At 39.6% G+C, this 72089-nt stretch overlaps 1 protein-coding gene and 1 long non-coding RNA gene across 5 annotated transcripts; both read right to left on the bottom strand.

Moving 5' to 3' along the window:
- Positions 1-4186: 4186 nt before the first annotated feature.
- On the bottom strand, positions 4187-5881 carry LOC108500369. Its single transcript, XR_001875844.1, has 3 exons — positions 5867-5881; positions 5578-5579; positions 4187-4303 (listed from the first exon to the last, which is right to left on the bottom strand). It is a non-coding gene; the product is annotated as an uncharacterized LOC108500369 (long non-coding RNA).
- Positions 5882-16775: 10894 nt separating this feature from the next.
- Positions 16776-65904, bottom strand: SYK (spleen associated tyrosine kinase). Of its 4 annotated transcripts, none has more exons than XM_017821238.1 (15): positions 65867-65904; positions 49493-49592; positions 47301-47746; positions 45669-45829; positions 37327-37465; positions 35722-35803; positions 34513-34562; positions 32165-32233; positions 25205-25295; positions 24404-24581; positions 23011-23220; positions 22407-22596; positions 20935-21075; positions 20602-20714; positions 16776-19015 (listed from the first exon to the last, which is right to left on the bottom strand). In XM_017821238.1, exons 3-15 carry the CDS (start codon positions 47712-47714, stop codon positions 18943-18945), a joined length of 1911 nt encoding a protein of 636 aa, XP_017676727.1. In that variant the 5' UTR covers positions 47715-47746; positions 49493-49592; positions 65867-65904; the 3' UTR covers positions 16776-18942. The 4 variants fall into 4 exon arrangements, with proteins under 4 accessions (XP_017676727.1, XP_017676729.1, XP_017676728.1 ...); XM_017821240.1 differs by having other exon boundaries at positions 20652-20714; XM_017821239.1 differs by lacking the exon at positions 32165-32233.
- Positions 65905-72089: the final 6185 nt, after the last annotated feature.

The raw sequence follows: 72089 nt of genomic DNA, 5'->3' as shown, positions 1-72089 counted from the left end.
ACAAGAACTGGTTTCTTTTTGGCGATGAAATACAAAGACTGCAACCTGCACTCAGACTCTATTTCTTACCAGCTTCTCCTTAAAAGAAATTACATCAGTGGCAAAAATCCTACTGCCTGAGAGGAATATCTGGCCAAACCATAATACATCTAAAAACTTCAGCATATATTCTTACAGATAAGAATATCAAATCACCTTTCAAGGTGTCAGGATCAAAGACCCCAGCAAGCCTCCAGGCTTTTGCTGATTCAGCCCTCCAACAGGAACACTATTAAATAGGTTCAGGAAAGATTTCAGAACTCACACCCATCTCCATGTCTTTACAGGGTTTTACTGTTGCTGATGACTTTTCTGAAACAGATAATTTTGCCAGCAGTATGCATGTGGAAATGAATTTGGCCCTAAAAAAAAAAAAAAAAAAAAAGAGAGGGAAAACCCCATAGTTGTAAGCCAGAACTTCTTACAATGAACTTGTAAAGGAAAACAGTTTTCTATCCCTTGTTCAAAACACAGTGCAATTTCTCTAAATTGACTCCTACTCATTTTCTTGTCCCTGGTGGATATGACATGAAGAAACACTCAAAGCAAAGGAAGAAAGACTTAGGCAAGACATTAAAAGAAGAGATAGTGAAGTGCTGGGACAGATTGCCTGGAGAGGCTTTGGAATCCCCATTACTGGTGTTTGATGTTTATCTTTTCTCTTCTAAGATAATACAAGCATTTGTAGGGAAGGATAGAGATAGTGATTTTGTCCTAAGAAAAAGAGTGGATGGCTTGAAATCTCTGCCAGATTCCTGCCATCCTCCCCTCTACTTTCCTTGTGATTTATGTTTCCTTGGGGTTTCTGCCTGCCTTCTCCTATTTTCTTAACTCTATATTATGGAGGATTCACATATAATTGTTGGATATTTGAGTACAATAAGCTGTTTTTCACTTTCTTTGATTTTCCAGCTACATTTTGGTTGTTACATATCTGAAATAGCATATGACATATGTTAAACTGCACTTCAGCAAACCGTAGTTTGGAACAAAGGATACAGATCTGGATTTGGAGTTCAGCGAAGAGCAAACCAATCTCACGTTACTGTTCTGCCAAAGAAAGATGTGGTATGTTTGAGGTTAGGGCTCTCAGAGGCTGCTCAGAGGCCAGTGAGCCATCTCCTCAGCCACAAAGTATATGGGCTGGATCACAGGAAGGGTACTAACTGTAGGATCATCTGGGTGGTCTTCATCCCTCAGCCTGGCTGATTTGCAGACTATGCAAATCCTCACTCTACAAATGAGCAAGAGAAAAGATAGAAAAGTATTTCTTTCCATGGTAGGTAAACAACATATTTCCCTCTGCCCTTCAATCGTGTTGCTTGAAGCCAAGCTTCTGTTGAGTCATAAAGCCAAAGGAACCACTGAGTTCCCCTGTGAGGTTGAAAAGCTAAGACCCATTCTCCCAAAAAATAGTTTTGTAACAGCACAGAGACATTAGGATTCCTTTTCTTGAAGAATTTTACAAAATGTCCAGAGTAGAATTTGAAGGTTATTCTCTCTTTAATGCATATATGTATACATATAATGGAATATACCTGTGGGTAAGTAAGCCTATAGGCCAGGGCTGGGTGCTGCAGCCCTTACACAGGTAATCCCCTGATATTGTTTTGAATGTTTGCCACAGATAAAGCAAGAGGGACTCAGGAGGACTTACAAGTCTTGACTGCACACTTGTCATATCGTGGCCTCTAACAGCATTATCTCTGAATACAAAATACCTCTGTGTTTTATCTCACTGCAGGCACAAGTGACAAGTGTCTTTTCTGCAAGCAGGAGTTAGACTGTGACAAGGTTTTCTTCATTCATCAAAAGTTTAGTGCGTCAGTCTGAAAAACCAACTACTTGCCTGCCCACCCTTTGTGCTTGGAGCATCCATTGATGCTGACAGATACTGGTTTAAGAGCATGAATGCCTGGGTTAAAGACAGTGACCCCAAGGACTGGATTTCAGATCACAAAATTGACCATAAGAATCAGCTGTGAAACTAATATGAGAATTAAAGTGAAGAAAAAGAAGAAGAAAACGACTTTGGAGATATTACAGTGTATACTTATGTCATATTGCCATGTAGGAACAAGTGCCTGAAATTAGCAGTTGAATGACCATGAATGTGTTTGAGTGTGGGGAGGGTGTTTTTCTGTTAATATAGATCAGAATCCCCTTTAATTAGAGGTTACAGGTCATGAGGTCCTGACAAACCCGTGCTTTCACTCTGTCTCCTCACTCAAAAATAGGATTTGGGGAAGCAGAGAGGCATGTGGGGGGGATGTTGCAGGTTTTTTGTTTTTGCACAAGGTGTACCTAACGTAGTAACACTGAACTTGATTGATACCAGTTTTAAGCAAATTGGGTTTTTTTACTTTTTTTGGTTGGTTGGTTGTTTTTTTGTTCTGTTTTGTTTTGTTTTCTTTTTTTTCCTGCCCTTAAGCAAACCTGAGAAGTGTTCCAGGGCTGTGGCTTCAGCAACAAGCAGCATGAGGCTGGCTGAGCTGCACAGACTCCCACAAAGGGTGTCTGGTTTCCAGCAGATGTCCCAGACACCAAGCCATTAGATCCCACCACAACATAGTTGCGTAAAATGTTGTGCATTGGCTCTGGTCCGACCCCGATGGGACTGTTCCCCTTCCCTGGGTGGGTTGAAACATCCCACTTGGGCTGTGGGTTGTGTCCAGCAAGCCTTCTCCCTCCAGGGGATGGTGAGGTTCCTCCTTGTGGGAACGAGAAAGGGAAGAGATAGGTGGGAGTTTTCCCTTCACTTTTACAATTGTGTTTTTAAAAACTGACAAGCGCTTTCCTAACAGACTGCTGGCACCTAGATTTGCTGCCAGGATGGATGGGAAAAGAAAAACAGAAAGGTCTAAGGCTTCTGACAACTTCTAGGAGTGTTGCTTGCCTTCAGGAAAAGAAGGACCCAGAGACAAATGCTCAGCTGATGTCAGCTGGCATAGATAAATGATGGCAGCACCAGGAAGCTAATTTACACCAGCTGGGCATCTGGCCCCGCAGAAGAGGAGTGTTCTGCACTGAAGAATATGAGATGGTGAGGAGCCTGCACATTCAAGAGCATTACTAGTGTCAAAATTGCTGTTGGTCATCTCCCTCTTTTCAGCGTCATGTGCCTCCCACCTGTGGCCTTGCTGGGGACAGAGTTTGCAGAGTTTGAAGATGGTAACTGCTTCTGACCACAACATGCTCATATTTTCCAGCAAATCTAACCATAAAAATCATGCCACAAATTGTCCAAATTCCATAAAATAGTCCCATGTGAAGCAGTAGTGAAATCATGCAAGAATGCTGCTTTTGAAAACAAAATGGTCTTAACCAGAAGAGACCATAAGTTTTGTTCAGGGGATTTCAGACCAGGCTGAAATCTGGCTCTGCCCCCCCCTTGTCCTTCTTCCTGCTTTTTTTGAGATGTGTACTGTCAAACTGAGCTGTGAAAATGGGCCAGGCACCACATCCAGAGAAGCAATAACCTGGCACCCTCGTCAGCAAAGTAATGGCATCACAGCCCAGCTTCTGCATCGCTGCATGTGCTGCCTGACTTGCAGGCAGAGTGAACTTCCCTTGGGAAGTTCGAATGTATTATGGTCTCATGAGCTGTCCCAAGCCTCTGCTTCCATCATCTTGCACCTCTTGAGTAATGCAGAGTGTGCAGAACCGGTGCCAGGCCTTCTGAAGCGGTTCTGACACTCTTCTTGCTTAAGTCAAATATAAGTTATTTTACAAGCTCTAAAACAGTGGAAAATGAGCACTGGTACTGCCCTGTTTTTCATGAGCTGACCTCTGTCAGTTTCTAATGTGCAGGACTGGTAACTCTTCATTGTGCTTGCAAGTGTGATCAGGATCCCATCTGCAGTAGCACACAGCTTTTACAACCTTCACAGCCTAAAAGAAGCAGTGTTTTTTGGTGTGCTAGCAGTTTGTTTGTTTGTTTATTTCTTTTAGAAGAATCTTTAACCACAGCAGATTTTTCCATTCTCTAGGAGAAGCACTGGAGGACAAAAGTGAAAGTATGATCACTGGGAGAATAAAAAAATAGCAGGTTAATAGAATCACAGAATCCCTTTAAGATTGAGTACAGCCATTAATCTAACACTGCCGAGTTCACTACTAGACAGTGCCCCTAAGAACAACATCTTTTAAATACCTCCAGGGATGATCACTCAGACACTTTCTTGGACAGTGTGTTCCACTGCTTGACAACCCTTCTGCTGAAGACATTTTTACTAATATCCAATCTAAACTTTCCCTGAAGGAACTTAAAGCCATTTCCTCTTGCCCTGTCTCCCTTTACCTGGAAGAAACAATTTGGTTGCAAAAGAAAACAGGTATGTAGTCATTGTGGTTGTTATTATATATAGTTATAGAGCAACATAAAAGTATAAAAATAACACTTAAGAAAATGTATAAGGCTAAGAAAGAGAAAGAAAGGATAAAAGTAGAGAGATATATAGTTACCAACCGTTGGATCCCGTGATGAGACTTGGTATTTTCAATGTCAGTGTGTGTGTGTAACTTATGTAACAGGCTGCTGACCATTTTCCTTTGGATTACGGGCCTTCATTCTGCTCCCCATTCCTTTCTTCCAATTTATGGGGCTGAGCACTTGGATACTGGTCTTACTACTAAAGACTGAGGCAAAGAAGGCATTAAATGCCTCAGTCTTTCCCTGATCCTTTATCACTCCCCGCATCCAATAAAGGATGTAGATTCTCCTTGTGTTGCTGCTGTATTTATAGAAACTATTTTTATTGTCTTTTATAGCAGCAGCTAGATAATATTCTAGTTGGCCTTTGGCCCTTCTATTTCTCTTCCTGCAATATCTCACCAGGTCTGGAAAGGAAGAAAATTAAATTGATTGTTATTACAAAAAAACCCATATAAGATGAGAAGAAAAATTCAACCACTCACATGTCCTATATTTGTCATATGCTTAGACCAGAAAAAGCATGTGCTCCTAAACCATTCTCCAGTATAAAACTTCCTGGCTACCAGTCAGGCTCAGAGACTTGCCATGCTGGAGGCTGCTGCCTGAAGGGAGCTTCAGTAGCTCTTTTAAGGACCTTCCCTCCCTGGCCTTCCCTAATGGCTTTTTGAACCTTTTTATGCTTCTGTAACACAAAGCATCTCATGGTGGTGAGTTCCTTCATTTCACACAGTGAGGACAGTGTGAGGGGCTGTCATTTCTCAGCCTGCTCCAAGAGCATGGAAGCACAGAGAGCACAGTGAACACCACTGAACTTTTATTGCACCAAGCACTGATGTGAAAATCAGAGATGTCAGGTGGAGTGGGATTTCTCTTGAGCCATGGAGCAGCAACATCTAGTACTAAATAAATTGTTCTTGCTAGCCTCCATCTGGGTTAGAGTGGTAGAGAGGACTAGTGCCAGGTCCTGGTCTAGCTAGTGAGTCCCTGACTGCTAGGATATCAGTACCATTGATTAGTTTTATTCCAGCAGAACCTGAAGGTCTTGGATCTGATCTGCATTTTCTAAATACATCAAAAAGACAATTCAGCTCACCAGAGCTGACCACTGGAATATTTAGGGAGCAAGAGCAGGCAGATTCAAGTGGGTGCTATAGGTACCATCTTTTGCCACTTCTATATATTTGCTGGATGCCTGAGTAGACAGTGCAGGTTTCAGGAACACCTGTCAGACCATAACCACAGAAATGAGGAGCACCAGTTGCTTTGTCAGCATCTTACAATGATCTTTGAAGCATCCTCTGCCCTGGGACGAAGTGTGGGGTTATGTCTGATGCATCTGCCAAATTCATTTTTGCTCTTGATACGCCCGGAAAGTGTTAGTTTAGACAAAACTGAGGCTCTTTTCTTGTCAACACTAGACACTCAGAAAGGCAACAGAAGTGTGTATCTGTGTGTTAGCCAACACAGTGCTTCTTTGTGCAAGTGTTTAAAAGGGAGAGTGCCCAGATCCCTGTCTTTGCTCTTTGCTGTCTCCAAGATGCTTGAAGCCTGAAGAAAATGCAGCCTCTTCCTCTGCTTAGCTGCATTATGTTTTGAAACAAGTTGTCAATTTCCTTATTAATGATAAAAACATAACCTGTTTTATTTCTTTTTAGTTGATAGACCAGTATATGACTGAATAACAGCACATAACTGAAAGCTTGCAAATACTTTTCTATAAGGATGGAAGCAATATAGGAGCTTAAGTTGCAATACAAGCCTAAAGGTGTGTTTCTCACAAGCATCTGAATTGTGATTGCTACACTTGCTTTTCATATGGAAGTGTATTAACCCTAGAAAATGCTTTAAATTAATATTTCTTGTAAACCACACACACATGCTTTGACATACTGTAAAAAAAAATAAGCTGCAACAACTGTGTTTGTACAGTAAGTACACACCAAGGGTTTGTACCTTTTTAGATTGACTTCTAGATCAGAGTTGAAGAATTGCCAAGAGACTTCTGCAAGGCAGAAAAGTCTTGTGGTAACAGTGTGGGAATTACTCAAGTTGTTGGAACTAGCCAAACCAAGATCATTTATTCCCAGATAATTGCGTCAAATCAAGTCTGACATACATGCAATTGTGCCTGTGAAGGGAGATAATATAACGTAGATAATACAGAATAGGAACACAGACGTCATGAGCAAAATTAGTTCCTGACGTAGCTTCACTGGAATCGGTAGATATCACCCTGGCAATGAATATGATTCAAATTATTGCACAGAAATGATATATTACTGCAACCTTTTCAGTATATATGAAAAAGAACTTTTTAATGTGTTAGTAATCACTTTTAATAATAAAATTACTAAATGCCGTATTCCTAATGAGCTAGCCAGAGTGTTGTAAAAGCATTTATCTAGAAATTTTTTTTTGAAAATTGGGAGAGGTGCAGCAAAGTGTCAGACCTGCTCATCACTACAGCATTTTCATGTGATACCATAGGCCAAAGTAAGTTCTTAAGAAACAAAAATGTAGTAGGAAAACAGGACCTCTGGCCAAGGAAAACACATATTTAATTAATTAATTTGATTAATTAATTTGAGAGAGGATGATTATTCTGCCAATATCCCTGTAAAAAACAACAACTTCGAAATACAGCTGTAGTGTCCCTAAAATTAAGTTTTGTGCTCTGACCAGAACACATTGACTAGGCTTAACAATGATTCTTAAAACAAACAAATTGTGAAATTGTGGGGGAAAAATACTCACAAATTTTTATGAAATAAAGTGACCATGTTGTAAAACTGCTCAATCTAAGCCAACAAGCTTCTTCATAGAGGTCAAGGTTAAAAGGTGCACCTAGACTATCAGAATACTTCACACTGATACTGTCAGAGAAAAATGAAGGAATGAAGTTTGCAAAGACCAATAATCAAGAGGGAAGGCTGTACCAGAGCCCTCAGGTGGGAATGATGCTTGGAGGGTAAAATTCCTTCATTTCTCCAACTAAGTTCAGTTCCAGCCCACACATTGATCCAAAAGGCAGCCAAGGAGAGAAGGCAGTGGTGGCTGAAACTTGCTAAGTGAACTGGCTTATCCTTCTGTTATCTGCTTATCTACCTTTTTAAATCCACTTCCTCCTACAGACAGCTTGAGGACAATACTGAAGTGAAACTGTAGGATGAAATTTGCATAATATAAAGAACTGCATAAAGCTTTGAAGGATAGTGGTGACACAGGTCATACTTACTCTTTGTCTGTACCAAGCAATGACCATGGTCTCACTTGGTGCCTCCATTAGCTGTCAGACCTGCAGTATGACTACTAGACAGAACAGTAACAGCACTAAGAAAAAAGGAAAAATGCCTAAGTACTCAGAATTTGAAGGGAAGATAGTGAAAATTGGTTATTGTTTCACTTCTAAACATATTAAGAGGCCAGAGCGTGTGTTTCTATTAAGGAAATAACAATGAATGTGTAGTGTGAAAGAAATGCAGACTGATGCTGCTGGTTTGAGCAGCATCACCCCTCCTTCCTGAAAGGCTACTCTGTGCAGTCCAGCTCTGAGGCTCAGTTTACCTCCTGCTCAGCCTTGCTATGGCCAAAGTGGCTGCAGGAGTATCAAAATGTCATGTGTGGGGCAGCCAATGAAGGAGAGGGGGGCACCCAGCAGCCACAGTGGCAACCTACCACAGCAGGCAATTTTCCCACATGGTTCTTGGCATAGGTGCTGTGGGCTTTGGTGCCTGTCCTCTGTCATCCATCCCATCACTGCTGAGGGACACCTCTGCTCCTCCTGCACCAGCACATCTTGCCATGTGGGGAGCCTTGCTCAGGCAGGACTTGTTTTTTGTAAATATTTACTTTTACTAGACGAATATTCTCAGTAAGATCAGTGGTTCAGGCCAGGGTGGACAGGGTGGACCACAGGGTGGACAATTTCTTCATTTTTTTCCTGTGGGCTCACTGAAGAGTCTATGGCTCACCAGGGACCCGAGGACAGTGTAGGAACATAGTTTTTCCCATATGGGTTTTCAAGTAGAGGACAAGGCCCTTGAGTTCATGCAGGATAGACTGAAGCATAAATAATGTCATTTCAGTGTGGGGTTAGTCAATTTGTCCTTTTAGTCCTTTGAACAGCAGCTTGATCTATATGTCCATAAAAGCTTTCCTGATTGTGTGTGTGTGTGTGTGTGCATGCCTGACATACATAAAAGATGCACTAAAGAACTGAAGATACTGAAAAGAAATTCCGTAAAATATTTTTTACATGGAACAGCTGCACGTCAGGTCTCTTTAGCTTTATGTTAATTTCAGACAAGTAGCTTCAAATTTCTTAGTGCAAGAATCATGTTCTTTCAGCTATTCTGTAAAACTTCCCTTTTAAGCTCAGCCATCAGCATTGCTCTCTTTTTTCCTCTTTCCCCTTACATCTGCATCAGGCAGATCATACTTGTCTGGCAAGACGGTTGAAGTCACTGCCTTTCAAACTTGTGCTATGTAGTACATTCTCCTTCTTGTCCCTCATTTTGAGTAAAACTTTTTTCTTCATCTACTTGGAGGCAGGAAAAGAACAGCTTGGCTGCAAAGGGACATGTTCTGGGATCAAACCAGGCAGGGGAGCGGGGCTTGTGGAATGGATACAGCTCCACATCTGAGTTTCTATTCACCTTCATCTTCCATAGTTTGGGGTTTTCTGGGTTTAGCAGTAATCCAAGCACATCATTTTGACAGATCTAAGAGTGTTCCGTACATTAATTGGAATCTCACTGGTTTAATGTCTTCATTCAAGCAGTCTCTCTGATCATGGCACTGAAAGGGAAGTCTTATGCTATACATAGATTTATACGAAAAAAAAAAAGGAAGTTTTATGTGATTATGGTAATAGTTCATAAAATCTAGCAGACAAAGAATAATTTAGAATTCATTTATTCATAAAAGCAGAAGTTAATATTCTTGCCTACAAAAGAGTTTCAGACATTAATCTTTTCTCCTGAATTTCTGCTATTCTGCAGAGGTAGTTTGAATTGCTTTGCCATTACTGTTGTTCTAACTTCTTTTTTTTTGTTGTTGTTTTTAATCTCTTCAAAATACTGTTTTTCCTTAAATAAATAATGCTGATTCCATTAAGATGGTATCAAAGCTGTCTTCCAACTTTCCTACCGATTTATGTGAGTATTTGAACAGAACACTGAATTCTGGTCTCTGTTTTGCAGCTAAGCATTTTAATGGTACAGAATAAATCACTTCCCTACAACTGAAGGTTTAGGATTTAAGCAACTTATCATATTGTTTCATAATTTGCAAATTTCTGTCAATGGTGCACATTTACTTTGGGAACGGGGGAATACTGTTCTGTATGTTTGTTTATAAGTGTAATTTCTATCATTTCAGTAGGACACTGCTTTTTCTTTTTCTTTTTTTTTTCCCCCTTGATGATTCTCCTTTATTTCTTCAGTATCTGTCTTATCGGAGATGCTTCAATCCTCCCATATGTCATTTTGAACTGAGCTCATAAAAGCCTGGCAACAGCTTCAAATACTTTAATAGTTACTTGGGACCAAACTGTGTACTCCCTTGGTCTGACTCTGTTGAAAGCCATGCAGTTGAAAGCAGAAAAAAATGTGGCATGTAGCCATGAGAGAATTGAAGAGCGAAGACTATAGGAACAGAGATTCAGATTAACCTTTGTATTAACTTCACTGAAGAAATACATCTGGAATGTATTAAAACAATTTTTTTTGTGTGATCTGTCAGTTCTGTGCTGTCATTCTAGAGGGCAGAGCTTTAAAGCCCTTTCCTCCAGGTTAAATGAATTTAACGACTGCAAAGTGACAGATCACTTCAAGGTGTCTGTGGGGGGAATATGCTACTTTTCGTGATAGGTCCAATGCCTTTTCATGATTTTATTGGGCAGTTGAAAATACAGGAAAAATGTCTTGTGTATAAAATTTACAAATGACAACCAGAACACAGATTTGTTAGAGAAAGAGAGGAATAGGGAAGGCAGGAAATTTCAGAATTGCATCTGCCCATTTGCCTTTTTCCTAATAAGGCACGTTGGCTAATAAGTATTCCCTATTACAAGGAATAGACCATACATGCCCCTCTATGTGTGTGTGTGGGTGGGTGTGGGTGTGCATGCCCACAAGGATAGAAATAACTTAGTTCTCCTTTTTTGTTTAACTTCACTGATCTCTGATGAGCTTCTTGCACACCCCACCCTACCCAAGAGGTGTACAGCTGAAGGGTGACCTTGTCTTTTGGGTCAGAGAGAGGTTGGATGAGGCCACCTGTTTGGGCCATACAGATCTACATGTGTGTGCCCCAACTTCCCTGCCAATCTCTGCAGTTTTGGAAACTTGGCTAGTTTGAGCTGGTTTTGTTCATGGCTTTGTTGAGTTAATGGATGGGTGGCATTGCCCAGAGAGCTTTAAGGGAAGCGACCTTTTGGTTTATTCATTGTCACATACAAACAAACAAACAAAAAAAAGCTACAAACTCCTGACCTTGAAATTTATGGGCACTTGGTTATTCAGTATTGCCTTCTTTCCTGGTTCTTCAGCTTCACTTAATCATCTAAAGCTAGATGATTTCATTTTCAATTTTTAAAAAAAAGTAATTTGCTGTAACTAAAAGGGGGGAAAAGTTCAGTTCAAAAAATACACTCTGCCACAGAAAAGAGACACCTTTCCAGAATACAGGAAATAAACCCCAACCACGGACATGTGCATTTGCTCTGCACATTCATTGTCCCTGTGATGACATCTAGAGCCTCATTTCTTCCCCCGATTTACTTGCACAGACAGGGAAACTGGCATTCCCGCTGGTACAGCCCCACAAAAGGTCATCTGAAATATGGAAAGAGGAAGCCATACACTGGGCTGATCAGCACTTGCTTGAAAGACAGAAAGAGCACTGCTACTAATGCTTTGTCTGAGGTTTACATTGGCATCCTCAGTCTCTGCCCCCGGCTCACCAGTGGCACTGCAGAACGGCTGTGCTGCACAGCTGTGATGCTGCTGTCACCTCAGTGAGACAGGATTCCAGATCCTGCTCCCCAGCAGTGGCAGAAGGTGGTACCAGGTGTTTTCTTGCCGTTTCACCCTGGTCTGGAGCATTTTCCCACAGCAGCCTCTCAAGGCAGACAGCTGTCCAGTGCCCTTCGCACAGCAACCTGCCAAAGGTCAAAGGAGTTTCTCTGGTGGCAGAGGAATTGGTGATGAGTTATGGTCAGCCAACAGGAATACAGAAGGCCATGGAGAAACGCAGGAGCAGTGAGCATGGAGAGTATCTCCAAGCTTTTCCTCCTTGAAACAGGTACAACTTGGACAAGTTTGTCCTGCTGCTGTGGGCTTGCCGCAACCAACAGCAAGATTGGAAAATGCCTGTTAATTAGTGGTGAGAACAAAATATTTATGAAGCAAGGCGTATTTATACATGGTTCCATGTTGCTAAGCACAGTTTAAGGAGAATAAATAAATCAGCTAATGGAGGCACATGAATTTAATCTTGCATGGTCATAATTTTTACAAGACGAAATGCCTTTTTTAACAGCACACTATCACAGTGCCTCTACAAACATGGTGCAGCTTGCTACAGTGCAAGTTGAGCCTCATTGGTGGCCTGAATGTCCCAGACCCAATTTCCCCCTAGTTTAAGTTTCTTAGCTTATGAGTGGACAAGTGTGTTTCTTAGATTTTCTTGCAAGTGCGTTGTGTCTTTCCCGCTTCCCATCCCACCCTGTCTTTTTTAGAGTTATTGATTTCTTGGTGACCCCCAAAGGCATGCAGGCACATTTCCTAGCTAGGGGACAAGCATGCTGGCAGCAGATCAGCTCCTCGGAGAAGAAGGAGCAAGGACTGACTGCATTTACTGGTTACAGGGATAAAAACCACTTCCCTTTGAAACACCACATCACATTTTCAGGGTGTGATGCTTATGTTAGGTGAAGAGGGTGCAGTATTTGGGTTTTTATTCCACAAATGCTTGTTTATATACAATATGCAGTAATCAGCAAGGTCCTGCTTAGGCTTGGTGGCCCAGTAGTGAGACATGCTGCCTTCATGTGCCTGGCAGCATACCTCCACCAAATAAGGCAGTTTTCAAGCAAAACATGTAGGTCCCAGCAGTCTCACAGCTGTATCAGGGTCCAGTTTTGGTGTGCCACCTGATGTATTCATTCCTTTTAGCTGCACTTCAAACGTATTGGGACCTTTTTCTTTTTGGGGGAAAGAAAGACAGAGACTGTCGCCAAACCAAGCAAACCTTGAGTGCATTTCTTTGTTTAGGCCTCAGCTTCCTTGTAATTAAATGACTCATAAAATTGCTCACATACAGTTCTGCAAACAAACACAAGAATGTGTTATATTAATAGTCTTGTTGTTTTTTGGTGTTTGTTTTGGTTTTTATTTTTGTGGGGTTCTTTTTTTGTTGTTTTATATAGCTGGCATGGAAAAAGCTGTGGGAGCTTTGGAAACAAACTGTGAGCTCTGTACTTGTGTAGTGTGAGTTCTGGTTTGCATTAACTTGGTACAATGTGACACTGGAGGGTGAATTTCTGAGACATGATTCAATCTGTACTTTTTCCTGTAATCTAAATTGTGTAGGACTCCAGCACTGACAAGAATCACTACTTGTCCTGCCTATTCCTTATAAGTAAAAACCACAAAAAGATGAGGAATGCTGTGCTCACTCCCTATGGCAGCTACAGAGTGGAATGAAAAAGGAAGTCATGGCTGATTGAAGAGCTTAAAAATAGTGCCTCATTACTGTATGCCCCTGGCAAAGCAGTAAGAACAGTGGATATAACATTTTAAAATAGCCAGAGATGCATATATTGATGACAGAGTCAACAACATATTTACAAAAGGGGAAAAAGAAAAAAGGGTTTATGCTCTAGTTCCTCAGAAGCCTGCAAAAAATGAGGTGGCTCCTCAGTGCAAGGTGTGTGTGTGTGTGGGTCCTGTTACACCAATGTAATCTGACAGTAAATATCTGTACCATTTTTTATTTTCTGTCTTAAAGGGGTCTATGTTGTCTAAAAAAACCAGACATGCTGGGAGAAGGAGACTGGGAGCCTTCCTCTTGGAGGTGACTGAACTTTATAGTGCATTGCTTCTCTGCATTGTTCTTTGCCTGTCAGAGAGAGCACGAGGGCAGTTTGCTGGTGCTCCTGTTGTAACTTAAGCGTGTGTTTGCACACTAGTCAGGAGAATGAGGCCCATGGAAGCTGCTAGAACAGCATCACCCTACTTTGAGGGATTTACTGGCAACAGTGGAAATCTTTCTGAAACAAAATGACATTGATAATCTAGGTGTTTGTACCCAAGAATGGCTAAGATGTGTCATTACTAGGGAAAAATAAGGAAGGATTGGTGCTAAATATGTGTATTTTGGGAAAAGAAATATCTAACCAAATTAAAGAGTCAATTTATAACTGCTCCAAAGTAGAGAGGAAAAAATACCCCTAAGTGCTGCTCTTTGACAAGCTCAGTCAATTTGCTTCTCTTGTGCATCTCTTGATGCATCCTTGCTCCCCACAGACATTCTCTTCCATCTATCATCTATCTTTCAGCTATCTTCTAGAAATATCACTGATAACCAGTGTTAGCAATTCTTTGCCAGCTGGCCACTGCTTCAGGTTACTGGAGGTGGGACTTGATGCACCAGTCAGACTGAAATCATTTAACAATGCTGATGAAATCTGTACATAAATTAGAACAAGACATGAAGATACAGCTACAGTGGTTGTGAACTAAAAACTGAGGACAGGGCACTATTGAACTCAGGTAGCAAAGAATGACAATAAGCTGCATGCACATATACGTGCATATGTGTGTAATGTTTTCAAAGAAAAGCTGTGCAAAAGGCAGCTATACAAGTTTTCTGCTACCTGTCCTGCTGTTTGGTCATGAAATTACATTCTTGGTACTCTTGTTGTTGCTGAAACTGGCACAATTGCACTTTATCAAAGCAGGAAGGAGAAAGAACAGATGTTGATGTCAGTGCAGCCACTGACTGGTGGCAATGTAACAGGACAGTGTCATCGAACTGTTCTTCGCAATTTTTTTCCTTTTTTTTTTTGTTTTGTTTTGTTTGTTTGTTGTATGTTGCATTTCTAACATGACAGAGGCACAAGATGCCTGGCCCTTAACTTACCAAACCACTGTCACGTTGAGCGTGATAGGTGGGCAGCTGTAGCTGCGGGTGCATGGCTGTGGGACTCCTCCACAAGCAGTTTGACACAAGTTAAGCAAGGCCTGGACCTAATGGTTTCTTACCCTGACAATTGAAGGCATTTGAGATGGTGGACAGATGAGGAGAGTTAAGGATCTCTGTGCATTTATATTGGACTGGCCACTCAGGTGCTATTTGCATTCAAAGTCACGAATTTTCATGGACAGCAATTAATGCTTTCCCCAGCTGCCTCTTGTTTCCTCTCTTCTTTGGTTATCAAGAAATGTGAACATCTCCACTGCCTCAGGGAAGCAGTGATCAGACTTTGTGCAGCATTAGTTATATGCCAAGGAACCCAGTGGGACTTCGTCTCAACTAACACATATATGACAGAAAAGAAAAAGTACCTGTTTGGAGATAGATGCATACTGCTAGCCTTGCTTCAGAGAACTCTGAGGAGTTGGAGGACTGTCGACCTCAGCTGAATTTGTGTTACATCACTCTGACTGTTGTTTCACAGTAATCCATTGTGTAATACAATTCTGAACGAAGATGGTAATTCCATAGGCTTGTCTCATTTTTCCATCACTATTAACAGGGGACAATATACACTTTGCCTCTCTGATATTTGTTTCATGCTCCACCCTCCTTCCTCCCCCCCTTTTCCAGCTGTAAGCCTTTGCAGGTTACCTGGTGGCCCCAGTAAAGGTACAGTTACAGCAGGAGGCATTTGGCTGTTGAGTCTTTCCGGTCAGCCCTACAATCCCTTCTTACTACCCCTGGGACAGTGACCCATCCCTGCAGGGAGAACTGGGCCCCAGTGTGGCTGTGCCACTGTCTCCCACTGCACCATGGTGACACACTCCTGGGGAATGGTGGTACTGAGTCTTGAAGTGCCTCTTTTCCATCTGAGTCTGGGATTGCTTTAGGTCTGCTGCTGTGTTTTTTTGCTGTCAATAAATCAGATGGTGTATTTTTTCTCCTTTTTTTTTCTTCTTCTGCATGACTTGCATTCTTTCTGTTCTCGCTAAACTTAGAGCTCGTGATCAAAATTGCTGGCTTAATGTTTTTCTGTATTATTCAACCCAGATGCCACTCTCACTCCCTTCTGTGCCCGTGTGGGACATAGTCTGCATCTTTGTGTGTGCAGTCTCTTGCTCTGGTATCACTTAAAAGACACGTAGACTCTCAGAAGTCTTCTGTTTTCCTTGAGTGTTATCACCTGCTCCTTCTTCTCCACCAGCATCTTACTACACGCTGCAGTTTTCTAACCCTTAACTCTATCATGATAATTACTTGTGGGCCTACACCACCAAGTGGCATTTCTGATACAAGCCAACCTAAAAATAAAGACAACTAAATCCAGACAGCCCGTAGACGACAGCCCCTTCATATCAGTTGATGGTGCAGTCCCACAAATGTGAAGGTGCAAAAATAAGGACAGATTTGCTACCCAGGAAAACAACCACAGCAGAGCAGTGTAAGCCAGTCACTGGCTGATGCACCTCTAAGGTATGCAGCTGCTTGAAGAGTTGTCAACCTTTCTGCCTTTGTTGTTAATTATTCAAATTCACATTCAGACCCATCCAGCCTCTGCTTTCCTGAGAACTTGGGCATGCAGCAAAAGCTAAATGAAAGACTAAGGTATCACTGTTTTTATATTTCAGAACGCCTAGAACAGTTGTGTGTGCCTATGAGGGAAGCTCCATGGTTGTATAATATGACTTAAATCCTGCACAGCTGACGCCTGTAAGGCACAAGTTCTTGGTTATCTGATACACTGCACTGACTCCTGACACCTCTAACCTTCCAGATCCAGCACTGTATTGTGGTAAAACACCATCTTGAAAAGAGTTAGTTGTAGTAACAACATGCATATTTTGGGAGTTTCCTACTAGTTCTGTCTTCAGCCCAGACTTCACTGGGTTTCTCTGTCCTGTCACATACCTTTCAGTGTCAACAGGAAAATCTCAGTCTTCCACAACAGTCACAACTAACTCAGTGCATATACACACTCTGCACAGCACCAGCATTTTCTAGAAAGCACACAAATATTAAAGGATTCCTTTAAAAAACAACATAATTTGTAAAAATGTCTTTAATTTAAATTTTAAAACCTAATCCATTTATTTCACAATTCTTTATATTCTCAGTGTAAACTTTTATTATGTAACAATGAAGTTAGGAATAATCAAGTAACACTGGAAAGTGATGTTGACATTCACTCAGAAGAGAGGACATGAAATAATCCTCCAATTTTGTTGTATCAGACATTGTTTTTAAAGACAGTGAGAGATACAGAGAGATATATCTCTCACTCAGGGAAATTGAGTACTGTCACTTGCTGGTTAATAGAGATTTGTGCGATCTGTGCAATTTTTTATAACTAATATCCCCATAAATGTACTAATTGCACATGTAGAAATAGCAATTTCTCTGCAACACAACTAAAGTGACGAAATACCCATGTGTAACTATGGCTAACTTCTACTCCAGCTGGTCTTGTACAAAATGTTTCTTAAAAACAAAACAAAAAATAAATCATCTTCAGTATAAATCACATTTGGTCACGTTTGAAACATGATCTATTACTCTCAATCTTTTTCAGTAGTATGTGGTTTCTGAAGTATCTTGCACTGGACACTCAAGACTGAACTACCAAAAGTAACCAGGTATTATTTAACAAACAGATCACAACCTTAGTAAAAAGAAAAAATTCAGTAAATCCTACATTTGTTTGTAGTCCTATCTGTTTCTAAAATTATTTCACACTTTCTCAGTTTTTCACACAATTTCTTTTCTAGAGAAAAAAATATCACTCCATCTCTAAGAATATCCTGTTCACATGAAAATGAAAGACATATACTCTAACCAGACGTATGCAATAAATATATCTAACTCTAAATCTTATCCTTTATATTCTTCTAAAATCTCTTTATCTAACAGATGTAACGTTACGTAGACTCCTGAGATATGTGTAAATGACAATAGAGTAGCTGCTTGTGAGTAATAAGTGATAGAAATTTTGATATTGATAATATTTAAAATGAGATTGGACAAGCAAAGCATAAGGGTAAAAACAATCAGGAGTAGATTATACTATTTGTAATTACTATTACTAAACTTCCAATTTAATGGGGATGCACTCTAAATTACAGAAGAGTGATAATAAAAATACCCTTTCCTGAGATAGCCACGTTGATAGATAGCTGGACAAATAGTAAGATTTTGGAACAGACAAAAGTAATCTTGAGGTCCACATGCCTATTTTAAAGAATTTGTGCTAGAGGTGAAATTTAACTTTAGAGGTGATAACGTGTGGTGAAATTCTGACAGATGCTTTTCAATAAAGATTTGAGAAAAAGGCAAAAATGATTGCTGCTCAAAACACAAAACAAGGGGCTTTGGTATACCCAAACAGATACATGGAAAAGGTATGTCTGGAGAAGGAAAACAGCACAGAGAAAACTAGGTGCTGCTCCATCACAGGTGTATTTTCAGGAATGCAGTGGCGCAGTTTATGTTAAAATCCAGAATCATTGTCTTAGGTGCTGGTATGTTTTCTTCAAAGATGAGAGCAAACCCCTGAGTTCCCAGGTTTCACCAGGAAAAAGAATAACTCCCTGAGGAACAGCTGGGCTCCACACATTAGATGAGGAACAAGAGAAGCTGATCACATTTGAAGGAGGTGACAATGTTAGAAAGTCAAAACTTCCAGTTCTCCTCTGCCCACTTTACCACTAAGAAGAATATAACTTGATTTTAAAGGGGCTTGGTGATAAAATCAAACACACCGTCAGTCAAAGCGACTGACACACTTTCACAGTGAATTTCCTTCACAGTGAGAAATGTTTATGCTATTCTTTCTTGAGGAGCAGGAAAGCCGGAAAAACTAAATACATTTGAGGACTAAGAATATTACTAGGAACATCTAAATTCCAATTGGCAGTCCAATACAGGAGAGGAAGGAAGTTCGAAGTCATTAAATGGTTTTTACAGGACTGCAAAGGTAATGCAAATGAAGCTGTAAATAAAATGAAATTGGATGTAGCAAAAGTCTAAGCATCTGCTCTCTGAGAGCCTTGCTGCTCACTTTGAGTCCTCTACACTTTCAACACTCTCTTTCTGTGCTTGGATATTGTGCAGAAGGCAAGAAAAGGCAACCTTACAGACCACAAGGCTCAGCTCTGTGCTTTGCAGGGTGAAAATGGAAGTACAGAAGCCAAAGTTGCTTGGTTTTGGAAATCAAATTGCTTCTCAGAGGGTGCTGGCTGGAGGCAAGGAAGATGCTGTTCTTCAGGCTGTTAGTGGGAAATGTCGTAATAGTAGTTACGCAGTCTCAGCTCGACCGCGACAAATCCTGGTCGGTCATCAACGCTGTGGAAAGACAACAAGCATCACTGCACAGGAGGAAGAAAGCTGTAAGGGTGCATGGGCCTTATAATGCTTGGGACTCTACCTCGGTGACAGCTCATTTAAAGCTGCTCACAATATTGGGAGGCTACCAAAATGAGGTTAAAAATTAATGCCAAGTGGCAAATGTCGCTACAGAGCATCCAGTGAGTGGCTTTACTATCATGCCTGTTACTCTGTGGTCGGTGAAAGTGCTAGAAGAAAGAAATAGCAAATCAGCTCCATTTAATTTTCTACTTCATTTACTTTAGTAATAATCTAGAGAAAAGAGTATTTGAGGTGTAATATCTGCCTTATAATTGGCACTGCAGTCACACAGAGAGGCTTAGAACCACTGAGAGGAGCCTACCCACACACTATGACTGGGTGGTCTTTCTTCTATATCTGCAACTATTTCTTTATTTGGAGAACACAGTTAAACTGACAAGCCCCTACAATATTACATTACATATTGAGATAGTTACTCTGCCTGACTTGAACTTTTCTTTTTGAATTTGTCTTCTTTCCAATAATAAAGATCTTTGAGTACAAAAAATAATAATGAGCCTGCTTTATGATACATTTATTCATCCTAACAAAACCTGATCCATTTCACTGTAGAACTGTTACAGCATTCTTTGAGTCCAACAAAAAGGCAGGAATTATTGTATGGCTGCACATTTATTCTAGAGTACAAGGTGTAACAAAACTAATAAAGAAGCAAGGTACCCAAAAGTGAAGTACCACAGCTCCTTAAATGTAGATCTTTATCGGACACTCATATTCTCTAGATGATGAACTGGAATAATAAGTGACATTACAGTCACTTTGGGTACTTCTTGGAGCCTTCCTACAGCTAAAGGTAACTTCAACAATATAGTTTAAAATGATAAATCATAAAATAGTTTTAAAAAATTTTTGCAATATACTATTTAAAAAAAATCAGGTAGGCTTTATTTTTTTTCTTCTGTATTTCATAATTCTATCTTCTGAATTGTCAACCAGAAAAAAAGTTTTTGACATATGAAGTATGATCTGAAAAGGAAAAGATGTTTAGCCTCTCACTGGTTGGAGGTCAGTGTGGGAGCCAATCTGAGTATGTACAGAAATGAGAGAAGAGAAAATAGGTCAAAACAGCTAACTATTGAAGAATGGAATAAATATTTTGGTAATATGACTTTGAAATTTCAGTAAAGATAAAGACTTGGAAATGAAGATTAAACAAAATACAACCCAAAATGAAACAAAATTATTTGCTTAATTTCAAACGTTCTTTTCAAAATATATTAGACTGACCTTTGTGTGCAATTACATGGTTTTTATGATACCCTATATTTTGTATATAGCTGTTCCAGCAAACTCTGTTGTGCAGAATCAGCTTCTTGTAGTGCACTGTATAACTCAAATAATTTTCACCTTAAAGGGCAACTGACTCCTTAGTTTGGAGGATGGTTGTAATGGAAAAAGGGCTAAAAAGTTGCATTTTGAAATAATCCTCTCATTCCCTTTCTGGCTACTAACCATGTAGATTAAAATATACTTCTATTAAAAGACCATCATGTCACACTCACTTGTATGTCCAACACAATTTCATTAGACTGTAGACTTCTGTTGGACAGACCTCAGGACGTTCCATTCGTTCTCCTCTTTCAATCATCTGTGCAACTTCACCACCTTTCATTCCCTGGAACAGGGTGACCAGAACAGTCAGTCATCCAAGTTGCAAATACTTACAGTATGTGTGCCAGTATGAATCAAACAGAGGCCTGGAACTGATTTTTAGCTAAACCTTTGACTCATTTGTTGCAACGACTCTTTTTAGGCAGGAGAAGGCACTGTTTCAAATTTGCTCTGAATTTTTACAGGGTGAAAAAAAAAAAAAATGACCAGGTGTAATCACTCACCTTATATGGCTTTTGCCCATAAGAGAAAGCTTCCCACATCAAGACTCCAAAGCTCCAAACGTCGCTTTTGCTAGAAAATTTGTAGAAATTCATGCATTCCGGAGCATACCACTTGACTGGCCATTTTCCATGACTTTGTGCCTAAATACGTCGTAACAGAAAGGGAAAAAAGCAGGCTGGAGACAATGATAAGTACTAAACACCACCAGGTTAACTTAGATCTGCACACATTTGTGCTAAGTACCATTACATTTCTGATGTAGCTAGCTTTAGAGAGAATGGGTAACAGCCACTTCAGAAGCGTTACAAAATTGTTCGTAATCTTCCACTTTCAAAATAACGCACTGAAAGGAAATCTGCAGTAAAGCAAAGCTCAGCTAAATGACATGGAGTAATTTTTTAGTGGCATTTAGTTTAAAGGTACTCTTTAAAATTAGTTGTTTTTTTTTTTTTAATTTAGGCTCTCCACAGAGGGTAAGAGATACACACCCGGATACTTGAAGTTGAGGCTCTATTTCAAAGCAAAGTGACTGCTTTGTGGCAAACCACAGTTTGATTAAATTATGCCACAGCACTGCATTGCAGCCACTCAAGCCTCAGTCTATCCTAGCACAGTGCTAGATCTAGTGATAGGACACCACTTCATCCTGTGGAGTTGTAAAGAGAACAGACCTTTGATATTAATTCTCAAGCCTCTGAGGGTTGAGATTGACAAGCATCTCTGGGCAGGCTAGTGGCAGTGATTTCAGATGCCTTTTCTGGCAGTAGTTATTATTCCTATAAGAAGGTCATCAGAAGGGAGCATGTGCTTGCTCCTCCTCTGCAGTGCTTCATGGTCTGGCTTATTAGCTTTAAACAGCTGATGAAAGGGGATAAGCAGAAGGAACAAATAATTTGAACTGCAAGAGTGATATATCAGAAAAAAAAACGGTGCAGACATAACTACAGCCTTTGTCTTCCACCCTTTAAATGTGGCAATTATTTTACCCCCTTAGCTGTACGGGTGTTCTATGAATTTAAAACAAACTAAACAAATTCAGCTTATGTTAATTTATAATTTACCAATGGTATTCTTTCAAAAACCTTCCCTAATTCAGTTCTATTAGTCAATAATACAGTGTGTTAGCCTGTGTTTTCCGTGGACATGGTGAGAACTGGTCTGCAACAAATACATTTCCCCCCTGTTATATAAGGAAGTATCTCATTTCCACCATCATTTTCAACCTTCTAATGACAAGTTTACCAAAAGTAAATGAAAGTAGGCAAGGAAAAGAAAGAGCTTTTTCCTCCCTACACATCTCTTAATGTTAATCACCAATTTTGAAAATTGGAAACCTAATATCAGGCTATAAAATAGTGGATGATACGTAATATTTTTAATTTTCAACTTGAAAAACAAACTACATTTCCACTGAAAATAACCTTATTAAGCTATGTTACTATGCAGCTTTCATGTCTTGTTAAAAACTTACCTTATAATAATTTTCGTCTGCACTAAGAGCTTTGGAAAGTCCAAAGTCACTAATTTTGGCATAATGTTGGGTGACTAATAGCACATTCCTTGCAGCCAGATCCCTATGAACAAAGTTATTCTCCTCCAGGTATTTCATCCCCATGGAAACCTGGTGCACCAGCTCTGTTATGTTCTTCTCTGTGACATGTCTGAAAATCATAATTGAATTTTAAAGAGGTCAGTAGTTCATTTTTATGACTCTTCATGGAGTTCAAACACAAATCTTTACTATGAACTTGCCCATATCACACTGTGAACCTGATGCACTTACATTTAGCTAAGCTTTAATTAGAAAAGGCAGCCTAGGCTACCTGTCCTGGGCAAGATGGTGTGTGATCACATCAATAAATGAGCAATTGAAGGATATGTGAAAATTCTTTCATTTATTCAAAATACACTATTTTGGCAGAAATGTTTGACATGCACAAGATAATAATTTCTAATGGAGAGTAACTAGAATCATTAATTATTACATTAATGGCATGTTAATTTATAATTGCCCTTAAAGAAAAAAATAGAAGAAAGTACCTGTACACTATGAAGTGGAATCAAGGCTTACATACCTATTTTTTTGCAAAAATCTGTTTAACGGCCCAAGCTCAGCCATTTCCATTACTAACATCCAGGCCTCAGCTTCACATATGCCTATCATTCGGACAATATACGGGTTATCCAGTTGCTGCATTACATTTGCTTCTCTCAGTAATTCATCCTTTATGGCTGGATCATTACTCTCATTCTTAAGAATTTTTACAGCCACTGGCTTGGCACCCCTGCAAAAAAAAAAAAAAAATTCAGTTCTGGGACAAGCTGCTGAAAAAGCTGTGTGCTGATGCACAGAATCTTTGTCTGATGTTTCTGTGCACACGGTACAAATTGTGACAAAAGACAGAATTGACATTCAGAGGAGAAAAAAACCAACCACAACAGGAACACTGCTCTGTCCAAAGCTCGGAAGACAGTTAAGCAAAAGAGGGAGAATGAAAAGAACCCGAGAAAATTAAAAATTGTCACCAAAAAAATATCTTAAGAAGCCTGAAAACAAATGTACTGGACACAATTTCCATGCCCATTCTGGTAAGGATGGCATTTTCTTGTCAGAAAAGCTATAAAGAGCTTTCTAAGCATTAAGATGTTTCGGGGGGTGAGACTAGAACAGCATTGCAGGACCCCAGGGCAGTGCTCTGAAATCCTGAGAAATTAAGCCTACTTCTGCAACTTTCAGTTCATACAGCTACTGAAAGAGTGACTGATGACACTGACACACCTCAAGTGTGAATCAGGATTAAAAACACACGAGCTGAGATCAGAGCCCTTCAAATCACTACAGACTATACTAGAAAAATAAAAATCCCTCCTGCCTCTGAAAACCTCGGTCAAAGAAATGACCCCAGCTTCAAATGATGAGTGTATACATAAGCAGTCCATGCACATAAACAACATAAAATAACATTTTCCTATGAAAATGCATGAACAGTCAGGTAGGAACAGGGTTTGTTCCTATCCACATGATGTGATAAAAGAGGTTACAACACATTCTGTCTTCTTGAAAATCAACACTCCAGCTTCATGGAGCTGGTATTTATCATACTTATTTTAGGCAAAAAAAATCTCTTTGATGCAGGTAGCTGTCCACGGGACTCTACACTATTTCTGAAATAGATTTTGTGCAGATGGGAAACATTGCATAACACAACTGCCCACACAAACTGTGGAGGAAGGCAGTGGACTTCCCCATCAGGAAAGAAAATAGTCATAAGGAGCACTTCCCTGCTTTACTAACAAAAATGAGGGCATTATGTGTAAGAACAATGAAAGAAACTGGTGAATATTAGCCCAAATTACTTAGGTACAGTCTGTCACTCAAATGACATGCAAAGATTAACTGCTGCTCCAAACAGTGAAGGTTAGAGCTTTTACATATTAGACACCACGAAAATAGAAGGAAACACTTACTTTTTCATCCTATAGAGCCCTTTCTTTACAGTACCAAAGTTGCCAGAGCCAAGTTCACCTTCCTCCAAGGTTAACAATTTCCTGTCAAGAGTGACATTTTTTGGTTTAATTTCATCTGGATCAGCATATGGACTTTCATAGACCTCAGTATCCATGGGTAAGGCCTCTCTCTGATCACCTGCAGTTCAAACAATGAAAAAATTGGACATGATTTTAGACATTTTTTGCTGCCACAGATAATATATTCACCTTTTCTATGTTCAGGATCGTCAGTGTGTTTGACTTATAAGGGCATTATAAAGAGATCACATACAGCCCATCTATATGCACTTCAGAACATCCCAAAAGACAGTGACTTCCTCCTGGTGACATGCTTTAACTACTGGACATTTGTGCAATGTGAAACCAGGACGTTCCTTGACAGAAGGATTAAAGAAGGGTTAAATTTTGGCCCTTCTCCTTACTACTTCTCACTAGTTACCTCAGACAATTCTTCGCTCAGAATGCTGCCTTATGTGTGCTTCATTCTCAGGCACCCTACTTTAATCGCATTATACTTGGCACTGTGGATGCAACAGGGCAGAATTCTTTCTATGAAGCACAAGGATATAGCTTTTTAGAGTCAGGGAAGTAGGTGGTAACATCTGGCAGTTTCAGCTACCAGGCTTGAGTTATGGCAGTGGCTGCACCAACACATAACAGGGTGTGAAATACTTGCAACAAAAAAAAAAAAAATGGGTTCAGAGAGATCTCTGCCATAAAGAAGAAAACTGTATTAATTATATAAATTACTCTGCCTACCTCTTTCTTCTTCTGTAGAACCTCTATTTCTTTGCAGCACATAAGGATTAAAAGGTGCTTCTTCGAGTGAGTGGCCAATAGTTGACTGAAGCTACAGCACACAAATAGAGTTTTTCTGTTTAACAATGAATGGGTAAGTTAAAAGCACTTCCCCCCCCCCCAAGAATTAAGGCATAATGGTTGCAAGAGGCACATAGGTGAGAATCAGAAAGTAAGAAAGGGATACAAAAGAGTTTACTTCATTCTGAAGGTTATTGCTAAAGCAAATATCCAGGCCAAATGAAACATACACTGCTAAAGCACAAAAATATAACCAAAATATTTCAGAGCACTAGATACGAGAGAATTAACTGTACTGGGTCATGCACAAATCTTATTCTGCAGATATTAGACTTACATGATCTTTTCAAATCTGCCTTGTAACACAAGTAGTCATAAGGATTTCTCTTTAATCTGTTCTTTCTCCCTGTCCAAGTTATCTCTCCCCTTACCTAGGCCATGGGGAAATTGTTAGCAGAAATGAAAACAAAAAACAATTCCTTTTTTCTTGTGGATATTCCAGAGTGACTCCACTTAAAAGAAGTGGAACAAACTGGAGTAAAAAGTTATTATTTTAATAGAGTTGTGTAACATCAGGACAAATATAATTGACCAGATACTAGGCCAGTCTGTCTCTTCTGAGAGGGGAGAAAATGCTTTAATTAATTGAGCACCTGGTTCAAACACAATCCCTCTGCCTTTACTCTTGTCAGACGAATAATATGGAGTACCATCCCAACAGAAACATGGTGTGTTCTGGAGCTATTTGGTTGAAGGATTAGGCTGGCCCAATAAAGTATACATACTCTATTCTGTCTTTGAGCACGGAATTACAGAATATGAAATTACAGAACTTATTTCTGCAGTTTAGTCCCTTTTCTTTCTCAGTGTAGATTTTACTCTACTTATTAATTACCTCGCACTCCTAAGAGAGTGTTTTAAAATGAAAAATTCAAATGCCTTTGCAAGTTTGCTCAGTTCAAATAGGAAAAAAAAAAGTATATTGCACTTGAAAAATACTGGATAGGGTTATTTATATACTTGAGTATATAGGTCTTCTTTTTAACAGCTGAAGTTTTCAGTGTCATAAGTTCCAAAAACTTTGCAGTCCTTTCCAACCAAAACCATTCAATGATTCTATGGCGTTTTCTGGAGTGAACTGTTAAATACAATACAAGTTTTATCTTTTGGAAACTCTATTTAGTAGGGAAAACACCTGACTTGGGAATTACAGTTCCTTAAATCCTGATGAAGTTATCTGTCCAGCTGGACGAAATAGAAAAGGTTTCACTATCTAGATTTTACAGCAAACCATGAGTAGGAGGCCAGCTCTCAGCAAGGTTCTGGCCTTGTGGGATGAGCACAGTGACATCAGGCATGGTAAGGGAAGTGTTTTTGGCTTGAATTCCTCAGTCTTAGGAACAGTGTTGAAAGGCCACTTGCCATCAGGGTAAGCCACAAAAGCGCCAAGACGGTTCTGGGGCAGGTCAGGGGACAAACTGACTGACCTACCAATCTCAAGAACAAGAGAGGCAAACGAAGTTATAAAACAAGATCCTCAGCTCTAGTTTTGTTTCTCTAGGCTGATACACCTTGCCAGCTTTGCAAGGAGGAACTGTTTCCAAGACCTGTGTCATTCTACTTCACACAGGTAATTCCCTAAGCCAAAAACCCCAGTAGGATTTGAACTCAATCATAAATCTCTCAATTTGGGCTGGTAGTTTCACTGTGAATACTTAGGGCAATTTTTTCCTACACTGTAGGTATATATAGGAAAATGCTTATGTTCAGTCAAAAATATTAATCAAATTTTGCTTTGCAAAGAATTATACTTACTGATTCCACAGTGATTTTATCTCGTGTGTTTCACAGATCCTGAATTGCTTCAGGATGCATCAAGAACACTTGAGGGGTTTTATCTTGTTGCTAGTTACTATGACCCACTCAGTATTACTACCAAGAAGTGATTGTAATCCCACTGGACAGCTTCCTGGATGTATTCTTGCTTCCTACATTAACAGTATTTATACTTTTAAAGGGAGATCATTTTACATTCCAGAAGTCATTTGGAGTCAATTAATCGAGTGGATACAAAGCAATTTGGACGGCCATCAATACCTGTTGTTAGACAGATACAAGTGCAATGGAGACAGGTACAGCTTGCCACATTGCATAGATTTCATGGAAGTCTCTGAAGTCTTGGAATGTCCCACAGTATATACCTCACCTAAAACATCACAGAAACCTTTTCTGTAGTCACAACTAGGTAAAGTCATACAGGTGTACCTGTAGCTCCAAGCTAGTTAAATATTCCTGAACCTAAGTCTCAATTTATAAATTGATCTGCTTTGAACTGGCCAAACATAATGTACATCAAACTCATACATCTCAAGAACCTATTCACCAGAGAAGAACATTTGGTGAAAATACAGCTCTGGTCAAGACATAGCTGAGTCCTTAAGTGGAACATACAGAGATGTTTCTGCTCTTTGCAATTCAAGAACAAAATAAAAGAATCAGAAAGAATTGGATGCTCTTGCTCAGGAACTGCACTGAAAAAAAGGAGCACCTCAGTTCTGTGCTTGTAAATAAAGCGCTGTAACTGTGAATTGGAAATCACACATCGACACCAGATAAAGTGGGTTCTCTTTCTCAGAGATCTCCTCATTTTTGAGAAGGATATCTTATGTATCATTAGTGTTAGCTTGGTAACTAATATAAATGTATGCATGGAATGTTACTTCTGATTGTTGCAGATTGATTAAATAGCTTAATAATGTCTTTTTCATTTATATTGCTTCCTTCTTCTCTGGAAGGAAACGGGAGACCTGGCTACCATGAACAAAGAAAAGGCTGAGGTTCTCAATGACTTCTATGCCTCAATCTTCAATGGCAAGTGCTCTCCAGGCATGCTGCCCAAGTTGAGAAAGACAAATGCAGGGACTGGGAGAATGTGCACAAGTCCATGGGAACTGATGAGATTCATCCAAGTGTCTTCAGGGATCTGGCAGACAAAGTTGCTAAGCCACTATCCATAATTTTTGAAAAACTGTGGCAGTCAGGTCAAGTCCATGATGACTGTAAAAAGGTCAATATAACCCCCCATTTTTTAAAAATGGGAAATCAGAAGACCTGAGGAACTAGAGATCAATCAGTTTCGCTTCTGGGCCAGGCAGGACCATGGAGCAGATTTTCCCGGAAACTATGCTAAGGCACATGCAAAAAAAAAGAGGTGATTTTCAACAGGTAACATGGCTTTACCAAGGGAAAATCATGCCTGAACTTCTATAACAGGGCTGCAGCATTTGGTGGGTGGGACAGAGCAACCGATGCAGCTTATCTGGACTTACACACCAAAGCGTTTGACACATCCTTGTCTCAAAATTGGAGAGACATGGATTTGATGGATGGACCACCCAGTGCATAAAGAACTGGATGGATGTCTGCCTGCAAATAGTTGTGGTCAATGGCTCACTGTCCCCGCGGAGAGCAGTGACGGGCGGTGTCTCTCAGCGGTCGGTGTTGGGGCCGATGCTGTTCAGTGACAGGGACAGCGGGATCGAGGGCACCCCCAGCAAGTTTGCTGATGACACCGAGCCCTGTGTGCAGTTGACACGCTGGAGGAAAGGGATGCCATCCAGAGGGGCCTTGACACAGCTGAGAGATGGGCTTGTGTGAACCTCATGGAGTTCAACAAAGCGAAGCGCAAGGTGCTGCACCTGGGTCAGGGCAATCCCAGACACAGCTACAGGTTGGGTGGAGAAGTGGTTGAGAGCATCCCTGTGGAGAAGGATTTGGGGGTGATGGTTGATGAAAAACTCAACGTGAGCTGGCAGTGTGTGGTCACAGCCCAGAAATCCAACTGCATCCTGGGCTGCACCCAGAGCAGCGTGGCCGGCAGGGCGAGAGAGGGGGTTCTGCCCCTGTACGCTGCTCTTGTCAGATCCCCTTGGAACACCTGTACAGTTCTGTTGCCCCCCAACATGAGAAGGACGTGGAACTGTTGGGGTAAGTCCAGAGAAGGGCCTCAAAGTTGCTAAGAGGACTGGAGCACCTCTCCCACAAAGGCAGGCTGAGAAAGTTGGGGCTGTTCAGCCTGGAGAAGAGAAGGTTGTGTAGAGACCTCATGGCAACCTTCCAGTGTCTGAAGGGGCCTACAGGGAAGCCAGAGAGGGATCCTTGGTCAGGAACTGTATTGATAGGACAAAGAGTAATGGGTACAAACTGAAAGAGGGGAAATTAGGTTAGATATTAAGAAGAAATTCTTCGCTATGAGAGTGGTGAAACACTGGAACAGGCTTCCCAGAGAAGTTGTGGGTGCCCCATCCCTGGCAGTGTTCAAGGCCAGGTGGGAGAAGGCTTTGAGCAACCTGATCTAGTGGGATGTGTCCCCCCCCAGTGACAGAGGGGGCTGGGACTAGATGATCCTTAAGCTCCCTTCCAACACTTCCAACACAGAATTCTATGATTCTGTGATTTCTGATTGAACTGCAATTTAATATTTCACAGGCACATTTTCAGCTCATAATAGTAACTTGGGAATGTTGTGCAGTACTCAGAAAACCTCAAACATTTTTCTTTAGTTCATGCCACTCATGTAGTCATGGCATGTAGCACCCTGCATGCCTTTGAATAAGATTTTCTACCAGGAATTGGATTTTCTACCAGGAGATGGAATTTCTTCTCTTGCAGTCAAGCAAGGCTGACTAGAAATTATGAAGGAGGTATGTACCATTGAATGTACAGTGATCTGGGTAATAGTACAATAAAATTTCCTTCTATTTAACTATCACTTAAATCCAAAGTCCTTTCTTCCCTACACTTTTAAAACATCAAGCTTAATTCTACAGATCTTTTTTAGACAAACGGAACTTTATCTTAATACAACCAAGACATAGGATAAAAGATTTCTTCTTGTATTCTTACATGAAACAAAAAATTGGCAAAATGACCATGAATTTCTTCAATCAGTAAAAAAGGAATACAAGAAAGGAGTCCTCTAGAGGAGTCTGTTAAAAATGTCACATATTAATGAAATGGCTCCAATTACTCTAAATCTGACTTTTACAGTAAAGATTATAACTTCATATAAATAATATAGTAATATTCTTATAAAGGCAATCCGTACAGCAAGAGCAATTTCTTTTCAGGTTAATAATTCTGATTTGAAAAAATGTAGACTTATATATAGGATCATAAAGTCGTCTTACTTTGCTAAACCAAACTGAACAGCTAAACACTTCATGACAAAGATCTCATTACCCAAATCCTCAATGCGCTTTGGCTAAGACATCTCAGTTGCCACTAGGTGGCACGCGTTCATTTAAATTGTCTAAATTACCAATCTCGAGCAGAACAGCTCGAGAAATTTTGATCTGGATTATTTATATATAATTTTAGTATTCAGATCAAAATTTGAGTTTGTGAAATTAAAAAAAATATTCCCAATAATGAGTAAATATAATATTAAAAATAAGCGGCTTTTTTAATTTACTCTCTGAAAATTTTTTACATAACTGCCTAATTAACCAGGTGTAAAGTAAACTCTCCACGTTAGGGTTAATGAATAGTAAATCTTGGAATTGTTCAGAGCAGGACTTTTGCCTAGAGTCTAAAATCTGACAGCATGATGAAACTTGTGGGTCTGAGTATTCAGGGTTAAGTACACGTAAATGGTGATCAAATCAGATTTCTGAAATTATGTTTTTAAATGATTGGTCCTTCTCTGCCAATATGCTTCAGGCTGTACTCTGTGTCTGTTGCCCAGAAGGGAGGAAATAGATATTTGACAGCAGGAAGTGAGTGACCAGGGTGAGTCACAGGTTTTACCAGGTGAACAGACAGCAGTGTAACCAAAGCCATGACTACTGAATTCAAAACCCACACTCACTTTTCTGAATGAAACCAAAATGTGTGAGAGTATGGGATGGTATTTCAGATGGTTTGGAGCACGTCCTGACACTGCATATATATTTGTACAAGATAAATGCACACGGAAAAAGAGATGTGTGTCCTGTAAGGATATACAGATGACAACAGCTATTGGTACTTCAGTATAAAAGTGAACCAAAGCAGTAGAAAAAGAATAATTGTTATTTATCAGGATTATCAACTACAGTACAAATCAAATACAGTTTTTCACTCTGAACAGCAGCACACCTCTAGGGCTTTTCATGCCTGATCATTTTTGTTGAAGAGCAACCAGAAATAAATAAATAAACATAGACTCATGGATGAAACAGGGACGTACATGTTATTCTCAGTATGCAAACAAGCTCATAACTATGTGCTTCAGAGCTACACCAATTACTGGACAGCACAATTTTCTGGACATGCAACAGCATTTTCACTAAGACAGGGCTGGGCTCCCCTCGACTCCCTGATATCACCTTTCCCATTCTGCTTGGTCTCGTGACATCTTACACTTGCCTACATGCAATTCAGTGCATAACAAGATTTGTGCACATAGGTTATGTAAGAATATATTTTATTAACAAATTGTCCTGCAAGTGTGTTAAGTAATAACATAATTATGTAAGTATGACAATTTTCTGATCAGGAGGGATAGTTCAGAGTAGAAATATAATTTTGTTCGTCCGTAAATGAGTGGTTTTGAAAAACATTTTATCACTTACATTTAATTTGCAGACATGTTGAGATCTCCACAAATATTTTGTGAGAAATTACTTAAAAATAGTCCCTCTATTTTTAAAACTTCTTCAAACCCATTGCTTTGCTTATAAAATCAAGCCCATAATTATGCAGATGATTAGGAAAGAAACAGAAAGCTTACAAAATCTTCACAACCTAATTGTTAGTAGTCAAGACAGCAAGCCAAAAGAAGGGGAAAAAAGAGTGAAATTAGTCATGTAAGTCTTTTTAACTCAGTCAAAAACCTAAAAAAAGCCATATATGAGGCACCTTTTTGCTGCCAGCCTTTGGAAAGGTGTACGATTTGAGTCTCGAGATAATTCCACCTCCTGCCCAACTCTAGAAACCACAATGTCAAAGAGGAACAGTGAATGTGTCATGAAAAAATAGCTAAAAATATTTTACAAAACAAAAGTGCTCCACAAGAATAAAACACTCCCAACCCTTCTCTTGCGTGCCTGCAAGTACGTATGTGATGCATCAAACAAATGTAGCATAGGAAACCTTAGTACTACATTTTGTTTCAACTGTATGCTGCCAAACCATCTTGAATCTGTAGATACACCTTAAGGCAGTTTTTAAAATTCAAGTGCACTGCCCTTTCCCCAAATCTGTATTTATACAGTATGTTTCATGTTTCTCCCGCCTCTGTTATTGAATTTTAGCCACCCCTCCCACCATATTTAGCAATGTGAAGCAGTTGATTACTTTGGTATGGGGAAGTATGACAACTGTATTGAGCAAGGCTTGAAGCACAACTTTGTCTTACAACAAACAACATGAAGTAAAAAGCACACAAAATGATATTAATTCCAAACAAAAATGAACAGGCTTTACATTTTTTACACTGACTTATGTTCTGTATAAAGATACTTTTACAAGATATACAAATATGTTCTATAAAAATGAATTAATTTAATTAAATGTGACAAATTAGCATTTTCAGGGGTCACTGAGAGATCATACCTGACTACATAAAACTGTGATGTAGTACTTGCAGAGTAAACATTTAGACTGATGCTGAGGTTGAAATAATGATCTGAGACACATCCTCAGCTGCTTTAAACAGCCTTTGAACAGACTTTGCAGGGAGAAAAAAGTAACTTACAAAGTTAAAGGAGTCAAAATCACCTTATATCTGGTCATGGAGCCTCTGGTGAAAGGCAAGGTCTGGTTCATCCAGATCAATTTTTCAATTTTTTTTTTTTAATTTAAATTTTTATATGTATTGCAGCCTGAAATACAGTGGTGATACTCTAAAGCCTTAGTGGAATAGTCTTAGCATGTCCAAATCTGAAGTTGCTTTGAAGATAAGAAAGCGTATGAACACTGTAGAAAGATCTGCTGAATGATATGCAGGACAGATTGTCCAACTAATTTAATGGCAAACTGTTCATGTATAAGGGCTTGGAGTAAACTTTACATCAGGGAAGGGATTTGTGTTGCGTTTGCTACTGAGCAAACTTGGAGTAACAAAGTGTAAATGTTTCTTGTAACATGGACATCTGCTTTTTAATGATACTAATATGCTTCCTCTGCAAAAGGAAGTAGTTTATGGTTCAAGTCTGTAATGGAGGTTAATTTTTCCATGTAGAATGTGGAGGCTTGCTTATTCTTGCTTCTCTTAGAACATCATGGATAATATGAAACATTTGTAGTATTCCCACACTGTGTTTGATCCATCCCTGTAACTGCAGGTACACCAGATGATATACATGGGACCTCATGGGCTTAAACTTCGTGGACTTACTTGTAAATGGCACAGATCCAAATCTTGAGGCAATATTTAATAAAAAATAAGAGACTGATTTTGGTTGCATTATTTCCAATTATTTAAAAGGGCACTTCTGATTTTCAGAAGTGAAGGAATGCAAATGCTTGTTCAGAGACCTGCAGGGGCTCAACAGTACCCAAATAAATATAATTGCCTAAAATATTTTTCTATAATGTGGAACAACATCAAGATAATGACTTAGATGATTGAGCTCTCCGGGGAGACAACTAAATTAAACCCTTTTTTTCAGATGAGATTGACTACCTCTGAATAAGATAGTGTTACGTGATTCTGTGTACGTATCACACCTGGGGTGGCTCCTCTAATCAGTGGACTCTGAGAACTTAGGCAATTAGAATAATAGATTGGCTTGCTCAGTCTTTGTGGAGTTGGAGAAAGAATTGCCCCTAACTCACTGCACAAGGAGTCAAACCCTCGTGCAATGCCGGATGTTAACTGCACACAGCAAATAAGGTAAATTGAACCTCCATTTCAGCCAGCAGATTCTCAAAGTGAACAATGCCAGTAATACAGCATCTCTTCTTCTATGGCTGATACAATCACTATAGAACATGATCATCAGTGAGGCATTTTGCCTGTTTTTTTCACATACATTATATGTGTAAAAGAAGTTAAAAATTAAATGATTACTAGAACATTCAAAACAATGATGAAAGCAATACTACTGTAGAGTATGTTAAGCTTCTTTTCAACTTACTGCTTATATCCCTAGAAAAACAAATTCACAGCTGCAATAACGTAAAAGATTTAGGATTCACAAAGCAGTATGTGACTGTAATCCTTCTCAAATAAATGCTGTTGCTGTATCACCACATAATCTTACCTTAGGAAGTGTTCCAGAGGGAGAAGGATGAGCATTAAAACCAAAATTATCTGTAAAATAATCAAATGTAGAATGATACTGAGCAAGGTGAGAAGTTTGTGTGAGAATGCAGAATTTTACATAGGGAACCAACTTTCTAGTTTTTAAATCACATTACAGTGTTTCTCTTGGACCATATTCTTTGCTCTTTTTTCTTATATGCAGCAGACTCTGGTATCTGCTGCCACAGAGACAAAAGCATGTGCAGTGCCTAAATGATTCAAAGGAGAAGAAAAAGTACAGGTGGGAAAAGTATGTAATGATTCAAAGGAGTAGAAAAATGAAAAATTAAGCTTTAGACGTGGTGATTTTAAATGTATTTTCCAACTGTGATTCTATTCTATTCTATTCTATTCTATTCTATTCTATTCTATTCTATTCTATTCTATTCTATTCTATTCTATTCTATTCTATTCTATTCTATTTCTATTCTATTCTATTCATCTTCTCACCATGGCACTGGTATCCAGCCAGAATGACATAAGAAGGCCTTGGAGAGAGAACACCACTTCTGGAGGGGCACAAGTTAGACACAGTTCCATCAGAAGCATCTCTTTTCCCCTTTCAGTCAGAGCAAGAGGGAGGGCAAGGTCTTTTCAGTACGACATGCCATTAAAGAAGAAACAGGATAAAAAGCACACTGAACCTTAGGACATGTCCCTCCACCCCTTCTCCCCCTTCCCCCTCTTTATCAAGGAGATGCCTCTCTGATCCCCGTTTCCAGCATCTGGTGCAGCCAATCCATTGTTCTGCCCTGCCCTCCCCAACAGGGGAAGCAGCTCTTCATCTTCCAGAGACTCACCTGCTGGGTGCTCCCAACCTGAACACCCAGGGCAGCACTGCTGATGTGCTTCAGCATCTGGGGTGAGGAGCATTGGAGCAGTGCTGGGCAGACCACCTTGCCTGTGTGTGTCGTTCCAGCAACACTCACTGCCCCTTTGAGCAGTAAGGCACATTTCAGATCTGACACTACTTTAGAGGCAGCAATAATCTGAATTGCTAGCCTGGAGCTAAAGGATCTGCCTCCATCATGCGTGGTCTGGTAGGTATTAACTCGTTTGAAAAGCAGAAAATCTGCACCCAACCTACATGTCAAGTGGAAAAATGTGCATGTCTTTATCATAATTGTCATGGGTGTTCATAAACATAAAAATAATAGGAATAACTCACCATTTTCTGAGCCAAGTTGTGGACAAGGAGTGGTAAGGACCCTTAGTAATCCATCTGGTTTGTATGAATAATGTTCAACTAACTAACAAAATGAGAGGGGAGGGAAAAAAAAAGAAAGAATAAGAGAAAAGTATGTGAAAAGGTAAGGGTGATACAATTATATATTGTCTCTTTAGGACTGTGTGCATATGTATAATCATTGCTATATATTACAACAAATGATCTGGGCATACAGCAGATCTTTACTGCACATGTTCTTATCTCACCTTTACTTTTATTTAGCAGGGGTTCATGTTTCTGAAGTAACATTATGGATGAACCTTGAAAGTGATCCAGGAATTGGATTTGTAAGACTCAGCATTCCCCACTAGTTCTGCTACTAAACAGGTTTGTAACTCTGAGTAAATGATTTATTTTTATACCTTTGGGTTTTCATCCTCTTCTTCTTTGTGGTGTGGGGTTTTTTTTTATTTGGTTTGGTTTTTTTGTTTGTTTGTTTGTTTGGTTTGGTTTGGTTTTGGGTTTTTTTTTGTGGTTTTTTATTTGGTTTGTTTGTTTGTTTTAATTTTTGGGGTATAGTTACAGTGCAAGAATTGTCCTAATACACAATGCTTTCTTTGGACCTCAAAGTTGCAATGAGATGCATGCAGTTAATAAATGTATAGCACAAACAGTTGTGTCCATTTGTGCCCGAATTGTCCTCTCCATGTCATTTTGTTACAGATTTGTTACTTCTATTTTTACTTTGGTGCCTTTGGGTAGAAAGGAGACAGTCTGTGAGAGTAAGAGTTGCAGACGTTCAAAAAAATTGTAAGACAACACAGCTGCTTTAAAATTTCCAGTGACACCAGGAAAGAAATATGCAGGACATTTACAAAAAGGCCAAGAATTAATATATGCAAACAAAGAATCATATTTTAGATTTGTGAGTCATTTTACGTGTTTTAATAGATTTTTAAGCAAGAGGACATAAGAGATTTCTATGAGGGTTTCAATTCCCTTAGTACTTTTAATGTACTCATTTCACTAGTGTTCAATTTTAGTATTAAGAAGTATGCACTTCTTAGTTATTTAATCTTTACCAATGTTCAGACATATTTTGGTGGTAAGCCTCAGCAAATTAACCTTTTGCAGATTTGAAGGTAGAGAATTTCAAAGCTAAAGACTGCATTATGTGTACAGCATCTCAAATCATTCAATTTGTACTTCCTGGAACTCTGTTTGCTGCTGTCATAAAGGTCATTAACAAAAGACTACACCAAGCATAGCCATGAATATGGTCATTTGCAAATGCAAATGGACTTCCATTCCAGAGAATGTTCAGCCAACTGAATAACTAATTACAGCAATTTTGAACTCGGCTAGGCTGCAACATCACATTTAGAAATGATTAAACCCTCTACACTCACATAGCTGTCTATATTAACACATATTTTCCTCACGTATAGAAGCCACACAAAGTTGGAAAGATATAAAAAATAACCTGCCAGAACACATTGGTTTTGGCCAAAGGCTATTGCAACATGGCAAAATAAAACAAAGCTGCCTTGGTCAGTTACAGGGAAATCTGATGACAGTTATCCACGTGATAAAAATTTAACAGACCTGCCAGAGGGTGTCAAACCTTTTTCCGTCTGGTATGGAGAGCTTTCCTGTCTTGTCTCTGTCAATTCGGTAGTGCAGTACTTTTCCATCATTTAGCAGGCACAGGGCATAGGAACCATTCCTGTCCCTCTCTCGGATACTGTAGGAATAAGATTTTCAGGGTTACAGTCTAATAGGAATATTTTTTAGATTTTGAGTTAAAAACAAAACAAAGTCAGCATTGCAACTTTTGAAGACATTTTGTTAAGCTTTTCATTTATTTCTTCGAGTAGCTTGTTTTCAGATAAATTCCCTGAAGTTTCCCTTCTTTTCCCCAAAATGCAACAGATTGAAACAGAAAATCCATGGCTGCAGAACACTGTGCAATGCATAAAGAACGCTCTAAATAAGCATTTGAAAGCTTCTGCAGTGCTGGCCTACCTCTCTTGTGTATTTTATTTGACAGTAAGAGCAGAAAATAAAACATTAAAAGAATATAATGTGAAAATCAAACAAAGAGAAAATCTCTGTGCTCTGAAATAGATTTTTTTTTTTCTGGGAATGCATTTCTGTAATCATTAATTCTTAAAATTTCAGTAAAGACATTGCTTTGTTGCAGATTTCATGCAAAATTCATTTGAAACTCTAGGTGGCATTGGCACATATATATCTAAACTTCACCATGGACAGATCATGAAATGTAATATAAAAATTGCGTCTAAAATTCATAGGTAGCCAGGATGATCTCCTTTTTTTCAAAAGACCTGCAAACACCATCTGAGATGCCTGTGAAATGTGGCAGAGTTGTTTTATGTGTACTCAAGGTCTGTGTATTTTGGTGACTGGACTCAGAGGAGACAGGAATTTGCCACTGGCTCCATCACAGTCAGTGCAGTGTTTCTGAGTTTAGAAAGCAGGCTTTTTCTTTTAGTTTGAGTTGCCCATGTGCACTTACTACTGACAGTGAGACAGCAATAGAGCTAGACCAAAAATTTTCCGGCTTTTTTAGTGAAAAACCCAGATTCTGCAACAGTGAAATATTTCTTGCTCCAATGTGCACAGAAATCTACTCACTCTCTCTTGAATTTTTGAACAGCCCTGGAAAGAAATACAGCAGTATATGCTCACTAAGATGTTGAGAAGCTTTGTTGGTGCAGCACTAGTACTTGTTATTGTATCTCAAAAGATTGCAGAGGCAGGTATTACATTCTGTTCCTCAGCTGACTCACTCAACGCTGAAGTAGAACTATGTTTTGTCTGAACTACTCATGCACCTGCTTTTTTTAAGTAGAGTGATTCTTGTTGCCTAATATTGAACAGGACACTGGCTAAAGGAAAAGGGAAGTAATGTCAATTTTTTTTTGTTTTCTGAAACCAAAGTAGCTTGCCTAAGTCTCTAAGGCAAATTGAAACACACTGTGGTTTTTCATGATAGGTGTTTTCTCAGCATGTTGATTTCCTGTGCTGACTGACCAGTGAAGAGCAATGGGCTCTGCTAAAATGAAGAGTGGCTTTTACTTTGTCTTCCTCTGACTTGCTCTAAGCAAATAAGGCTTAGAAAAGTATTTTCAGAATAGAGGACATTGCTTCTAAAACACAAATTTTTTTGCAATCAAACTTCTCCTCAGAATAAAGCACAAGTAAGACTAGAAAAATGCAATGGATTGCTTCCCAGTAACAAATGTCCTTCGTGTTCCACGTGAAGAAATGATGGCTCCAGTGCAATTAGATCTACTGTAACTGATTATCATGTGCAAGCTGATACTATCACAAGAAGCACTGTAAACATTTCTTGAGAGCACAGGCACCCATAGGAGAGGAGAGCCCTGATTGATAAAGACCACGGCACAGACCCAAACAGCTCTATCACTATTTAGTGAAGGATTTAGGCAGAGTTCAGGTTTATAAGGTTGTAGGTGCATTTCTGAGTGTTTTCTTCCCCTAACCCAACAGCTACATAACTCTGAAGACATCTACAGTTCACAGTCAGGGCAACTTCTGTCAGACTGCTCTATCACCCCACATCCTAAAAGAAGTCTCCATTCTAACACTTATGATTGACCAGGGTCCAGGGGGAGCCTTGTTCTCCCAGGGTTAGGAGAAAAAACACCTAGCAGGTGTTTTTTAAACTGTAGGCAGTCAACTCAAGTACAACCAGGATCCTTACAAAAAAACCAGCCAAAACCAATAAACAAAACAACAACAACAACAACCAGAAAAACCAACAAAAAACCCCCAAACAAACAAAAAACCCAACCCAAACCACACACACACACGCACAAAAAAAACCCCAAAACCACAAAAAAACAACAAAAGAAAGAATTTTGGCAAGGAAGCCAGTACTGAAATATCACTTGGTCTTCCATTTCATGCTATAGCAGAGAATTACAAATGTATAGAAGAAAAACATAAAGATAATAAACACCTGTAGATAAATAATATTGCCCTTTCATCCACTGAAATTAATTAGAAATATGAACAACTTCATTGAGAAAAAAATTGAATTCACAGATATTTTCGAGAAGTGCCAAGCTACCTAGATTTTTTAAAACAACACAAAAAGGAAAGTAGAATCTCAAACTGCTACCTTATGCAATGCAATCAAATTTAGGTATTGATTTTATATTTCATACAATCTATGTTTGAGTAATTTCTATGTTTTTGTGACTGTAACCCAGATAGCAATCAATACCTATTTGGAGCATCATTACAGACAGTGTAAATACCCATCCATTCCCTCCTTTGGTAAAGTCTATTTTTCTTTGGAAGCAAAATGAACAATGCCCCAATTTTTTTCTGCTTCTATCTGAAAAACCAAATGATCCCTCTCTTTCTAAAGGAAAATATCCCTGAGGGTAAAAAAAAAAATAAATTGCTACTATAACATGACTCATTTACTGTGTAGAAAAAAAACCCAGAAGTCGCAGCATTTTACAGCGGAGAATAATGAAGAAAATAAAGGAGCAAAATGCTTGTTTTAGGAATGGTGTGACACTATTCTTCCTCCTGAATCCAAGGCCAATCCAAGTTTATTCTATGCCTTGCTTTGCCTTCTCAGCGATTACAGCTTTTTTGACGCCAGAGATACTGACATTCCTCACTGCTGATCGAGCTCCAGCCATTCCCTGCTTGTCTGCCCTTATGACCATCTCTCTGGTAATGCTATTAGCAACATGGCTACTCATTATCACTTCAAAGATCTGCTGCACACTGCACATGTTCCAAGTTTTAAGGCAATAAGGAATGAATTTGGTGCCATCTGTAGAAGAATTATATAAAGGACAAAATCGATCGACCTCTGCCTGCATTTGCATCATTTCCTCTCCTCTGTTTGGTAACACACTCAAAGCTGCTTCAGAAATGTCAGCACACTATAGAATTTAGGAGATAGCTCAGCCTCACACTGTTGCTATCTACAACGGAACCTGAAAATTCACCTCCTCCTAAGGCTGCTGCACAGTTACAAAATACTTTTGCGAGAAAGATTGCATCACACTGGTCTGTTTAGCTGACTTCACCCTGCTGGCAAAATAAACTGTGTTCCACCAAACCCCTGACAAACAGCTTTGCTGTAAAACTGCACCTCAATAGGGCACCTTCTCAGCTCAGCTACCTTAGTAGGGGACCGTGGCTTTTTTCACACCTTTGACTCTTCCTGCTGAAGCAGACGAAGAAGAGCCAGCTTTGAGAAGCCACAGCCCCACTGCAGTGTCACTCAGCTATGCACCTACCTGAAGTTCAGAACACAACTCTCCCAAGCTGCTGTGGAGCGGAAGGCAGCACCCCCAGAAACAAGGTTCACTGTCCGTGTTTTATCTTGAAACATTTTTCTGTCGTGTAATTCCATCAACTGCTTGGCACTTTGAAGAGGAACTTCATCGTTAATTAGTAGCCCTGAACTGAGGTCTCATTTTCACCTTATTTGATGTCAACAATGTCCAGTTCCATTTGTGGATACAAACTTAATATCAATAGAATTATTTAAAGAATACTCTACAAGGTCAGATAAATCTCCTACATCAGTATGCACCCTAGTAGTGGGAAAGCCCTAGAAGGCAGTAAGATTAGTGCAAATATAGACTGCTAAGTATAATAGAAAAAGAAATTTTTTATCAAGAAAAAGACAAGAAAACTCCTACAGACAACTGCAATTCCAAACTTGTTATTTTGAAACGTTTTTACTAGTGTTAATTATTGTGACATATAAGAGACAGTTTAGTTTCTAGATGTCATGGGATGCCATGACGAGCATCTCTGTGAATCATTCTAATAGTCTAAACTACTTTTGTCCTCTTTAGTAATCTCATTGCATACTGAAGACATTCACATGATACCAAAATAGTTTCCTACTTTCTTTTTACATAACTGTTCGTATTTTATGTGAACTACATAACACCTGTGAACCCATGTAAAAAGTTCACAGAGACAAAACTGCTAATTATGCAATGCCTTCACTTACATTTCTGTAATGCTGATTTTTAAGTTTAACAGTCTTTCTGAATATTCTTTATCCCCCTCCAACTTCAGAACTTCTGGTTTCTAATACATATGCAGGATCACATGTTCATGTAACTGAAGTGGTCATTACTGGTGACAAATCAAGATGTGCCAACACTAACCACATAACAGAGCTGTTTCCTATGTGAAACTGTAGAGAAAACTGACTTTTCATATATTGGTGTTCTGCCACTGTTAGCACAGTTACAATTTATTTTTAAACTGGTTCACACGTGTACAGTCACATACATAATATTAACAATATAAATATGTTATGATACATTATAAATATAAATACTATTACAATATCAATAACAGTATTACCAATATTAATAGTTTGATCTATGATCAATGTGTCCTACCAGGCAAAATCTAATAAAACCCAGAAGTCTGGTCAAGAATTGTCATCCAACATAGAATGCAAAGTGTGTAAATGAATTTAACTGGGGCTTAAAGTTCTCTATTTCCAGTTGTTCTTCATGTTCTTTTAGAGATATTTTACTTTTATTCTACTGCTATATTTTTTTCTCCAAATTTTGTGCCAAGTGGCAATCTTACTTAAGTGTTCTTCCCAGAAGAGAAGGACACCTTTTTATTTCATGTCATTTCATGACATATTGTTGCTATGTTTGGGTTCGAAAACAAACTCTTTAGCATCCACATACATTCTTACTTTATTGACTCTTCACTCACGAAAAACTTTAAAAAGACCTTTGAAAATTCCCTAGTAAAATACCCAGTTAGCTCAGAATTTTTCTTTGAGTGAGTTGTAGTGTTGTCCTTATGGTGTTATTCATGGTATTTTGAACTGCAGTCAGGAAACTTTTCAATTATTGCCATAATTAATATATTAAAAATAATTCTAGATTTTGTAATCCTGTAGTGCTGCAAAGCAGTGCTAAAGAAATCTAGATTTAGATATGTTCTCGGAGAGACTGCTGTGCTGGATTTTGTTTCAAGGCAGTTAGGTCAGAGAGATAGCAAATTTCTGGTGCAATGAAGTTTCAGAGACTTGTTAAAAATATATAGAAATATTCTAGTCTTCTAATATTTATTATTTTTTTCCATGATAAAAATATGATTTTTGTCATATACTAGCATCGGTTTGTGGAATTGTTAAATAGCCCTGGAGTACTTCACTTCGTTAAAAATCTATCTTCCCTCTATGTTCCCAGGCTCCAGTTCCTACCTCAACAAGCAAACTTGTCTTAGACCTTGACAAGTTTTGCTTTTTTAAGTTTTTTACATGTTTAAGTTTTACTTTTCAGTCAGCAACCAGGCTTGAGTATATCAGCCAGTGCAAGAAAAAACAGTCCCTGAGCAGCCACATCCACAAATTCACAGTCTTCAGTTCACAGACGTACAGAATATTCTGCCAAGCACTGCTGCTCAGTAAGTAAAGCTGTGTGATGTCTGTGCCTGAAACGTAAAACAATGCACCACTCTCACGCACAGCAGCTTTGCTGCTGCTGCTTCAGTTAGCCAGAAATGAGTGGTTTATTTCTCAACACCTTCTGAGCAAGCCCATGTTAAGTGAACTGCTGCAGAAAACCTCTCTGAATTAGACAGTCCTTTTGTTGTTTGCTGTGAACCTCTAGGTCTATGGATCTAAAAGCTAGCTCAGGACGACAAAATAATGGATTTCTGATGCAAATGAGCAGCACATTATTTCTCTTGCTGCTCTGTTTCTTCCCTGAGACCATAAAAGTAAATGGCAGACGAGTGGTTACTAAGCTCTAAACTGACCAGATAGGAAGTCTGTGCAAAGACAATCAATGCACTGGAAAACACCCTACAGATGCAGATGTAAACATTATTATGCTTAATAAGAGGGACCCAAGCTCAACACACCAGCAGTTATATACTCATATTACTTAAGCTCCTGTGGCACTTCTTATGGTTTGAAGAGAGCCCTAAAGTTGGCATTTTCTCCTCTATGGGTTTATCTACCTGATATGAAAGCAGCCACCTGAGTTCCAGCAAAACTATATAAGGTACAGACCCACCAACACAACTAGTCCTGTGGGACAAGGCCTGAATGCTCCCCACACAGCTCATTGAGCATGTCACTGCAGACAGCAGTCTCCTAGGCCATCTTTAAGGAACACAGGGAAATGCTGGGAAAGTATTTCTATTCAAAGCAGTAGGAATGCTTATAGAAAATTAAAATGAGATCAGTGTTTATAATAGAGACTGAAAAGGTCTAGTCTGCTAAAAAGTCTCACTCCCTTACTCCAAAGCCTACGCCTGTTGTTAAGAAATATTAGCCAATGGATCCTTTCCTTTGGAGAAAAATTTGCTTCTTTCCCCCTCCCCTCCCCGTTTTTGGCCACATAGAAATGTGCATGAGGCAAACTGGAAAAGCTGCAGATTTTAATATATGATCCACATCTTTACTCAGCTGCTATAACATCGATTTGGTAAGGTGTCGAAACAGAAAGCAGTAAGGCAATATTTTTTTAGGAAAAAAAAAAAAAGATCATTAAAAGAAAGGATTGATGTTTTATTTCAGACTACATATCCGCCTGACCCTGTGTCTAAAATGTAGGAAAAGAAACTAGCAAAGTCAGATGTCAAGAAAAAGGAGTATTGAAAGGTAATGCTGGGCTGGTAATCTAGAACAGCAACTATGTACATCAAATCCATGAAACTCCTGTGTGGTGGGAAGAAGCGCTGATAAAAGACAAATCTGCGATAACTGAAATATATGGCTCCACGAACTTTTGTAACACTTTTTTATTACAGATGTAACAAAATCTGTGACAAATTTATGCCAAGGGTTTGTTACACTTGGCAATGAAAGCAACTGGGTAAACGACCCTCTGGATGTGAAACTCAGAAATACAGAGTAAGAGGCTAAAAATGCAGATGCATGGCTAATTGCATGAGACACAAAAAAAAATTCAAGGACTGAGAGAAGAAAAGAGTTTTCAAGAAATGAGATGTCACTACATTCAACATATTCATAGGTAAGACTTCATAGGAATTAACTCCACTGAAAATTAAGATTTAGAGGAGTTACTGGTTCCTGTGTGTTAGAGTTACAGCAAATCAGTAAAGTGAAAGAGTTGTTACACACATAGGTGATGAAATTTCTCTTGGAAATTACACTCCTCTAAGTGAACCTTACCCGGCCATGACTTTTAAGGTTCGTTTTCTATCATTATATAATTATTCTCTTGTTTGGAGTGGGAGGGGGAGAATGACAAAAGGTGGCTCTTTCAAAACACTGATATTTTCCAAATGAGGACTTTCCAAAAGAAAAGCTTTTTGGTTAGAAGTCTTTGTCTGGCTCTAGTCCACACTGACGGCTGTCTGTCACTGTCCTGAGTGGCACATTTGTTCTCAGAAAACAAAACAACATCAGGCCAGCCAAATGCAGATGGTAAGCAGCAGACACAAGGTGGTGCTGTCAAGGTGGAAGCAATTCCTTCTTCCAATATGCTTACCCACAAAACAAAGCATCACCACTGTCCCTGGGACACCTGGCAGATACAGATCCCAACAGTTGCCAAGATAAGCAGTTTGCCTATAATTGTACCAGTTTAGTAAATGTACATACTGGGTACAGGTAGTCAGGTTTTGGCAGTGGGGCTGCAGAGGCCAGGGGCTGTCCTGGGCTCCAGCAGGTCCCAGTGGACACCCCTGCAGGTATCCCATGCTTTTGCTACAGTTTCCCATCTTTAGTTAGGCGAGGCACTTGCTCAGTGTAGAAAGCATCATGTCACGTCTATCATGCTGGACTGGGTTCTCCCACTGCGAATGAGCCACCCTTCAGGGCATGGTCTCATCTGAGATTTATTCAGAAGAATTTTACAGTAGCCCTGTAGGCAAACAAGCAATACCACAGAAAAAAATGCACTCACAGAAATTTTCCACTGTTTCTTGACCCAACGAGGATACGGTGCTCTGACTCCTCCCGAGAGATACTCCCGTGGAACCACGGCATCTTTTCATGGGCTGTGGTGGCAATCAACTTCTCCAGCTGAGGCTTCTGACTAATGATAGCTTGTTCAAGAGCATGGCCCTGGAGAGTAGTAAAAGCATGGTGGAACAGTCAGACTATCTTCTGCAATAAAAACATGGCAGGTTGACTCCCAGCCTATTGGAACTGATTCTGGGACATCCAAAATCTGCGTGTATTTGTTGCATGTGAAGAAAAGGTCTGGTTTCTGTAAAGATTTTAAACCAAAAGCTAATGTATGGCAATCTAAACATCACGAAACTGGGGTTCTTCCTGTACCTCTGAGAAAAAGAAGGAAAATTAGCCAATAAATTAAGCCCTTAATATAGCAGAATTTAACCGTATTATAATGTTATACTGTGATTTAAAATAAAGTCTTACTTTTATGCTAGTGAGACATACTTAAGTAAACAGTGTCACTGTGAGATTTCAAACGTACCTCCAAATTACATATCTTATGGCAGTGTACTGATATAATCTGAACATGCTTTTCATTGTTGCAGCATGTCTATGTCAAAGACATCAACGCAAATTTCGCCAGAGTAGACAGAACAGTCCCAATTTTAGAGTGAACTGATTCTAATTCTAATCTCATCTATAACCTACCAATTCTAAATGAGGCCCAGAATCTCATGGCAAAACCCCCTAGTTTCATTAGTTTTTAGCTTGAGTCCATCAGCCTCCCTTTAGACTGGGCTCAGACTCTGCAGAAAAAAGATTGTGAGCCTCAGCACTTGCAGAAAATAAGTTTCAGCCTTTGCCAGTTTGGGAATTGTTCCACATATTTCACAGAGCAGAATTCACAGGGTTACTTGCTAGCAGCAAAGGAGATTAAAAATCTTGTGTAGATCTGTGAGTTCATAAAGGTAACTCATGATGGCATTCCAAGGTGAGATAATATTCCTGTTGCAGTCTCCTGTACTAGCGTTGCCATGTTAAGACTGGTTTTTTCATAGTAATTCTCAGGAAAAAAATCCATCCTTCACAGGGAACATTCCTACTTGGCACATGCAGTACTGAATGTACTGCAGTTCTACACTGCAATGTAGAAACTCCCCTGTTTCAGGAAAAGTTAGTTTTGGACATAATCTAAATTAGCATCACAGAAACAAGACCAGCTAAGAGAGGAGGAGGCAAAACAAGTCATCACGTCACCGTGCCTCTCTGAATATCATTTCATAAAAATTCAGAGCTAAGAGCAATCAAAGAAACAATTTTTGTATCTTGTTCATGACATCTATTAATTTTTGGTCCAAATCTGATGAGATATGTTAGTGCAGTAGTAGATAAGATTATGCTAGCCCAAGACATCATAGAAATTCTAAGTTTTGTAAATTTCAGGGAAACTACACTTAGGGCCAAGTTACTGCATTCCTTGGGGAGAAGAAAAACAACCCACTGTTCAAACTCAAATGGCTATGATCCCATTGTGAAGAAATACTACCTAGCAACAGCAAGAGCTAGAAACAAACACCGAAATCTCTTTTTCTCCCAGCTCAAAGACCACTTCATGCCAAGATCAGTCTGGTTTTACCTGCAAATTCCAAGTTTGTTTGACATATTCTCTGATGAGGTTCTCTTTCAAATCTTCAAAGGGTCCTGTTTTGGGTTCAACGCCTGGTGGTCGGTTGAAAGGTTTCCTCAGTAGACAGATAAGGCCATCAGCTTCCTCTGAGTGATACTTAACGAGTTCAGCAGGACTCGCATGTGACTTGCCTCCTGCAATAGCGTACGAGCCACTCAGCTCCCTCTCAATTGTATAGTGATGGACCTTCCTTCCGTGGGCCAAGGATAAGGCAAAGCCCCCCAGGTAATTCCGGCTTTGGCGGAGCAAGTACAGTCCATCACTTGCTCCTCCTTGCATCAGGTACTCCTCGGCATCTTCACGTGTGATGTTGCCGAAGAAGTACGGCAAGTGGTTAGCAGGGTTTGCTGTGTTGGAAGCCATCCCTTTTCTTTTCCGAGTAGCAAACCCAATATCTGAAAATACACAGACAGAGACATGAGTATCAGTTGAAAAAAAGCGGATAAACCAGTAAATGGTGGTTTTCACCTGTGGTATATTAACAGAATCACAGAATTATTTAGCCTGGAAATGACCTCCAAGATCAGGGATTCCAAGCTGTGGCTGATCACCACCTTGTCAACTAGACCATGGCACTGAGTGCTCTGTCCAGTTGTTTCCTGAATGCCTCTAGGGATGGTGACTCCATCACCATCCTGGGTAGGCCTTTCCAATCTTTAACAACTCTTTCTGTGAATAAATTCTTCCTGATGTCCAGCCTGAACCTCTACTGGTGCAGCTTGAGGCTGTATTGGTAATGCATTTGTTGGTGATACATAGGGCTGGTAATTAAAAAAAATTATTCTGTAATGAAGATCACACTTGTATTTTAATCTTGTTAGAAGCTGCGTTTTTAAATCTTAATAGAAAGTTTTTCCCTGTTATACAGTAATAAAAAGATTTTCTATAACCACCCAATTTTCTTTTAACTCTTTCCCTGTCTGCTGTGTTGCTTAACTATACGGAGGTCCTGACATCTTCATTTGTCTGAGTGTCTCTGTCCATTCTTTTTATTGGCCTCCTTCAATAAGAGGAAATAACTAGGTAAGAAAGACTAACTGAGAATGGTTTTATGACATATAATTTTGCCTGTAAGAGAAGCGTATGCAAGCATGTGGGTTGAGTATGGACAAAAGCCATATCTAAGCATGAAATTAAAAAGTTAACATTTCTCTCCACAGAGATTTATCAGTTGTTAGTTTTTTTAATAGTAAAAAAAAAAAAGTGACAGTCTTTTTGAATAGTTTCAATTTCAAACAGTTCATATTGAAATAATATGAAAGCGTACTACCAACAAAAACATAGATGAGAATCAAATGCAGCATCTCTGAAGAATACTAGTGATCATAACAAAAATATCCTCAGTTCTTTTATTCATAACAATAAAAACAATCTCTAATATGTTTTTAATATATCTTACAAATAGGGGATTATATTATTATATGTTATGATATGCTCTTTTTTTGTCAGATGAAGTGTCCCATAACCACAATTAACTATGTAATCGCAAGTTCACCAGTCAAGTCATTAATAATTTCCAAACATTATGGGTTATTCATATACTTTCCACTCCAAATGCTTCCCCAGTCCAACCACTGCTTAATCAGGACTGGTCAAACCATTACATCTGCAGTTTATGGTGCATAAAAAGGAAGGCATGCCATTTAGGAACAGCCAAACACCTTTCTGTCTAAAAAGAAAAGAAAAATTCCACAAACTATTACTGTCTGCACATCTCTAAAATCCCTCAAAATTACTTTCAAATAACACATTAAATGCTGAATAAAACTAGTACTATGTGCTTATGTTTACACTGTCTGTGTTAGATAACATTTCTCCTCAGGAAATAGCTCACAACCTCATTGCCAGCATTTTTATTTCCTTGTCTTTTAAGTTCATTTGTGACAACTTAATATCAAAATATTCTCAAGTATACAAAATAGGTGAGAGCTTCTGTTATGTGTAGTGTATTACGTGGATTTTAGGCTAATTAAACAATACTGCAAGTATATAAAAGGAAAATAACTTGTTTCTTTGTATCAGTGGACATCTTTTATTCTTGTTTTCCAAAATGTATACTAGGTAGTATGCATATATGCCTAATATGAAACCCATGAACATCAATATACTAAATACAACGTACTAAATGCAGTATGTGTTACCTCTGTTTTGTTCAGGTTACTGCAGCTCTCTTTTCCCACCTTCTTTCACCTTGGCTAGAAGTGGACAAAAGGATCAGAAGTTCAGATTCTGCTTCTATTGCTGTGAAAGACATAGGAGTAAAAATAATTAGCACTTCACAATAAAATGGAAAGCATGATTTTAAAGAAGCCATGCAGCAGTCTGTGGAGTCAGCATTAAACAGTTCAGGTTGTATGTGAATGGGGTCAGTAGCCCATTTGGCTTGCAGCTGGCCAAACTGTGCAACGGTCTTCTCCCTCCTTCCCAAAGAAGGCAGACATCAAAGTTGCAGAGCTAATGCAACCCTACAAAACAGAGCTTCGTGTAGCATTTTTTTTATTACTCTTGTGGTCTGCAACCAAAAGTTACCGGTTTGAGTTCATATATTGATCTGCTGACATAACTTTTTTTTTCTATTCATTGCAAAAGAAAGTTGTAATTGAATAGATGCAAGGGAGTCCTCAGTAAGTCACCGCCAAAAATTGATTCTGCATAAAATACTATGCAAAATGACTATTTTGACTGTACCAGACAAAGCTGTCCTTAGATGGAATGGATCCATTCATTAGCATAATGCAGGGCCAGATGATTCCAATCAATAACAGAAAGTCCAGCTGGAGGCCAGTTAGTAGAGCTGAAACCCAGGATCAGGACTGAGGTCAATATTATTTAAGATTTTCATGAGGGCGGTGGACAAAGGGAAGAGTGCAGCCTCAGCAGGTTCACGGATAGTACAGGACAGGGAGTAGTGCCTGAAACATCACAGGCACAGAGTTGTGTTGCCATTCAAAGGGACATGGAAAGGGTGAAAAATTGAGATGAAAGGAAATTAATAAAATTCAACAAGGGGAAACATCCTGTGGAGTAGACTTTGCCCCTTTTGGAGCATCTGCTTCCCTGATGGGGCAGTGCCTGGCACTCTTGTAACATCACCTGTGACAGTCTGTGATCTTGATGTTTTTCAGCAGTGCCTGTTCCCCCACAGTTTGTCCAGGACTGCTGTGGACACACACACAAGACACGCAGGCTCCTGCAGGATGTTCAGCTTGTTCTATCAGCTTTGGCAAAGGGGACAGCAGCAGCTCAGGGCTCTGTGCAATTGCAGCCCCTTCCAGTGCCTCTCCTCCCTCTGCCCAGCTGCACAGTGCCATGGGTTCCATAGGAGACTGTCCTGGGACTGTGAATGCAAGAGTGCCAGGCACACTGGTAGCAGGGAAGATTCTCAGCAAGTTCTTCTTTCTTCCCTGACCACATCTTCCAGGTACCCTGTGCTAGCCTGGTAGTGTCTGGGGGATGGTGTGGGGGCTTGGAACTTTGGAGGGAGCAGCTCATCTCCCAGGGCCCTCTGGCAGCTTGCCAGAGCCTGCCACATGCAACTCACACACCTCAGCCTGAGCACTGGAGAGGTGTGGAGGAGATTAAGGCTTTCCTCTTGCTCTCCATCCCTCCCATCTCTCCCTGCGCTCCAAGGGGATGCAGAGAGAGGGGCACAGCCTGGTCCAGCCCCACATCTCTCTGCCCTGCCCCAGGGCTGTGGCTGCTTCCTAGCCTTCAAGAGGCTCTTCTTTTGCCTCTCTTCTCCCAAAGCCTTCTGATGCTTCCCAGACTTTTCACTCTTGCACAAGGCAAGCTGCGTCACTTTACATGTCTCTCTTGGCAGGACATGGCATCGGGCACTGAGGAAGCCATGGGGGAGAACAACTCTGCTGCAAGGGACAGTAGCATGGGCCAGGCACCCCAGGCAAGGTTGGTGTCAGTCTCTTGCCATGTGTTATATGATGAGAGGAAATGGCCTCAGGCAGTACTGGGGAGGTTTAGAGTGGATACCAGAAAAAATTTTTTGCTGAAGAGGCTATCAAGCGTTGGAACAGGCTGCCCAAGGAAGTGGCTAAGTCACCATCCTGAAGGTATTTAAAAGACCCACAGACATGGTGCTTAGGAATACAGTCTCATATTGGATTTGGCAATGTTAGGTTTACAGTTGGACTTAATGATCTTAAGACCTTTTACAACCTAGATGCTTCTGTGACTCTTTGATTCTATTACTCTGAAAGTCATTACAAGTACGGAGATTTTGAATGCTGTAGTTCCTGTTTCCTTCATTCCTGCTTGCTTGTTTCCCACTGACAAACTTATGTTACTATGCCATTTTTTTTACTCCACTCTGCACCACACCTACTGCTGGTTAGGAAATGAACATACTTCACCCCACATCTGGCAAACTGGCCCTTGAAGGCAGGCTTCAAGTATTCAGTATCACTTTCAGGGAGGGTGGAAGAGAAGAGATTTGCTGCTAGGTTTTTAGGAATGAAAGAACTTGGGTGGATGAACAATTGACACTAGCTCTTCAACACCACTGCACAATGTACCTAGAAAAAATGACAAAATAATCCCAGTGTGTCTCATCCCAAGAGTGGTATTGCACTGGCATACCTGTTCAAAGCACCTTAGTAACACTGTAGTGAACAAATGTCAAAATGAAAAATACCATCACACTCTTTATCTGTAGAAATTTATTTTCATGGAAGTATTTAATGAAAGTTCCTTTTTGCCATACCTTTATTTTCAGAATTAAAAAAATGTTAGAACTTTCATATCTTAAAAAGATAAAGAACTTTAGACTGAAAATAAGATCTACCAAAATAAAAGTGTGTTTGTTGATGGGGAACAGAGGGAGTGGGCAGGGCTAGAGGAGGTAAACTCACCTTCCCTGGCTACAAAAATCCTGATGGCTACTGAAAGTTAAATTCACTCTGACTTTGATGTGTTTCAGATCAGGCTACTCCTCAGGGTATTTTTTAATCTCATATTAATCTCAGCATTTACTATACTCTCTTCAAGATGATTTGTTCAGACACAAATTCCTAAAACAGAGAGGAAAAAAAAATCCGCTGGTTGCAATTTAGACGAAATGCCAGTAATGGCATTGATGAAGGACGCCCTTTTAAATCTTCAGAATGTAAAATAGAGAAGTTCAACGCTCAAATAAATAAGAAGGCCTGCTATAAAAAGTTTCAAAAATATAGAGAATGTTTCTCAGTTATGGAAAGAACCACAGCAGGATTCTTACGGTATCATAGATTTCACAAGTGATTTATTCATTACTGTTTCAGACAACAAAGGCCTGATTTACTTTTGCAAAACAGGTTAATGTTGATAGATTTCAGGCAAGGTGTGAAGAATATTCAGTGTTCAGCAATGGTAGGAAATGTTTGGACTGATGTAGTGTTCCCTGGGATGCAAGGACCAAATAAACACACAAAACTTGAGATAATGGTTAAAAATTTCTTATCAATTTTGAAAGAATGCGTGAATTTGAGATGGATGCTCTCTTTGGTTGGACTTTCAAAATCTTGCCTTCCTTTCAGGAGTACAATACCCTTCTAGGGCCAGTAACACAGCAGAAGAAAACATATTTGGATTCTCAGTTTTCTCCCCTTCTAAATTCCTCCAGGTGACAAATAGTGATGAGTTTTTCAAGTGAGCAGAGTTACAAATGTGTGACTATAAAATGGAGATTAGGAGCCTGAAGGGCTGAATGTAGAGCTTTACCCTTAAGGGGGCTGAAGGAAGTGCAGGGCAGTTACCCAGGAGATGTGTTTGAGCATAAAAACAAAAGAGTGTCTTCAGTTCTCCCTTTGGCCGTTAAATTTGATTTTTAAGGAAGCTACAAATTCATGCAAATATCAAGTTTATCCTACATGAAAGAAAATGTATTATGCAAATACACAGGAAAATTAGGTACCCGCTTCCTCTCAGGTAGCTTCCTCATCAATGTTGAAATGGTGGGTACTCCAGACATAGCACAAGAGTTTAGTATCTCACACATTCCATGCATAAAGGGAAGCAGAACATTCTCTCAAAGCAGAAGAGCAAAACTCAGGAAAACCTACTTGGAAAGTGTAAGGAAAAAACTGCTACCCTGAGCTTACTTCTATTTCATCTTTTATATTTAGATGAGGATAAAGAGAGAATAACTGTTTTGTTGAAAGGTTTGCATGGCAAAGAGTATAATATTATTTACCTATTGATCTCCACTTTAATATATCTATAAGAAAGTTATAAATAGGAGTATGAATCTTTCTAAAAAAGACCAAACAGAAATCCGGAAGGAGACTTAGGGACTTCTGATGGATCAGTTTACTCATCCATAAGCAAAATGACTGAAGCGTGACAGAAGGTCAAAAGCCATGCACTGGTGAAACAGTGTTACAAACAACTTCCTCATTTGAACAGAGCTATTTTTTATGTTTCCTTGTTTTTCAAAGTAGTTTTCTGTGAGGAATTATGAAGGTAAAGTTTAGAGCAAGTATCTTTTGCATGCATAAGGATGCATAAGGCTCACTAGACAGAGCAGAATGATGAAAATATGTGTCCTGAAACAATCTCTTCTAGGACAGGGTGATATTTTAAGCACCAACATAACTTCAACAGTTCCCTAGTCACACACAGAAAAACATCAGTAATAATAGAACATTGCAAATATGCATTTTTTCTAAAGTCCTTATTTAAATGGGATTCCTGGAATCAAGATGTATGCCTCTGAGAAAAACACTACAAGTGTTTGTTCTAAGATTCTTCTCTACATTTTCAACTTATGTAACACACTTGAAAGCTGAAAGGAATTCAGCATGCATGGAATTAGAAATAAACATTGAATGGTGACTTCATGCACTATATTAAATATTTAGGATTTAAGTAGAATCTTAATGGTACACTCAAAACTAATGTAAACTCTGACATAAAGTATTAAAAATCCACTGCTATTGCCTCACTGTTAAAGAGTTTACATTTTTATAGTATTTTAACAAATAAAATGGATTTAAATTATTGTTCTATTCTCATTTTTTCACCTTTAAAATCACTTTCCACTGTGTATAGGCAGTTGAATTGTGGCCTTAATTTGATTCATCAGATTACTTTTAAATGTCTTCTTTACCTTTCTGCATAAACATGAAGATTTAATCTCTATCCAGATCTTAGGAGAGGACTTTCTATGAGAGAATTACGCAGGAATAAAGGAAGAATACAGTAAATAGCAATTATGGAAGGAAATGAAGCAGAATATAATTTTCTCAAGTAATTCAAACTAATTGGAGTTTGATCAGGACACTAGAGTGAATTTTCTGACCTACTGAAGAAATCTGAAATCCTATGTAATTCAGCTTGTAACACTGGTGATTTTTGCAACTTGTGTAGACATCTCCAAACAATGTCCCACCCATCACACTGAAGGGGACGTGGCGTAGTACTGTCTAAAAAGGAAAATTGACATACATGGGATCACCAACTTATTTCTTTAATTTGCTGACCTTCTTCAGGGAAGTGCCCTTGCTGGGTGCTGATTTTTAGGGCAGTGTGTCTCAGTCTGCACCTACGGTGTCTCTAACCAGCTTACAGCCTGCAGCAACATTCCCACCACTCATGTGCTTGGGCCTCCTTTTCCATGTGTTTTCTCCAACTTTTCCATGAGAAGTTTTCCTCGTACAATCAAACACTCCTCTCTGAACTCTGCATCCTTTTACTGATGATATGATGATATACTGAAGCTATGCTGCACCGTTTTTTACCTTACTTCAGACCCTAAAAATATGTCTTCTTTTATCTCCAAAGGCTTTTCTGTGGCTCCATGTGTGCTCCTGGCCAACGTTGTCAGATACACAGAGGATGTGTTATTTTTTAGCAAATTTCACTTTTATTCTTTCTTCAACACTGGCCTCTTTCCTTAGCACTTTTATCAGACATAGCAGCCTTGGGTGTCAAGTTCCATAGACACTTGGGTGTCTAGTTTCAGAAGTATTTTCTTTCTTTGAGATATTTCTGATTTATTGCAATGCTTTAAGGATAACCACAGTGTTTCTGGTAGGGTTCTTAAACACTAAGATGTATTCTTTATCCGAATTGTAGATTCATTAAAGTCTGTCTGGGAAAAAATGGGGAATGTGGTAGCTTTGGGCCTAGAAGGCTTTTCTGCTGGGGAGTTCACAAACTGGGTTTAGTAACACCATCAGTTATTACCAGACCATTGGGATTGTCCAGTCTGTGGGAGGTTCGTGTTAGTGGCCTCGTTAGCACCTTTCTCAGCTCAAGAGAAAATGGTGTTTGCCCTTGTTCGTGTAAATTTTGGCCACATCAGAACAAAAAAAAAAACAAAAAAACAGCTAGACAGGTGGCATTGCTATTTCACCTAGTAGGTTTGGGGAAAACACCGTTTATCTCCCCCCCGTGTCAAAGACTCATTCATAAGAGGAATTGAAAAAAAATATCGTGAACACAACTAAAATTATCATTAGCTTAAAACCCCTGTGATTTTAGAAATATTTTCCCTTGGATTTAATTTCTGGAGTAATTTTAATGCATACTGAGGACAGACAGATAGATATTTTCTACTCAACTGAAGCATGCCAGAAATGCCCTCATTTACTCTAAATTGCATCTGACATTCTGATATCATCAGACTACTCCAGGCACTCTAGCTATTGAAATATTTCCTGAGGAAATACTACTTGACTTGTCAACACAATTACTGCCCTATTATAAGGCAAACAGATGCTTAGAAAAAGCACCATAACATTCGTGTTCTATTCGGGGGTTTTCTACATAAACTTCTGTACTGATCTCATGGAGGAGCATTAATCACTAAAAACCATTCTTCACTGATGCTAGGAATCTATTGTCTCTCTCACAGAACCTCTCTTTTAGGACTCTCATGTCTTTGGTAATCTTTCTGTGTGTCATAATTTTCCTCTAATAAGGTTTTTCGTCTTTGATCTTTTGAAAAGCTCAGTATGCTATCAAAAAACTGGGGGGGGGGGAAGCCAGGTGTTTATGGATTGCAGTAATTCCTTCCCTAAAAGTACGAACCCTATGATTTTCACACATATTAAAAACACCACAAACCCAAAACAACAACAAACCAAACAAAAATCCTAAAAATCTACTTTTTTTTTTCCTTTAGAAAAAGAAAACCCAAAACCATTTATACAAAAATATCAATACTTCCTTCTACATCCTCATCATGGCCTGTTAGTTTTTTCCTTGCCTCTGTTTCAACTCTTACAACTGTCACAGATACAAACATTGGCTAAAGATGCCTCTTGTCAAAGCAAGCATTTCAGCCTACAAACAGGTGGCATCATCTGTATGGAAACCTGCTCCCTTTTGGACAAAGTACTTGACTGTGATCAGTCCCTATAAAACCACCATGTAAGCTATGGAACCATTAGGGATGAGCTGGAATCTGAAGGAAAACATTCAAGATATTGCAGGCAGACACTTCTCTAGTCTCTCATTTTCCTGTTGTGACAAGATGTGAACAAACTTCTTTGGGCACAGACAAACCTCCACCAACACCAGCTGTGGCTCTGTAGTGACCAAAAGAGAGTGCAGGGATAACTGTTTCTTCCCAATGTTGGTCAAAAAATATATATATATATATATATATTTCCTTTCTGGTTTTGTTTCAAACTTATTTCCTTTCCAGAATTATGGTAAAAAGTAAAACTCTTTTATGTGCCACAGAGGCTACTTTGGCTGCACGTAGGGAGCTGTGAAATGAACTTATAAAGTCAGTGAACACATGTGAAGAGAAAAACAAACAAACAAACAACAAAAAAAGCAGCTTACTTGAAAGGGATAGAACTGTCTACCCAATGGCCTGGATATTTTCAGGTTCACAGTTGCAGTGACATTAAGTATGACAGCATTGCATGGTTACAGGTGGAATATATTTTCGTTTTTACAGGGTCATCTATGACAAAACTGTTATGGACAGGATAGCACAGTAAAACCAAGACACATCTAACTATCACTAAATTTTGCCCTGCCACAAATTACTCCAAAATCATCTTTCAAGGTTCACTGTTCTCAGCTGCTTTTCACAACTCACAAAGAAGTTGCCAGACAGAGGAGATCTACCAGAATGTTACACCAAAATACTTTTTCCAGGAAGGCAAAACCTGGAATATCTGCCCCATTTCCAAACACACACACAAAAACCAGAAAAGTGCAGCCCCGAGCACAGAGCTGGTGATACTGTGAATTTTTATTACCATGAGAACTGAGAAAGACTGGCTTCATTAAGAAGGATCAGGCTCTAAGTGTGGATGGATGTACAATCCATACACTTCTCTTGCAGTCCTTGTGACATTTTTAACAAAATCATTGGTAAACAAGGCATCCCTGAGAAATAAAGCATCATCAGTTCTAGAAGGAAGTTGCTACATGAAACAAAAGGTGAAAGAAAAGCTCCATCCAAAAAAAAAAAACCCCAAAATCACAGCAGAAATTCAACATTATTACAGCAGTCTCTAAGTTTGATAGCCATCACAGGACTAAAGCAAAATGCCATGTGTGTCATTCAAAATTCAGGATAAACACCACTCTGGTTTTGCTAGTGGGCAGACCTAAAAGGTAGGTTTAATTTTAGCCTCCAGTATCTTCATCTAATTTTTTTTTTTAAACTAGTTTTTTAATTGTTGCAGGCTGACATTTCCAAAGCTATTATAAGGGTATGAGCTTCACTTCTTTGTGCAGTTCTGCCTGTCTCCTAGTCAGGAGCTACAGGTGTAGGCAATGGTCTCAGTTGCTCAGCCATGAATATTAGCCATGGCTTATTATTAAGCAAACAACACAACTATATTTCATTCATTTGTCTGAGACCACTAAAGCCTTTGCTGAAGAGATGCCTCAGTGGACTGGGCTCACTGTGAGTCAGAGTGGCAAAATTAGGCAGGTTCCTCTTTCAATTATTTTGTGACCTGAAACAATCTTCAGTGTCCTGCTTTATATATAAAGCAGAGAAATGGCAAGAACAAAAATAACTTGCTTTTCATACTCTTAGAATAGGAAAGTTTCTACAAAACCAAACAAGCCTTCCCAGCGCCCCTCTCTAGTCTATGAATACCTTGTTGTGTTACATTATTCTTTGAAAAATTCCTGCTAGAAGCCTTTAGCCAGGTTAATTTACTGCTATAGAGGCACGGTAAGCACAAATAGCTCATCTCCTGCTGTCAATTACATTCAGAAAGAATTCACACCCCCAGAGTTATGGAAGAATGGGCAAGTAATTTTATTTTTTGAAAGGAAGATGCGATGCTAGCTCACACAGCCTGACTGCCAATATTAAGGACCGTTTTTTTAAAATCTATGTAATAATTAGAATTATAGAACCATAGAATGTCTTGAGCTGGAAGTGACCTTAAAATCATCTAGTTCCAACCCCCCTGCCATGGGTAGGGATACCTCCCACTAGATTAGGTTGTTCAATGTCCCATCCAACCTGGCCTTGAACACTTCCAGGGATGGGGCATCCACAATCTCTCTGGGCAACCTATTCCAGTGCCTCATCACCCTCATGGTAAAGAATTTTTAATTTAACAACTTTTTAATTAGGAGACAGATCAAAGGAATGCTTCTCTCCAAAAATAGTATCCTCCAGCAAGGGCACCAGCTCTTCCCGCTAGCTTTTGTGAGGACACACACATCAAAAAAGATAGACTGCATAGCAAGAAAAGACCCCTCACACCAATTAGTACATCAGTCAATCAGCCATCCAGAAAAGACCAAGTCTGCATCTCTCCCCATACCAAACTTTATCCTCAGAATAAGCAGCACAGATAAAACTTACTTCTTATTGGTATAAAGAGTGGATCAAACAGCCTCTTAGTGTGCAGGAACCCATTTTAGCCAGCAAACAACCAACTTGGATTAACTCCAACCTAATGCCATCCCTCATGTAAAATATAGAATGGTCCAGAAATGCTAGACAGAGAGGCACAAGCCTTCTTGTCTCCTCCCCTCCCAGAGAGTCAGCCCATTTGCAACACCTGGACCAATTAAACACCCTCGACAAGGCCTGTTTATCACCCTGGGCAGGGAGAGGATGCACCTGGCCTGGGTGTGTTCTGGGCCAATAGGCAGTATTTCCCTATCTCTTGCATGACAAACTGCCAGGCCGGAAAAAAATAGCTCATGGTCAGGCTTCTTTTCTCAACAGTTACATTGCTAAGTGGCCCATTGGTGACTGTTGCTATGGACAGCTGCTACACCAGGATGAGTAAAAGCTGCCTTCATTTGATGAAACGTGTCCCTCGAGAGTCGGAGTCAAATGGATTTCACACTTAGTGACATCACTCCCTCAACACACCACTGCTTCCAAGTGAACACAGCTCTGCACCCTTGGCAGAAAGCGTGTTCCAGTAGTTTTGAGTTCACTCATGCCTCAGTGGATTTTTTTTTCGCTGTACTTCTGTGCATAGAAATACTTGCAGGCCAGATCTTTGATGCATCCACTGGATGAAGATTACCACACAGTTGTCACTCGAGGCAGCATGAGATTCCTTACCAACTGCACATGATAACATGAGGGCAGAATGGTTACTCAAATGGTTACTCAAAGCCTCCCTAGATGACCACTTCAGTTCTGCGTGTCCTGCTGCGTGCATGACCAGAACTATTCAGAGTAGTGCTCTAACTCTTGATAATTATTTTCAATAAATGATCATTCTCAGACAGTTGCAAGATGCTCCACTCGTTCAAATACCATTGTCTGATTTGCAGAAATAATCCTTATTTAAACATCCTGCTTCCTTTACTAAATTTTGAGCAAAACACTGTGGAATTCATATGTGTTCTTTGTAATACAGCAGTAAAATCTAACAGTTTATGTCAAAGATGATCATATTAACGTTGCTTCCTTTACTTAACATTCCCCATATTTCAGATACTGAGCAACTTGATCTAGTGGAAGGTGTCCCTGTCCATGGCAGGGTGGTTGAAACTAGGTGATCTTTAAGGTCCCTTTCAAACCAAACCTTTCTGTAATTCTATTATTCTATGATATTGAAGATTTTCACCTTGATAAAAATTCGTTTAATTTTTCTTTTATTTTCCTAGAATGAACTTCTGGATTCAAGTTATCAGATTTGGTCTGAGTTTCCCAGAGTAGGAACTTATCCATAAGCAACTGCTTAGTACACTTCAGTGTACTAAGTACACAACAGCTTCCTTTTCCATAGTCTTTCAAAAAAAACAAAGGATGAAAAGATTTTTTTTTCAGTTTATCTCTAATGTATTTTACAAGAATTTAAGGGGGGGGGAGATTATAGCTGATTTCTAACCTCAGTTTTTGAATCTAGACTAATAAATTAACTTTTCAGGCAACTCTAAAAAAAAAAATCAAGAAATCTAGTTTGTAAGAAATATGTAGACATTGTTTTAAACTGAGTCAATTTTGATATCGACACCGGAATTTTTTAAAGCAGAATGACCCACTCTGTGTACAGCAGCAGCACAATTTTAGATCTAGCATCCCATGGATGCTCTCAGTCAGAGTGGCTTTAGCTAAAAGACAGCACCTTGGCTTCTTTATGTTCTAGACGCTGTGGTCTTGAAACTTTTGTGGGTTTCTCCTCTTTGGTTTGTTTGTTCTTCTTCTTTTTTTTTTTTTTTCCCTCACCTACTTCATTATTTCATCCAATGAGAGAGGAAAAAGTAAGAGGAAGACTATCCAAGAGGTTGTGGCTGATGTATTTAATGGTGATTCCTTACTCATTTTACTGAATCTGTTGTTTAAGAAAAGGATTTATGATGTTAAGATATTTAAGTGACTGTATCTCTGTTTTCTTGATACATATCCTACCTTAACACTTCCTGAATGTGTTTTCTCTAGTTATCCCCAGTTACAATTGTGCTTCCCACCAATTTCAACTTCACCCCTGACCTAGGCATTGCCTCAGGGTTTTACATGTCTGGACCTACATACTACAGTGCCTAAAGTCCTGCTTCCTTACCAAAGCTTTTAGCACCTCACATCTTACCTCTGCTCAGTGTCAGTGCTGAAAGATTCCTTCTGCTGCCTCTTTACATTTTCAAAAGAAGAACAGTTGTTGGAAATATTGCCAGACATTTTGTCCATTCAGGACACCTGGCAATCCATACCTGTTTGGAGGAATGCCACCCCAAAGCAAACTAGGACAAAGCTGGAGGAATTGTTTTACAGGGTAGTCCTAGCTGGTCAACCAATACAATGCAACCTCAGTTTGTTGCACACTGAGTGATAGTGAAACTGGACAAACTATTTGTATCATACTCCTGTACCCTGGTATTTAGATTCTAATACATGTTAATTTTCCTTTACTTGCTGTGGTACCTGTTATAAACAGAAGGCTCATGGCACTCTGCTTATCATAGAATCATAGTGTGGCTTGGATTGGAGGGGACCTTAAAGATCATTTAGATCTGTGGACAGGGACACTTTTCACTAGACTGGTTTGCCCAGAGATTCGTCCAGCCTGACCTGGAACACTTCCAGGAATGGGGGATCCACAACTTCTTCGGGCAACCTGTTCCAGTGCCTTACCATCCTCACAGCAAAGAATTTCTTCCTAATTTCCAATCTAAACCTACTCCCTTTCAGTTTTAAGCCATTGCACCTTGTCCTGTCACTTTGCCCTTGTAAAATGTCTCTCTCCCTTTTTTGTGTAGGTTGCCTTCAGGTACTGGAAGGCAGCATTTAGGTCATTGTGAAGCCTTCTCTTTTCCAGGCTGAACAAAACCAATTCTCTCAGCCTCTCCTCGCAGGAGAGGTGCTCCATCCCTTTAATCAACCTATTGGCCCCCTTCTGGACTCACTCAAACAGGTCTAAGTCTTTCCCGTGCTGAGCACCCCCGAGCTGGATGCAGTGTTCCTGCTGGGGTGTCCCAGAGCAGAGGGGCAGAATCCCCTCTCTCACCCCGCTGGCCACACTGCTTTGGATGCAGCCCAGGACACAACTGGCTTTCTGGGCTGTGAGTGCACATTGCTGGGTCGTGTCCAGCCTCTCACCCACCAGCACCCCCAGGTCCCTCTCTGCAGGGCTGCTCTCAATCCCTTTATCTCCTAGTCTGTGCTGATACCAGGGTTTGCCCTGACCCAGGTGCAGCGCCTTGTACTGGATCTTGTTGAGCCTCATGAAATTCCCATGGACCCACTTCCGAGTTTGTCCAGGTCCCCCTGGATGGCATCCCATCTTTCAGGGTGTAAGTTGAGTTGAGTGTCAACTCAACTGCACAGCTCAGCTTGGTGTCCTCTGCAAATTTGCTGAGGGTGCACTCAGTCTCTTCATATACGTCATTAATGAAGATATTAAATAACACTGGTCCAAATATGGATATACTGAAGTTTCTTTAGAACATTAGGATCCTCATAAGTCTCAAAAATATTTTTACCTTTTCTTTCATTTTTAGAAGAGCTGCTTTTAAAGAAGTGGCCACTTAATAATCATTGTATGTGCAGGTACAGGAAGTTACAATCTAATTTTAACTTTGGAACGTAAAGAAAAACTACTAAATTGTATTTTATTTCTTCGAGGCAGGTGATATTTTTGTGTCAAACACAATGTATATTTATCAACTGTCCTTTCCTACAGCAAATCCTGGAATTTTTTCTTTTTGGTGCAGGAGCATATAGGCTCCTTCACACTCCTTGCACTTACAATGGTGACGTTTTCCCATCACCCCAACATGCAAGGCAGAAGTCAGTGGCAAAAGGTTTTCTTCTGCTTAATTGTATGCCTACACATTACCCCGTGTCATGAAATTAAAAGCTAGACAATATTAACAATGTAACCTTGCTGCTGGAACCTTAAATGAAAGGAGAAAAATGCAAATACAAACCAAGAACTTTGTGATCAGTTTTTTTTTTCACTATGGCTCAGATAAATATCTATAACTGTGTATTGTACTATGCTCTACCACATAAAAGAATAGGGAAGGATGTTGCAAAGCCCAAGGCTTCTTTTTCTCGCAACAGTGGCCAAAATGCTTAAATCCAACTGCAGAAATTAATAATGCTTGTTGGTAAAAGTGGTGCAGACATTAAGAATGTTTTTCTGTAAAAGCGTTTACAGAAGTGCCAGCTGAGACATAAAGTGATCTGCTTTCTCCTCCTCCCCCAAGATTTTCTTCTTTCATCAAATGCAAACAAAACTACTGTTGAAGTGGATTACAAAATTGTTTCTCTATAATAAAATACATTTTTATTTTTAATTAAATTAAACATTAAGAACTTGAATGCGTAAATCCTTGCAAGGTGAGAAATTTTTATTTTATGACTGAACCTTACTACTGACACTCACAAACACCTTCAAGTGTCTCTTCAGCTATTTAACAGATTCCTTGAATGGTACCAGTACTCCTGTCCCATCTGAGCAACTCACTTAAGCATGCTTGTACATTTAAGTAAAAAAGAAGTAGTTTTAAACAGCTCATTGGAATGATTTTTCTGTGAGTATTACTCACATTTAAAGATAAGTCTTGTATTCCTTGTAATTATGATATAAACCTAGACGAGTTCCCCTTTTCAGCTGTGCTATTCTGGAGCTAAACACATGCAACTGAAAGCAGATTCTGGAACAATCTGGCACAACAAATCTTGAGGCTCTTATCCCAAAGTCTATAAAACTGAGAAAGGGATGACACTACCTAGAATCTTCAGTGAATTCAGATGCAAATCTCTTATAGTCACAGTATTCAAAACAGCAACAACAACAGACTCATTGTTTTGTGCTAAATACTGTATATTGAAAAAGGATTAAAAAGGAAAAAAAAAAACTCAAAAAACTTATGGTTCTGAACACAACATACATTTCAGAAGTGATTTCTCCCAATTCCAGTGCCTCTGACATAACAGATACCAAAGAAAGGATAGGAGACTAATGAAATGATTCTACTTTTTTTTTTTTTTTGGTCACTGGTATCTTTAAAGGTGCTTAAGACCAGTTTATAATTTCACCATCAGTCTTCCAATCTGTTATTTTGTGCTCAACATAAACTTCTCGCTACTTCTGAAAATAAATTTCAGTTTTTGTCTTCCTGTGACTGTGGATCTAATTCTTCTCTTTTATCATAATTGCAACACTGTGCAAAATGGAAAGCTGCACAGTTCACCTTTGCTTTGACAAAATGTTAATATTTTTTAACAGAAGTAAAACCAGAACTTGTCAACTCTATTTCTCTTGATATTTCACAGTTATCTCAAGTGAAACTTTTAATTATTTACTTTTATCTATTTCAGCCATTTTTAAGCATCACAGCTGATTTCAAACCTTTTAGTTCAAATATACATATATGTAACTATAATCTTTCTCCTGCACAGGATAACTGTCACAAAATAAACAGCATTCAAACTTCCTTATTTGCTGAACTGAGAGATGAAGAAAAAAAAAAGAAGTCACAGTTCCTCTAAGTGGACTGCCTTAATTTACCCTACACTTCTACTGTTTATGGCCTCCAAGCCTGCAAAATTACACATGCTGATAGCAGTTCTATACTGGATGCTTTTTCCCATGGATTATTCTGTGGATTCAACCCAAGGGCTCAGGAGATCTAAGATTCTGTGGACAAAAAAGAGCATGAAAGAAACCTAACAGAAAAGAACATAAAATATTTAGAAGATATTAATGCCCTTAAGAAGAATAATTTCGTTTTAAAACTGTTTTCAATAATTGCTTTATCATGTAACCTGATCAGACTGGAGTCCACTTGCCACTCTTCTACTGGATTGTTTCACTTAACAAAAATATTGTTTATCTTTGTCCGAAATAACATCACTCGAAACTCATCTGAACAACCTACAACATAAAGTTTTATGTAATACAGTGCTAACAAAGATAACTGAATAATGCTGGCAGAACACATAACACAAAGAGAAATTACTTCCAGAATCAACTACTTTTAGCACTTCTAGTAAAACATTAACTAGAGTTGTTTTCTGGGAAACAGAATAGGGAAGTTTCATAAGAAAAAAACCCGCATTTTTAAAGACATTTTGTCAGGCATCAAAGCTTTGACAGGTTATACACCATTTAGACACAAGCCCTATTTTTGTGTACACTTGTCTTTGTTTAAAACCTGCCGCCACAATAAAGTACCGAGACACAGCAAAACCAGTTTTTCTTTTTTTTTTCTTTTTTTTTTTTTTCCGCCTAAATTTTAGATTTAAATTTCTGGCGGCGTTTGTTTTCCCGAACCACTGGAAGCACAGGAAGGTTTCGGGCTGGTGGTGGTGCGTTTTCCAGCCGCCCGCTCCCTTCCCCAGCACGGATGCTCCCGCTCCCGCGTCCCAGAGCGCTTCCTTCTCCATCCATCCCTCCCGCCCGCTGCCGAGCGCTCCGGCTCCCGTTTGTGCCGGTTTCTCATCGCGCTTCCCGACACCCCGAACCCCGCGGGATGCGGCAGCAGCGCCGCCCGCTCCCACCGGCCCGGCCCGGCCCGGCCCGGTCCCCAGCCCGGCGCGGCCCCGGGGGCCGGAGCAGGGCAGGGCGGTGTCGCCGGGCCCGCCGGCTCTCCGTGCTGGCGGCCGGGCCGCTACTCACCGCTGCCCGGGGGTCGCTCGGCCCCGCTCCGCCGCCTCGTCCCTCGGCCGGCAGGGATGCAGCGCCGGGCAGGGCGGCTCTGCCGTGCCGAGCCTTGGAGGGAGCGCGGATGGACCCTCTCTCCGCGCCGCCGGATCCGCCGCTTCCTCGTTTTTTTGCAGCCGCGGCCACTTCCTCAGCGGGGTGTGGACGAGCGCTGCCTCCTCCTTCGCGCCCCCCCGGACCCCTCTTTCGGGCGGCGGCCCCGCCGAGAGGGATCCCGGGCACGGGCGGCTGCAGCCCCCGGACCCGTCGGCGTCGCTTCTCCGGGGGTGAGGAGCCGTCGGTCCCCTCCGGACCCCGCGGCACGGGCTCTTCGGGACCCCGTGACGTGAGTGCCCTCGGCGCCGTGTGACGGAGCTGTCCTTGGGACCCCGCCGTGCCGGCTCTCCCTGGTACCCTGCGGTTTGGGTTCTTGCCCCGCCGGCATCTGGCCTTGGAAGATGGACATGCTGTTGCTCAGCACCACGCTGGGAGTCGAGGATCGAAGTGTGTGAGATGCGGGCTTCTCAGAAGGGAGAAGCGAGTGGGTGCATGTTGGTGCACACACCGACTGGGAATTGGCGAATTCTGGAATACTGAAGTTCTGTGTCTTTCGGTACTTTGGTGAGAAAAAGATTTTCAGAGGGTTTCCTTCTGGAGCAACACAGGGGCCTACAGTATCTTCCCTCCTGTTATATTTCACACAAAAACCCATGCCATATTTCGATCAGCTCCAGGTGTGGAGACTCCAGTGCGCCCAGACAGAGTTGAAGGAAAGTCCCTCTTCAAGGCTTCCTCAGCACCCTGTGTACAGGGAATTAATTTCTGTGGCAGATGAGACCACGCAGCCTAAAGGGGCCATTATCCTTTGCCAGGGACTGCCCAAGGACAGATTGATCCTGATGTGTCTCATACAGGACTGATGAGTGGCATGATGGGCCTTGGCTGAGGCCTGAGTGGGCAGGTCTCCTTCAGCTGTGACTGTGATGCATGACATGGCACAGTGTCCTGTGATGGGCAGTGCTTGCAGGAGGAAAAGTCCACTTCCTTCTTCCCCATAATAAATTGGTGTAAGTGCTGATGTGGGATACAGGTGTTTATTTTCTGTGTGAAAAACTGGCTCTCTTTCCTTATTGCAAAGTGGACCATACACCCACTTTATGGCTAATAGAGCTCCCAAAGTACAAATCTCTCATATTTCATACCAGTTAGAAAGGTCTCTGGTTTTGGTCCATTTCAATGAGACTTTTGGTAACTGCTGTAGTGGCAGTGTAGTTCTCATTGGCACTGTCTCCACATTAGAAAAAAAAGATAATAACTTAGAAAACCTAATTCTCAGACCTGTTTTGATGGCACTGTTCTTCTCCTATCAACATCCAAATGTGAACAGAGCATAATCTGCAGGAAATAGCTTTTGGAAAGTCATTATTGAACTATGATCTGTTTTTTAAGGGGAAGTCTCAAATTGGTGGAAAAAAATCATCAATATTGCATAGCTTTAAGTTATACATAAGCAATTCTACTGGACCTGGCTGGGAAGGAATTAACTTTCATCACAGGAGCCAGTATGGTGCTATGTCTTTGCTTTGGCTAAAACAGTAACAAACAAATAATTTGTCTATTAGTTTGATAGCAAACTAACAATTTGTCTATTTCTGTACACCGCTTCACAACGTTGATGTTTTCTCCGTTTTTCAATCTGGCCCTGTCCCCAGAGGTGCACAAGAAGTTGGGAGGGACAGAGTTTGAACATTTGCCTGCAAATGACCAAAGGGATAGCCCCTATCATGCTTGACAGTCAAAACTGGGGAAAGATGAAGGATGGAAAAAAAATGTGGGCTTCTTCCAAGGTGGCCACAATGACTTTCTGGTCATCACTGTGCTTTTGGGAGGCGGTGAGTGACCAACTCTGCCTCATTTGGTTTGGTTGTGATTTTTGGTTGGGTTTTTGTTTGTTTGTTTGTTCGGTGGGTTTTTTTGTTTGTTTTTTTTTTCCCCCCTTCACCAATTAAATTCTTTTTCTTGACACATGGCTTTTCTTGCTTTTGATCTTCCTATTCTATACTCGGTCCTACAGGGCAGAGAGAACTGAGCTGTGTGGGTTCTTGACTGCTGACCTGGGTCAGCTTATAACAGCAGGAGAGGGGAATACCAGTAAGGGAAGTAAACAGCTTTTAGGCTGTCCACAGTTTACTTTTTCTTTCGTTTCGCATGAGATTTAATACCAATGTCTGAGTTCTGCTATACTGATTTTTGGTAAGGCTCTCACAACAATGAATTATGCTATTTAATGTGTTGCATGTAATGTTACATATTAGCATATCTTAAGATATATATTATCATTCCAAAGCTTTCCTGTGATTTGTGACCAACTCTATATAAGGCCTGTAATCGGTAAAGTAAAATAACTCCTTTTTTCTGGCAAAATTTAATCAGTGTAAATCCGGAATTTCAGGAAAGATTCAGTAAATTTGTGGAATCTCCTACCAAGTATAAATATGTACAATAGAAACTAATATTTTTTACATAATTTCCCACTAGGTATACAATGCGGTACTTAACTTTGAAATACTTCATACTTCTTCGGAGCATGTGAGGGATTTTCAGTGCTTCCATTATTGCAATACAGTTTGAAAGACTTCTGTTTTCAGGAGGCATGATAGTTTGCTTAAATGATTTAAAAGAATATGCCTGAATCTAATTTCCTTCCTAGGATTCTAGGATTAGTATAATTTATAAAAGCTAATTACGTATTTGAGCCGCTCCAAAATTCATGACTTTGGAATTTTGAAGTTCTATTCTGTTGCCTTCCTAGTACCTGTTTTCATCATTACAGGGAACAGAAAATACCAGTAGGTATGTTGAAATAAACCTTCCTCCGACTAAGCTGCCATACTGAGAGGTTAATTTTTCTCCAGAGGGAATTTTTAGGTTGGTTTTTGTCTTACAGATGTGCTGCAATTTGCAGATGTACTTTTGCAGACATTGTTTGCACTGGCAGAATTCTGCTCCAGCGCAGGGGGTACTGCTGTGACTTCTCTTTAGGTAATTACAGGTTGAAGCTGACAATTTTCTAAAATGCCATGTCCATTTCCATAATAGGGAATGCTGAAGCTAAATTGATGCTCTGTTGTCTGGTTGAATGTCAAATTCTCTAAAACACATAGCAACAAGAGAGACAATGCCACTGACAGACTGAGGTCCAAATTCTTAACATGTGACCATACCTACAGCTAAAAGCAAAGGGTCTCTATGATAGAAGAAATCAGTGTCAATAAGATGGGACTGTACAGACTGTCTCTACAAAATGAATGCAGAAGTGATTCCTTTTGCTTAAGACATATAAAATCTGTGCACAGTTCATTGAATTCACTCATGGTTTGAAAAAAAATATATTCTATTTGGGAGCTATTTAATATCTTCATCATTTTAATTAAATAATTAATTAAACTCTGATGAAAGCAGAGTTTCCATTTTAGCAAAACAACAGTAAGCAACATTTAGAGAAAATCAAAAGTCAATAGCCTGAAAGCAGTGTTGGGACACAAAAGCAAATATCATAGAATCATAGAATCATAGAATCATAGATTGGTTTGGATTGGATGGGATCTTTATTGGTTCATAGTAATTGTAATTATAACTCTTTTATTTCATGTCTATATAAATATAACTATTTTCATACGATATTTTGGTATGCTGTAGCCACATTTATCACCTTTCCCCTCTGTTTTTGCCTTAAACCAAGAAAAGCATCACACTTATTATACAGGCCTGTTATACAAGTGCTGAAAGTTTTGCTCACTAGTGATTAAGAGGAGTTTTAGGATGTACTTTCTACACATAAAAGATCGGGATACGAGTGGGTGTGATGTCCACATTTAAAATGTTATGGGGGTCAGTGCAGATTAGAATTGTGGGCTAGTTGAGAAAATATGTGTTCTGAATTTACATGGCTTTAAAAAATACATGGTTATGTTGAAATGAAGATGTAGGTTTGGGCCAGTCCAGTCTTTATGACTTCCTGTACCATATGCCCATGCCTAGTTACTGGTCCTAGTTTTTGTTTTTATAGCAATGTTTTGTCTTTTTAAGCGGATATTAAAGAATGGTGCATTGTTTAAGAACAGTGGCTGACAGAAGGATAAGCATATACAATAGCAAGTTATGATGCGACAAAAAACAGGGCTTTTTTAAAAGTAAATTTTTCTTTAAAATAATTACTTAATCGTAGCACAGAAAATAATCAGGCACTGGGCAACGAGGAGCTGATAAATAGCTTTTTAGGAAGGCTTGAGCAAAACCTTTAAGAAGAATTGATTGGTATTGGCAATCTCTGCTTTGGATGAAAAACAGCATAAAGGTGGGGAAAAGGAAATAAAAAGAGGGAGCATACATAATAATCTTTTAACTGTCAGAAGATTTACTAACTATGGGAGAAGATTCTCTTTCAACACCATTTCCAGAAGTATTTCAGTTTGTAAGATCTGTAGCCTTTTGAGAACCATCTCGGACTGTCACAATCAGCAAAAAAAGAACAGTATTGGAAGCTGTTATGTCAGAGCTGTCTATTGTGTTGACATGAAGTTATACCATGAACACAAGCCTTTTTTTTATCATTGGTTGTGTACTGACATGCTGGAGCATGGAGAGCACATTTTCTTCATCCTGTCCCATTTGTGATTCTCCCTGGTTGAAGGATCAGTTAATGGATGGGGTAATTCACCTTTCCACCTATTGTATACTACAATGATTAGTGTCTGTACGTAGGCATTCCTTTTAAGAAATATGAAAGCATAGCACTACTGGATGGAAAGATACTGTTAAGGGGAACTGCATTGGGTGAGACATGGGATACCATTAGCTGTCAGACCTCCTGGTCATATGCACTGGCATTCAAGCATCTATAATTTCATTCTAAGGCTATTATATATTCATATGGGTAATAAAAGCAGCTACATTTATGTTGAATCAAGGACATAAGTAAATAGAGACAGATGGATGAAAACTTCAGGTCCTTAAGAGATGCAGAAAAAGAAAATAGGAAAATAATATTGCCATTTTTATTTTCAACTGAAACATAGTTGGACTTAGTATAACCTGTAGATAGTACAAATTAATTCAATAGCATTATTTTTATACAAACACATACTTAGAAATAGAATGACACGACTTCAGTATAAACCCAGGTAATGGGACTTTTCTATAGTATTTCTCCTAAATTCTCATGTCATGACTTTGCCAATGAGCCCTTTTCTAATCTCAAGGATCAGTGAGCAGACATGAGACAGATACTGCAAAAATCAGCTTGGATGCAGCCGTAGTTTTGTTCTGTTTGTAACATTTATCAGCTGTTCCCTATAGACCCAGTCACTCGATCTTTGCACTGGGGTCGAGGACTTTGTATTTGCTTAAATGCTGTCCTGGCATCTCTGCATTTATGATTTAACGTATTAAACCCTTCCAGAAAATGAATTAGGTGTCACCCATAGTGCTCAGAGCTGACAATCCAAAAAAAACCTGCATTGCTTTCTGAGGAAGAAGGGAGAGTGTTCCAAATAGCAAGAAGCACTCCTGTTTGTGAGAACAGGCTGTGGAGACACCCAACACATCTTTTTGTGAAGCCAGTTTATAATTGACACAGTATCTGACTGATGCACAAAAAAGCAGATGTGCTATTTCTGGATTAGTGCTAGCTCTGGAAGAGCCATGAAGCATTTCTGCATCACTGCACCTGAACTAACGAGTTCTGTCAGATCTGAGCTGACCTTGTAACCCAGTCATAAATATTCTTCCAGCCAAACAGTGTGGGCACCTCCAGTTCAGGATTCACTGTCAATGGATCAGGCTACAAAATTTTATAAAATTATAGTTTAAAATATTAACTATCTTTCCATGTAACCCACATTCCTGACTTTACAGTCAGAATAAATACGTAGTTAATATCAGAGTCCTCATGTACACTTTGCTGCTGCATGGTATCTGGGATCTTCATGCTGAAGCAATACACCTAAGATGATATAATCCAAGGGATATCTTAAAGTTGAACAAGTGGCACTTTTCTGTTTTCTGTGGTATTTTGTTTTCTGGGGCTTGATTTAGCGCTGACTTAACTTTTCCACAGACTGCCTCCACATAAAAACTACAATAAAGTATTAAAAAAAAAAATCTGAACTGTTCCAAATGCTTTTAACACCATTGTCTT

Source organism: Lepidothrix coronata, unplaced genomic scaffold (genome assembly GCF_001604755.1).
Source record: "Lepidothrix coronata isolate B3197 unplaced genomic scaffold, Lepidothrix_coronata-1.0 Scaffold89, whole genome shotgun sequence".
Classification (NCBI taxonomy): domain Eukaryota; kingdom Metazoa; phylum Chordata; class Aves; order Passeriformes; family Pipridae; genus Lepidothrix; species Lepidothrix coronata.
Note: the sequence above shows the minus strand (reverse complement) of the source record. Positions and strands in the feature narration are given on the sequence as shown.

Excerpts from the sequence above, each read along its gene's own strand:
- SYK (XM_017821238.1), bottom strand. The coding sequence starts at position 47,714 with ATGGCTTCCAACACAGCAAACCCTGCTAACCACTTGCCGTACTTCTTC. Across the intron at positions 25,296-32,164 it reads CAAAGGCTGGCAGCAAAAAG|CTTCAGTCAACTATTGGCCA; the intron begins GTGCCTCATATA and ends TGTGTGCTGTAG. Across the intron at positions 20,715-20,934 it reads ATGGGCAAAAGCCATATAAG|GGAATGAAAGGTGGTGAAGT; the intron begins GTGAGTGATTAC and ends ACCCTGTTCCAG.